Genomic DNA, 72,089 nt, shown 5'->3' on the forward strand with positions numbered 1-72,089 from the left:
ACATAATACTTGTTGTCCATTCCGATAGAGATCTGGTGCTATTCAAAAGAAATGGAGATTAAATTTCACCTATTTATTGTAACATCAATAGAAGCCTAAGTGCCCACCATGTGAAGGGGATTTTACAAATTGTGTCACAAAATACATAATAATTCGATATCAAGCGTTTGAATTGATTGATAATGAACATATAATCAAACTGGACTATGGAGAAGTTGACTAAAGCCTTAACTAGATTTGTACGCAGGTTTCATTGTGTGGAAAACTCAACACAAGAAAATCTTCTCACAAGCAAGTTAATTTTAGAATTGGGAAGTTTAATTCTGTAGTGAAATATCACAAGCAAGTTAATTTTAGAATTGGGAAGTTTGATTCTCTGGTGAAATATTGTGGTTAATTTGATTAGCTTAACCAGACTCACTACAATAGCCAAAGCTTCTGATAATTGTTGTGGTTCATCATATGATAGTGCAATTCAACTATCAAACAAAATGAGCAAAATTTAAATCATGAATTCATGATTCATCCTGAAAACACTACATTTAGTGAACTGTGAAATTCAGCCCCAATTTGGGATTCTGCCTTCTTAAGGCCAGTTGATGTTGAGCTTAACTTCGGTATATACTTAGCTAATCCTTTCTGGACTAGTTCATGATCAATCCTATTCAATGGAACAACTTCAACCACAATGATATCAATGTAAGTGTTTGAATGAATAAATATGAATTCTCTGCTAATGAAATACTTAGTCACATCACTTCCTTCATGAACAGACATAAGAAGAGGTTTGAGTTCAGTAATTGTATTCAATGGAACAACTTCAACCACAATGATATCAATGTAAGTGTTTGAGTGAATAAATGTGAATCCTCTGCTAACGAAATACTTAGTCACATCACTTCCTTCATGAACAGACATAAGACGAGGTTTGAGTTCAGCAATAGTTGCAACATGTCCTAGCAATATACCCATATGTCTAGTTGTTGCAAGTACTATTACCATGTCCACCTCCTTGCATAATAATTTGGCCTGGTAGGGCAAGACAAAGTTGACAGTAAGCTTCCTACATGCATGTAGGACAACTCAAACTAGGAAGATTTCCTAGTGTGCCACAACCCTTCTATTAGTTTTCCTTTCCCAGGAAAGAAAGATAGGGAGTGCTTGGCTGGGGCAGTTAAATGAAAAGAGATAAGCCTCAAGAGCGACTTGTAATTCGAACTTCAAGAGAAAACCAGTGAACCTAGTGAGTTTGGATAAGGTAAACTGCACGTCCTTCGCCATTGTAGCAAAAGGTCGGAGCTCCATAAACTAGAATGGTCCTGTTGGGAATATTTCGTGTTTTGTTGGAGTGTTAGGATGCTTGTTATTCCCCCCCTCCATTTCTTCAATATGCACGGGCACAATACATGTTATTAATTCTCTTCCCTATTGCCTATTCCTTTGACTATGAAGATGGATATGGGCATTGATCTACTTCTGTAGGATCTATAACTGGAAGGTAGGTTAGTCCCGCGTCTGGATTTGCTTAAGACAGTTGTAAGCATAATCACAATTCATCTCATTGTAGCACTAATTAGTAGTATCGATCTAGATTCTTATCTACTTTCATCCCAGCTAGTGACTCATATGTTAGCTCTACATTTAAATTTGTTGTTGATGGTGGTGCTTTAGGTGCTATTTCTAATTGAAGGAGGTAGCTCATGTCAAAACTAGTTATGAATCAACAGAAATGGTTGGTTAAACTTAACCTGCTACTAAAGTTGCTTTAGCCTAACTATCTTTGCCTTTGTCCCCATCTATGCCTTTGCTTCTTCTCTTTACAAGGATACTCAGATTCTAGCTAGTACAATCACTGGTCCTATCTCAATTCCCTTTACTTGTGGGGTTAACCATGCTGGAGGCTCTACCAGGCCAACCATTAGAGATTTTCCAATGGGCTATGCCTTATGTAATATTCCTTTTTCTTGATATGGTCAAAATGGACGAAAACCACCAATGGTATTTTCCCATGGGATCTGCCCATGGTATTTTCCTTCGTCTTTCGAGGGAAAACAATAAAATCAATTTTCTAGAGAGTCCATCAAGTCTATAAAAGGGAATAGGAGCTAGGCACTTAGGCATCTGGAGTTTTTCATCCTATTGTGTTTTGTTGAGAACTTGGCGAGGCCAGTTGTATTTTGATCCCATGGACGAAAACCCCATGGGAGTAATTGTCTGGTGGATCCATCCACGGTCCCCATGGGCATAATTGTCTGGTGGATCCATCCACGGTCTACGATTGTGCTTCAGTGTCTTTAATTTCTCTACTGATGAGAAACCATACATGTCATAGGCATGGGATTTAGTATCTCTCATGTGGGTATGTAATTTTGTTTTCAGTTATTTACATAAATAAGAGGTTGCATTTTCATATATGTTTTGTGTTCAGTGTTTTTATAGAAAGAATTCTATTAGAACACCTAGAGTGTACCATATCTATTAAAAATTTTGATTTTTGGGATATTATAATGGTTTCAGAGCTATGCCTCCTGCGAAGCTAGGATTTTTTTTCAACCTATCAAATTTCTATTTGCAAGATTGAAAATTCTTGTAGCAACTTTGGTGAGATTTCTTTCATCCTAGTCGACATTTTTTTCCCATCTTCAATGGTACTCAATATCACCTTAGTTGGTCTTATTGAAATGTTCCTATGTCCACTTAGAGGATTTATTATGTCCTTGTATATATTATTGGGTTTGAATGTCTTTCTCTCTACATTTCTATTGGAGACCACTTTTATGTAATTATGGAGGTCGTTTGATTTCTCTCAGAAAAGCTGAAGTTCGAAGCCTTCCATTATCATTGAAGGTCAAGGTCAAAGAGGTTACATCTGCATCCGAACGTGTCAAATTATTGAAGCATATTCCAGAGATACATTAAAGTGGCTGAGTCCACTGTTGTGATAGGGGTCGTCCTTGGTTTCCCGATTGACTAAAATTGTTATCCCTGAGGCCAAATTATCGACAGCCAGCTTTATTGATAGAATTATGATTTTTGTTGGGGTTTATCTCTGAAAGGCCGAGTTTAATTTGTACAATTTATATTAGGCTGATTAGCAGGGATTGAGTCGATTGTAGGCATGGACTCTAGAATCGCTTCCCTTGCAATAGGTTGAGTCTAATATCCATATTTTCGACGACAATTGGTCTAAATCTACACGTTAACAGAAGCATTGTAACCAAGATCATTTAGAGCCACAGATCAGACAAGGGAAAAGAGGTTTGACGCTATACGGGGCCGCACATTGATCTGAGCCACCAGAGTGATTTCCAGGCCCGCGGTAGTGACCAGATCATTACCAATTTTCTATGATGAATGATCTTAAGCATGGTCATCATCAGAGAGTTGGAATTTCAAGTGTCGTTCATCTCTCCACATCGGATTCTATGGTCATTTCAGTGGCAAAATCAAATCCTAAAACTGAATTAAATTGATAGAGGGGATAACGACGCATTGCGGTCTGGAAACGATATCCATAAGAAATATAGGCGAAGCAGGGCTTCTCAAGTGCAGGATTAGCCTAGCGATCCTATACATCAGTTCGAGTTCGATGTGGCTCCTCGCACAGTGACTGTGATTCGTTGTTGTCTATAGTAGTGGATAATGATGCTAATTCTGGTAAAGATTTCGCGTGTGATGTGAAACCCTTATAGGAAAGGGGTTTTGATCTCAATATTTACAAGGAATGGAGAAGCCCGGAGCGACATAGCAGAAAATGCTGCCAGATTTGAATCTACCTCCCTGTGACGATGATGCGGAAGATTACCAGGATATTCTGGCCATATTGTTGCGAATCTGATGAGAACAGACGAAACATTTCTTATTTTCGTCTCCACCGAATAACGGGAGATTGTTTGTGATTGCAAACGCTAATTGCAGTAAATTTGTCATGTTCAAGGTGTGATTTGTTTTTCTTACAATCCAATGTTGTCATGCTTCGTGAAATTTGCCTTATCCGCTCATTATTCAAATTGAAATTAATGTTTTGGTGATCAAGGGGTTGAACAAGCTCTATTGCAGTCATTGAGGGATGCAGTCATTGAGGGATACACAGGTCTGAGACGCCAAGATTGTGAATGGCCATACACTTGCCTATCATGGCAAGGTTGTGAGGCCATATTCAAAAACTTTTGGTCATATAGTGGGTCGACCCACTGGCTGGCAGGTGCGAGGGAGCCATAGAATCAACATATCAGGAGGAAAAAAACGGAACGACGAAGTGTGCAGTGGCCTTGGGCCATAGATTCAATTCACCATTGGAGTAACCACTTGTGCAGGAGGAAGTAATCCGTGGAGATATGAAGATTCAGGAGGGTAAGATTGCCATCGAAGTTTAACTGTTGAAGGTAGGACTTCCATCGAATTTATTGTTGCCTAGATCTATTGTTCAGATCTAGGAGGACACACTCGTATTCAAGGGGCTACATTTTGGATGCCTGCACCAATGTAACCTATTGGGGGATTATCTCATAATTGTAAGGACAACCTCGTCCACGCGTCACTATCCACTTCTTGCAGCTGATCAGACTTGTAGGAGAGATCGAATTTCTTGAAGGATGTTGTCGCTGGTAGCTTGAGCTAGTTGGAATTAGGTTTCCAATTGATCTTCTCCTATTATATTTGAGTCTTATCACCGCATAGAAGATTGAGATAAAGATTATTATTACAGTGAACAATTTTTTCAAAGGATGTAAATTAATTTTATTGAAGAAAGCCAAGGAGAGAAAAGGAAGATCAAGTATCAAAATCTATTGATGCCAAGCCATAATGTCATCGCTTTACTTTTGGAAACGCCTTGAGAATCAACATAGTAGTATATCCGTTGGTCTTCTGGGTTACAATACTTCATTGGATCAAAAATGGCAACAAATTCCAGACCAGAAGAAGAGTAGAACAATCCGTCTTTCTCTCGGAAGATCCATGTTATCCTTCAATAGTCAAAGGATATCCTGAAGGAAGATGTATGAAGCAAGTGTTTCTTTGAAATTGGATCCAAAATGCAGACAAGGAAAACAAAAGATGTTCTCCTACTGTTGGACGCATTATACATAGCTCTATGTCTCACAGAGAAATCATATTTGAAAGGGTCAAGTTGGGCCTTGAAGCCATCTGTGCTTACTTTGATACAACCTAGGTTCTTGGAGCATTCTTGTGAAAAGGTTAAACTCATAGTCATCACTTGTCTCAGTAAAATATTAGCCTTAACAGTGCCGCTACTGCCATATATTGATGACATCATGAGGAATATTTTTTGAGTAATGGTAGGATCCCTCCAAGGATTGGACAATATCAACCTTCTTACTTTCTCTCAGAAGTGCAAAGTTTTAGAATGCATGGAAAAATCCAGATTTGTTATACTTATGTTGGATCTAGAATATGATGACTTAATCCTTCATATGCTCCAATACTTTTGCACCAGCATTACAACATCTCATCCAAAATTTGTCAAAACAAACATGCAAAAGATCATGTCCCTAATCTTAGGAGAAGATAAGGCTATCTGCAAATAGTTGAGGTCCAAATTGTTGGCCATTTAGAGGAAGGAGATCATTGTATCACTTGTTATCTATCAACTAGTTGAGGGATTGGTCAAACAAAACATCAATCTACTTAGAAGGAAGTTGACCATGGAGGAACTAACAAGCATTTGTGGGGAGAACAAGAATGAACAAAGAAGGAAAAGCCTATGCTTTGTATGCAAGAGATCTTGGGCACTTAACTAGTCATGTCCATGTGATAGGGAGGAGTCGATAAGGACAAAACCAGAGGAAATTCCTTCAGACCATGAGGATTCATATGAAGGATCCAAACACTCAAGCACATATGGTGAGCAACAACACAAAGTTATTTAGAGAGACTTGCAGGAAAAGCCAATGATAATCAATCAGCGTGACAAAGTACATGGGGAAAGGAAGGAGGTAATTCTTCCTAACAATATGGTAGACTCTTATCTCTAGGAGGACATCCATGAAGAATATGAGCAACCAAGTGTAAATAAGAGTCCACCGGTGCATCCATGTTTGACAACCAAAGAGGATGGACAACAAATTGTCCCCACAAGTGGAGAAGGCCAGGAAGAAGACATTCAAGGAGACTTAAATGAGGAGCTAATGATGGTAAACCAATATGATGAGCATGATCATAAGGAGCAACATGAAAAATATAGTATGCAGGATGAGCCATTTCTGGAGAGTCGGTCAAAGGTTCAAGCTGGAGCTATGATATTTGAGCATTCGGTGCAAAAAGATATAAAATATTTTAGCAGGGAGACCCACAACAAGATGTGTTGAGATACACAAGCTATGAGATTCAATTGTTGGATCAAAGAAACTTGCCAGGCATGATTAGTATGTGTGAGCACATATACTTAAGCATCTAGCATAGTAGACATACCAATATATAATCGCCCATCATAACTCTACAGACTAAAGCAAGTTTCCATGGAACTCACTGTAAGGACTACAACTACCCTACCATTAGAAATAATGGTAAAATACCTTCAAGGGCCAATAGATGAAATGACCTACCTTTCTTACTTCACCGTGCTACCCCAACCAAGAGGAGAATTAGCGATTGAAGATTAGGAATAGGCTGGCTATTGGTTGATTGACAATTCATTCCCTCTTTCTTCTCTTTCAGCTCCCTCTTTACAAGGCTTAGTTTCTCCTCTTCACCAAGCTATTTAAATTTTTGAATGAATAACTTATGTTAATCTTCTCCATGTGAATGACTTTCTGTTTGTTGTGATGTGAACGACTTCTATGTGCTTCACCGTCACATCTACCACTATGTTGTCTCCACAAACATTTGGAATGGAGTTCGACCCTTTCACCTTCTACTTCTAACCTGGAGACCCTCATAATATGGCAGATCCTCTTCAACGATCTGCGGTGAAAATTTTTTATGCGTTGATCTGCGGCTTTCAAATCTGTGTTGATCTGCGGTGATCTACGACTTTCATTCCATTTTGGTGCTACTTTGTTTGAGTAAAAGATTCGATTTGGGCTTTTCTTGACTCATCGATTTCCAGTCCATATTGTTTTTTTGCTCGTTTGCTTTCAGGACATCCTCCATTGGTGGATATTATATTACGCGCTCTCTTTAAAGATATGCGGTGATTTGCGGCTTTCAGATCTGCGGTGATCTGCGATGATGATAACATTATGTACATCAATGTACTGAGATTTTATTGGTGAAAACTTGATTCGTTAGATAATTATGTGTTCCATGCATTGTGTCATATTCTGTTTCATGGATATGTAGTGCCAATTTTGACGGCTTTCTACGGCTTTCATGCGGTGATCTGCGGCTTTCATGCGGTGATTTGTAGTTTTCAAAGTTGCAACTTTTATATCTGTAGTGATCTGCGGTGAAGATTTTTGATGCGATGATCTGCGACTTTCAGATCTGCGGTGATCTGCGGTGATCTATGGCTTCCATTCCATTCTAGTGCTGCTTTGTTTGAGTAAAAGATTTGATTCGGGATTTTCTTGACTCATTGATTTCCAGTCCATATTGCTGCTTTGCTCATTTTCTTTTAGGACATCCTCCATTGGTGGATATTATATTACGCGCTCTCTTCAAAGATATGTGGTGATCTGTGGCTTTTAGATCTATGGTGATCTGCGGTGATCTACGGCATTCAGATCTGCCATGATATGATCTGCGGCTCTGTGACACATTTAATATACATTCCCAGTCTTGCTTCCCTTGCCTGCCAAGGTGTTCTGCTGGTGATCTGCGGCTTTCAGATCTGCCATGATATGATTTGTGGCTCTGCGGCACATTTAATATACATTCCCAGTCTTGCTTCCCTCACTTGTTAAGGAGAACATTCTCTAGATGGCTCCCAGCTTCGCAAAAATAGTTGTTGGCTCGGTTCCGTCTGCCTCTTGGGGGCAAGCTCTTGCCCATATTGTCAGTGAAGCCCTAGCTCCCACTGTCCAGGTGGTCCAAGCTTCACTTGATAAGGCTTTGAAGTTCTCTGAAAGTGCCCTAATATGTCGATTCAATGGTTTTTGGCCGCGGCTGATAGCTCTCCATAGTTGGATCTCGAAGGTATGGAAGCCTCTAATTCCTTATGCAATTAATATCTACCCCTATGCTAGGGGTTTCTTTATAGTAGATTTTGAAAATCGTGAAACCAGACAATGTATTCTAGATTCCAGCCCTTGGTTTTTGGATAAATCAGGCCTATTCATGAGGCCATGGAACCCATCATTCGATCCCTCAACAACAGTCATAACCTCAGCACTAGTTTGGGTGAGATTGCCAAACCTACCCTTGCATCTCTGGAATTTCTCTTCGCTAGAAGCCATTGGAAATGCAATTGGGAAATTTTACTACAGGTGCCCAGAAATAGAGGAATATGCCAGAACCACATATGCACACATCTGTGTGGAAATGGACTTCAGCGCCGGATTCCCAGTTGAAATAACCTAACAAGTAAAGACTATGTGTGGAACCAGAAACTCGATTATGAATGTATCCTCTTCAGATGTCAATCCTTCTTTGAGACAGGCCACCTAGCCAAAAATTGCCCAAAAGCCTCCCAGAAAAATTATGCTAGAAAAAATCACCACAGATCTACATGGTGTGAAGGAGCACAAAAAGAACACTGCACTGTCATCCAAGAAGAATACTCTCTATAAAACTCTGAATTACAAGAAATCGGGAAAGATAGAAACAACTCTAAAGACAAGTAGAGGGAAAGCCCCGCCCAGCAACAAAAAAGTGAACTCAACAACCCCTCAAGCATCGACAGTTATGAGGTTTCGAATAACACGCAAAATAATCTTCATTTAATAGCAAAGCAAATCTCCTAGACCAAACTTCTTCTCCGACTATCTCGAAAATGACGAACACAATAGATCGCAAAGATAAGACACCAATGTCCCAAGAACCAGAAGAGATGAAGGAGATGCAAGATAAAGAATGTTGGAAGACTGTAGAGAAGAAAAAGAAAGCTACATCACCAATCTCGCAAAGAAAGATGAGGAGCTAGATAATTAGAAATTAAGAAATTATAGGTCTGATAGACCAATTTGGTCTCAGTGGACGTTAATCATCATCATCATCATCATCATCATAAACGTTGGATCCTCCTTCCTTCACACACGCCACTCTGCAAAAAAATCATTCATCATCAAATGGTACCCTATAGTTATTAACCTTTCAAGACTTACATGTATATTCTTTTTGTGATTTTAAAGCAGAGATGTGAATACCTTTTGTAATTGCACTGTGATGGTTCTAGCCCTCCTGATGGCGATACATTTGAATGCAAGAATTTCCATGTTGCAGAGCTCTCCAAGAGGGTTGAACAATGCCGCATAGCTCTCTAGGAGGGTTGCTCGATGTGTGTATCTATCTATGTCACAGAGCTCTACATGCATCGTCTTTATATTTGTGACTACGTGTATCATTTTGTATTACAATTAAAAAGTAATTAGAAGACTACTCGACCTTTTTTTATTTACAAAATTATTAATTATGAAGACGAGGGTAAGCCATTGAAAAATTGAAGTCCAAAGTCAAGATATGCATTAAATTAAGAGAATTATATTAGTGTGAAGGGTTGTTACCAATCATTGTTGCAACTATTAAAATTATTGTTCAAGGAAATCCTCTACAGTGGCGAACAACTTGTCGGGAAATATCCTCTATTTCCTCCGGAACATGCCCGTCTTTGAAAACTATTTTGCAAAACACGTCCAACGCTTCATTGGTTATGTATTTTTATTGGACAATTTCTAGGTTCGTCTGCATGCATTGTTGCAAGTTTCTCAATGTTTCCACCATATCCTACTGTGATATACACTACACCACATGGGTTTAGGAGATAGTTATAAAATTCGTTCATCCTCTCATATTCATGTACATGGCCTTTGAACATGAAGTCTACACCATATTTGTATAGGATGTCTTCCACTTGTTGTCTCATACACTCAAATTCTTGATAATGGTTACTGTAACTATTATACAAAGGAGAATGCCATGATGCAATCAACCAAGGAGTCAGTTCACGGTTTAAATTTTCAAGATCTTGCTTGAGCCAACCATATTGTTCACTGGATTTATTGAAATATATATACACTGCAAGCATGAGAAAGTGTACCCCTCCAGCATTGAAAGAATAATACATGCTATTGCTGGATCGAGTCTGTTAAGAGGCAACTGCAAACCGGGTGCTATATGATGCAAATGTGAGGTCCCCCGCTTGAGGTTATATATGACGATTTCCTCCTAGAATCATCATTGATATGCGTGAAAACAATGGCTCCATAAATGATAAAATTTGAAACTAGGGCCAAACTCCATGTGGGTCATCTTATCTATGGAAGCTAATATTTTTCTTGGATTCCTCTCTTCGAGAGGTGTAGAATTGATCTAAAGATCACCTGATTCCAACATATATTTATGGAGATATGAATTTATTTGTATTATTTGACAATTTGTCAAGGTCAGCCAGCAAGTAAATTACACCATCTAAACCTCAACATTGCATTATAAATAGAACAGTCTTCAATTCATTTGGCACACACTCATCTCCTATGATATCTCTCCACTTATTTAGGTTTTTTGTGGAAAGAGAGGTCTAGAGGGAGAGCCCTAGCTGTAGTACTAAAGGAAAGAGCCCTAGCCGTAGTCCTAAAGGAAGGAGACCTAGCTGCAGGTTAAGAGAAGGATCTGGCCACATTTAAGAGGAGAACTATACGCAGTCAAGGAGGCATCATACACAACACTAGGGAAGGCCTAATACACAGTCCTAAGGAGAAGCCCTACATGTTTTCCTAAAGGATATCAAGCTGTAGTGAAGAGAGGCTCTTATCCATAGTCCAAAGGTTCCCTAGACACAGGTCAAGAGGAGCCTTAATCCGCACTTAAATGGAGGCCCTAATCTATTGTCAAGAGAGCCCTAAAATGCAGCTAAAAGAGACCATAAAACACAACCAAAAAGGAGACCCTAAGCTGCAGTAAAAGTCAGCCCTAGACATAGTCAAAAGGAGGCTTAGACATTGTGAAGAGAAGTCGGACATGCCACCAAAGGTAGTCACTAATCCACAGCCAAGAAAGGAGAGACCCTAGCTACAGCTAGAGGGACCTTATCATGGTCAGGTTGTTGTAGGTGAAAGCACAGTGCTAGTGGTTGTTCCAGGTATGAGTGAAAGACTACCTAGAAGGAATGAGAGTCGTTGTCATAAGGTGAGGTTGTGTGTTGAAGAAGTCTGCCCCCAGACTTAGATCATATCTATGTAGGGCTAGTTTCATATGCAGATTGGGTGCTCGTATATATTGTTGCTCTCTTAGGACTGTTTGGATATTATGAGGGAAGTTTATTACTACTTCAGGTTCCCCTATTAGATCAACAATTCATCACAGTCAAGGGAGTTTAGGGCTACATATTGTGCCCTAACCAGAATTGCTGGAGCAGTTAGCAATCGAAGGAATGTTTCATAAGGATATGATACAACAATCTTAATGATTGAATACTGTCATAATGATGTACTCATAAAATCTCATATTTGTATATTTGTACTATCTCTCTCTCTGTTGAGCTATTGCAGAATATAAGAAGAATTGATCAAGGGTTCCCCACATTGGGCTTTGTCCCTGGTTGGTGCCACATCTTGTGTCCTCTTGTCTTGGCTTGTCTTCTACTATTTATGTTTATGTTCTATCTGCATTTTATTATCATGATGATGTGATTTCTAATCTAGAAATTGATATTGGGCTAATAAAGAATTTTGCAGTAAATTAATCTTAAGCATAGAACATACCAAAGCTTAACAATAAATCTATCCCATGCATCCTAGCAAGGTTGGTATGTCTCTCTGATACGAGTTTTTGGAAAATCACATTCATAGTATGGTTCCTTTTTTGCCTGTGGTTAGGTAGTTGTTTGCATAGACCAAATCTCCAACCATAAGAATCATGCTCGAATCATTTTCAACAAGATGATCATATGTGCTAGATGAATTGTATGTGAGGCCCAAATCATCAATAAATGTTATTAGAGTAAGATAATTATTTGGGCCTAGAGATGGTGCTGTGAGAAACTCATGCTCTTCACTTATGGTAGATAAGGATTAGTCTCCACATCTGTAGTAGTATTTTGTGTTAGGAAGAAGCACAATGAGACGTACCTGATGAATAATTCGAGCGATGTAGTTGAGAAGGTCTTCGTATGGATATATATGACCCTAGATAAGGGAATTCCCTTTGGAAGTGAAGTTGTAGTTACTAGTGAGGGTGCCATAAAAATCATCGAACCCCACAAACGAAGGATCCAGTGGAACTGCCTTGGGTCTAATTTAAGCATCCCCTATTATCTAGGAAACTCACATGGCATTGGCCGTCGAGAATGTGAGCTTGATCTTCTCTAATAACACGAAAGGGACTCATTTGACGAGATGGGGATGATAAGGATGGAGATCATCACTTCCAAGACGACATGGACTGTATTTGCAATGACTTTTCTGGATTTATTTTTGCAATCAAATCTTCGTTGCACGTAGAAAATACTATTTTTCTACTTTTGTCAAAGTCCACGGCCAATTATTTCATATTGAGTCTTCTACACAGATCATCTAGAATAAGAAAAAATTTCTTCATCTTGATATGGGTATACAACACAATCTCCTCCTAAACATTGCTACTTGCAAGCTCTAACTTGATTTTCTGAGCTATCTTGAAACTCTGAAATGGGAAACTGGGTAATTGTAACCCAAATTACAACATTGACACATAATCTGATATGGACAATACGTAAGCTCATACCTCTATGATTAAGGTTCATGCCTAAGCCTAGACTTACTCAGAAACTTTGATTAGTCGATGGTTCTTATTATCCCATTTCTTATTGGTCATGTATATTGTATAAGCATAATCATTATATACAAGTTAGTTATGATAGGGATTAGAACTAAGCTCGTATTACTATAAGCATAAGATTGGAATGATACTAGTCATGAACTTGGTCACAAGAAGCTAATAGGTCATGTATTGTAATGCTTATAGATTGTTCGTAGTTTCGGTCATACTAGTACTGCACTTGATTCTCCTTAACTCATATGAGTTCATATTTTTACGAGTAATCACTTCCTCCTAGTGAACAAACTTGACATATATAGAGTAGTAAACCCATGTATCACTTATGGTAGAGTGTATCCATTGCATTAGTCATGTAACCATTACATTACTATTATATGTTGTTTCCATATCTTATGTAGAAATATGTGGATTAGGTGTATCATATATACCCTTTTTCTTTTATAGGGTAAATGTTTAAGATGTATGACCATATCTATGGGTATAAAGGATGAAAATGGCATCCTCTATATATAAATACAAGTGGTAGATAACAGTTCTAATGATTACAACAGTAGTAATACTAATACATATCCATAGTAATACCCACTTCATTAGCCCATCTTGGACTCTATAGCTCATACTATTCACATAAGTATATGCATAACAAGTAAGGTCAAATAACCCTATGCTCATACAATATAGGTCAGCTTATATGGAATCACTTATCGTAGGTAATCACTTAAATCATAGGTAACATCTAACCCTTAGCTTAGCTTCTATCACATAAGTATAATAATAGATATGGTTGTACTTATCCTAGCCAATCACTAAAGGTTACATACTCATATCACATTTGCATTTTCGGCTTATATGGAAACACTTCTTACACTAGCTAATCTACAAAGGTTAGGTACTCATATCATAAAGAGTTGTACTTCATAACATAGAGAACAGACAGTAACTCCAAGCTTCCAGTTAGCTAGAGCTCTAGCTACATCTAGGCAGAGGTAATCCACGAACCTATGAACCTGAAGTTTGGTTCGTAACAGGTATGGTTGCTCCTTGTATTCTTTGAAAGCGATCTTTCATTGTGTCTGGAAGCCTTTTTTCTTGGTCTTGGAATTGGTTGTCTATATCATGTACAAACCTCTTCATTTTAAGTAGATCAACATGTTTGGAAAGTTGACCATTTACATCCAAGCGAATTGCATCATCTATGTGCTCGCTGAGTGGAGCAATAACACTGCTCTTTATTTTATTTCCCATGGCTTCTGATCAGAGCAGTAGAAGACATAAGAAAACTATATGTAATCCCTATGTTAGGTAACATGCATGGTTCATAGCCTTCTATAAGACTGGATTTGGCACAGTAAGTTTTGCTACACACCACATATTGTAATTTGATTTTTCTCTATATTTGAGTTCAGCATCTGTTAGGGTCCCACCCTAACCCCCTTATTTATATAATGGGATCACGTCATAGTCAAGAGTCAATAAAGCCCATATTAATAATTGTAAGTGGTTAACCCGCAATTAATGACGGGACCACAATTAGCTGCAAATGGGCCGTAGTATTAGATAGATGGTATTAATAAAACCCACGGTATTGATCTGTGGTATTGCATGTATGAGTCATATATAAAGGATAGATACTCCCTACGAGGAGTATCGTGTCTTATTTTTTAATCGAGCTCTGCTCTATCGGAGGTTGCCCCCTCGAAGAGGCAAGTGAACATTACTCTCTGAATAATAAAATCATTGTTGTTCTGTGTTTTGGGTATCTTCTCTTCGCATATTTTGTATTTGGGTATCGTTTTGCAGGTTAAGAGCATAACAAGTGGTATCAGAGCTATATTTTCATATCAGATCTATAACAAGTGGTATCAGAGCACTTTCCAAGGTTGGTGGGATCTCCATTTCTTAGCAAAAAACTTTTTTGGCTAGAGACGTGTTCCGGCGTCTTTAAACCACGGGATCTGTCGTTGAGCGCATAAACCTGCAGATTTGGGGAGGCATGCACGCAGGAAATACAAGAGGTGGTCACGTCTGTTGGACTCCCTTGTAACCCCTGTGGGTACCCCTTCGAGTAGTAGCGCATTAGACAGAACCGCGCACGAGCTGTCTTCCACGTACCCTGTGGGTATATCGGAAGCCCCCTAGGCTCCCTTGAAACCTCGCCATAGATAAACCGTTGGCCGTCTTACGGCTACAGTACACCGAGAACAGCACTCGGAGAGATTACTCGCCTGTACGATAGGGTAGTCGGGTTGTACGGCTAAGGGTACGGTCGATCCTCCTTAGTTAGAGCCCTGAAACATTGGGCTGAGTACTACTGCCAGACCCTTATGTATATTGCGATCTGTAGCACCTGACACTCCTCAAGACCATAGTTCCCTTTTCTATCAGGGGATCACACATCATCTCTTCCAGATCCGCTTGTGCAAAGGGGTGCAGCAGCAGCAGACATCAGTCCCGCAGTCTCAAGTTCGCAGATTAGCCATTCTGATCTATTAGATCCATCAGATCCGTAGTAGCAGTCTGTTCCGCCACCCAGAGCTATCCGATCCGCCATTCAGATATCTCAGATCCACCAGATCAGAATCGTTGTGAAGGGTTCCTATACTGAGGTATAATTTTCGCAGGACTTTTGGCCGCATTGACATTTTGAGGAATTGGCAACTGCAGTATTGATAAGGAAGGAGTAAAACTCCATTAGGAGTTTTCAAAAAAAAAAAAGTCTGAGATCTTCCGGGGCACTTATTGGTGATCTAGCCCATCAGAATCAGGACGACGAGCTGAGCACTGTGGTACCATTCAATTCTTAGTTAAAATTTTTTAGGCGGTCCCAACTTTCCAAAAAATTCAGGTTGGTGTATGGTAGAAACTAGAGCTCAAGCGATGGCCAATGAAAGGATGGACAAACTTGAAGAACCCATGCAAACCGTCCACGTTCAGCTTAACCGACTAAATAGCCTGGTCGAGGGCATGATCCAGAAGGGCAAGGAGCTAGCCCACGAGGAGGTGTATAATGGCAATGGACACAATGAGGGTGAGTCTAGCCACTCTCCTCACGTCTGGCACACCCACCAACAACCCTGTCAGCGACGTCCCAAGTTGGATATGCATAAATTTGACGGTTCTCACCCATCGGCATGGATAGCCCAAATGGAGCAGTATTTCAATCTGAATCGCATCTTCGATGATGAGACTCAGCTTATGGTGGGGAGCATGTACTTGGGCAATGAAAGGTGGAAATGGTGGGAATTGCATCAACGTTGCAATGGACCTTTTAGTACTTGGCCCAAATTCACAAAAGCTCTTCAAGACCGCTTTGACCAGGAATCTTCTTTTTTGGGTCGTCTTACTAAGCTCCGACATACTGGTACAGTGGATGAATATATTACAGCTTTTGAAGCCTTAGCCTTCCGCACTTGGGGTCTCTCAGATGTGTTCTACACGGAATGTTTTATTAGCGGTCTTAAAGAAGCTATCAAAGCCCAAGTCCTACTGCACCACCCTCCCACATGGACGGAGGCTTGCAAGGTAGCTCGTAACGTGGAACGTGCATTAGCAGCCCAATACAGTCGCCCAAATTTCTTCGCTAAAGTTCGCCCCCCAAAAGCTCACAACATGACTCAAACACTTAAGGTCCAAAAGGTGTCACCTGCGGAAATGGCTGAAAGAAGAAAGCAAGGCCTATGTTACTACTGTGATGAAAAATACTCCCCAGGTCATAAATGCAAGGAGCCCAAATTTTTTCAAATTGATGCCACTGACTACAACTCAATAGAGGAAGATCCACCACTTGAGGAACATGAGCCGCTAGAAGAAGACAACCAAAAGGACAATGTCTCTGACGAACCAGTTATTTCGTTGCATGCTTTGGCAGGGATTTCTTCCCCTCAAACTCTCAAAATCAGAGGTTTTATTAAACATCGCCCAGTAGTAGTCTTGATTGATAGTGGAAGTACACATAATTTCATCCATCAAAAAGTCGCAGAAGCAGTGCATTGTTTTGTACGAGCAGTTTCTAACTTCCAAGTCCAAATTGCGGATGGAGGCACAATGAAATGTGAAGGCCGCTGTGAAAATGTCAAACTTCAAATGGGGGATTATCAGTTGAAAACCCACATGTTTTCCATACACATGGGGGGTTGCAACATTGTCCTCGGCGCTGAATGGCTCCGCACTCTTGGGCCAATCACAATGGATTTCCAGGAGTTATATATGAGTTTTAAGCAAAACAACTACACACATACCCTCCGTGGACTCCAGGCGGGAGCCCCCTCTATCATCAGCTCACATAGGATGGAAAAATTGTTAAAAAAGGGCAATCATGGAGTTGTAGCTCAATTTAATGCCATCCAGGTAGTCGAAACCAAGCCTCTGCCAATTCATCCTGAGATGCAACATATTTTAAATAATCATCTGCCGATCTTTGACAAGCCTCATGAGCTTCCACCCTCGCGAGGGGAACATGATCATAGCATCACCTTGGTTCCAGGGGCCCAACCCCCAAATGTGTGCCCATACAGATATCCGTTCACCCAAAAGAATGAAATAGAAAAAATAATCAAGGAACTTTTGGAAGCAGGTGTCATTTGTCCCAGCATTAGTCCTTATTCATCCCTAGTGGTCATGGTGCTCAAGAAAGATGGGGAGTGGTGGATGTGTCCCGACTTTAGGGCCCTCAATAAGTTGACAGTCAAAGATAAATTTCCCATCCCGGTGGTTGACGATTTACTGGATGAACTCAATGGGGCTCAATTCTTCAGTAAGCTGGATCTTCGCTCAGGCTACCACCAAATTCGCATGAAGGAAGTTGGCATTCCCAAGACTGCTTTTAGAACTCATGAAGGCCATTATGAGCTCCTGGTCATGCCATTTGGTCTTTGTAATGCCCCCTCTACTTTTCAGAACCTTATGAACCACATTCTCAAACCATATCTCAAGAAATTTGTCCTTGTCTTCTTCGATGACATCCTCATCTATAGTTGCACTTGGGCCGCACATCTTCAGCATGTAGATCTACTCTTGCAACTGCTCCGCAAGCATAAATTATTTGTCAAGATGTCCAAGTGTTCGTTTGGCATGGCAGAAGTTGTGTATTTGGGCCACATTGTGGGGCGTGAAGGTGTCAAGGTGGACCCCAAAAAGATCCAGGAAATGCAGGAATGGCCTCAACCTAAGACCTTGAAGAGATTGAGAGGATTTCTGGGTCTCACAGGCTATTATCGTAAATTTGTCCGCAACTATGGTCGCATAGTGAAGCCCCTTACCCAACTCCTAAAGAAAAATTCATTCTTCTGGAATGAGGAAGCACAATAGGCCTTTACAGCTCTAAAAAATGCCATGTGTTCCACTCCAGTCTTAGCACTACCTGACTTCACCAAATCTTTTGTCATTGAATGTGATGCTTTAGGTACAGGTATTGGGGTGGTCTTAATGCAGGAAGGGTGACCTTTGGCCTTCACAAGCCAACAACTAAGTGGGAGGAATCTGGGCCAATCTACCTACGAGAAGGAAATGATGGCCATCTTACATGCAGTCGAGACCTGACGACCTTACTTATTGGGGCGACATTTCCAAATCCGCACATATCATCACAGTCTTAAATGTTTTTTGGAGCAATGCCTATCCTCCCCACAACAAAATAAATGGCTCGCCAAAATGCTGGGATATGATTATGAGATCATTTACAAGAAATGGAAAGACAATAGTTTAGCAGATGCATTATCTCGCCAATTTGAGGAGGAAAGTACTTTGCTAGCAATTTCCCTCCCCATTCCAGAATGGATTGAAGAGGCTCGCAGGGAATGGTTTTCACACCCCGGGCTCTCCCAACTCATTTCTCAATTGCAGGTAGATCCAAATTCCACCAAGGGCTACTCGTGGCAGGATGATATTCTTCGCTACCGGGACAGAGTCGTAATATCACCAACATCCACCCTCAAAAGTCGCATTTTGCCAGAATTGCACTCATCTCCCATTGCAGGACATTCAGACTTTCAGAAGACGTATGCTCGCACCAGAAGATCATTTTTTTGGACAGGAATGAAAAAGGAAATCCTTACTTTCGTAGCAGAATGCGATGTCTGTCAACGCCACAAAGGGGAAACCGTCAACACACCAGGCACATTACAACCATTGCCCATTCCGGCATCAATTTGGACGAAGGTTTCTATGGATTTCATTACATGTCTTCCAAAGTCAGGGAACAAGTCAGTCATCATGGTGGTTGTGGACTGACTGTCGAAGTATGCTCATTTCTGCGCCCTACCCCACCCGTTTACACCAACTTTGGTCGCTCAATCTTTCATGGATCAGATTTCAAATTGCATGGCATGCCCACTTCTATTGTGTCCGACCGCGACCCAATCTTCACCAGTAATCTTTGGCAGGAACTCTTCAGGATACAAGGCACTCAACTAAAACTCAACTTCCTATCATCCGCAAACGGATGGTCAAACCAAAGCCGTCAACAAATGTCTAGAAGCCTACCTTAGGTGTTTCACTTCAGAAAAGCAACACCTTTGGGTACAGTGGTTACCTCTGGCTGAATGGTGGTATAACACCAACTATCATGCCACCACCAAAATGACTCCCTATGAAGCAGTATATGGTCAACTCCCGCCTTCACCTACTTCGTATCTCAAGGGGTGCTCAAAAGTACAAGCAGTGGATCAACTCCTACAACACCGCGCAACCATGCTCGCCCATCTTAGAGAGAATCTTCATTAAGCTCAGAACCGCATGAAGCAACAGGTAGACCAGCATCGCTCAGAGCGGCAATTTCAAGAAGGGGATCAGGGCTTTTTACGGCTACAACCATATAAGCAAACATCACTCAAAGACAAGGGTTGTCAGAAACTATCTCCCAAATTCTACGGACCATATCAAGTACTTCAGCGCATTGGAGAAGTGGCTTACAAGTTGGCCTTGCCACCTACTGCAAAAATCCATCCAGTTTTCCATGTCTCATGCCTTAAGAAAGTGATTGGGAACAATTGCAGAATTCAGGTCAGTCTACCTGAATTGGACGAAGAAGGGTCCATCTGGCTTCAACCCGAACAGGTCCTAGACACACGAGACAAGCAACTGCGTGACCACATGATTAAGGAAGTCCTCGTCAAATGGAAAAAAACCTCTCTGGAAGATGCAACTTGGGAACCAGCCACTATTCTTCAGCAGTTTCCGTAGCTTCAGCCTTGAGGACAAGGCTAGTCTTAAGGGGGAGGGCATGTTAGGGTCCCACCCTAACCCCCTTATTTATGTAATGGGATCACATCATAGTCAAGAGTCAATAAAGCCCATATTAATAATTGTAAGTGGTTAACCCGCAATTAATGATGGGACCACAGTTAGTTGCAAATGGGCCGTAGTATTAGATAGATGGTATTAATAAAACCCACGGTATTGATCCGTGGTATTGCATGTATGAGTCATATATAAAGGATAGAGACTCCCTGCAAGGAGTATCGTGTCTTATTTTGTAATCGAGCTCTGCTCTATCGGAGGTTGCCCCTCGAAGAGGCAAGTGAACATTACTCTTTGAATAATAAAATCATTGCTGTTCTATGTTCTCGGTATCTTCTCTTCGCATATTTTGTATTTGGGTATCGTTTTGCAGGTTAAGAGCATAACAAGTGGTATCAGAGCTATATTTTCATATCAGATCTATAAAAACATCACTCTGTAGACAATTGGCAGAGCAAGGGAGTCCATTTCTAAATACTGAAACAACACATTGACCATAATGGGTTGCAATGGCATTTCATTTCCACATAGATGGCCATCCCAAGAGAGATCAAGTTTATTTTCTGAAGGTTGGTTGGGATTAGGCGCCAAAGTTAAGGTGGTGTCTCCACAAGTAGAATAATAAAAGAACTAGGTTTACAATAGCTTGGTTATATATTATCAGTAAGTTAAGTTTATTCGCCCAAGACAGGTTGAAGAGAAGGCAGGGTTGGCCAATATCAAGCCATTCTGTCCAAGGAGGTAAGTGCATTATGTTACTTTGAAGGCCATATATCAAAGACCTTCCTTTTTCATCTGGTTTCAAGAAATAAATAATTACATATATAAATATCTCTATCCACTTTTTAGATGCCCCTTTGCTGGTACGAGTGAATGTTTTTTAACCCTCCTTTTCCCTTCCTTAATGAAAGGCGCCTTTGATATGAGATCAGGACCTACCCAATTCAACTTTGTATGCTCATGGGGAGTTTTTGGTGCTATTTTCTCTACTCCATCCTTTGCTGGTGAATCTGCTCGAACTCCAACCTAGACTATACTGAATCTACCCGAACCGTTCCCGCAAGACATTTTTCATTGGTAGGGACTTGCTACTTGGAAACCCTCCTTGTTTGTTTAGAAACCATTAATATAGATTGACTTGTTGCTTGGCTACCCTCCTTGTTTGTTTTGGAAATCATTAACATAAATTGGAGTGTAGTAAACAAATAAAAAATGCGAAAACATTTTTTTGGGATAATGTGTTAATTGATATAAAAGTGAGGGATTTGATTATACTGCTTAAAAAAGAAATATGAAAGGCGATTTGGATTACATCTTCATTGATGAAAATGTCACAGATTTTATAGGAAAGTCAACATAGTTGTTAAAAATAACAATCTTTTACCCACTATAGTTCATATTTTTCTTATTGGGAAGTGATTTTGCAATGTGCAAAATAAATGTTTTGCTCAGTGTTAAAAATTTTGATATGCGGTAGTGATTTTTTCCAAAGTTAATGGAAAAGTGTGTTGTTTCTCATAAACAATTCTTAATTGTAAGGGAACTAATGATGAAAAAATATTAAAATCAGTGGTCGGAAGGATAGGTCAGGAGGGCTTGAAACAAAGATTTTAATTCTAAAACTCTAGCTTTCCAAAACAAAATGGCAAGAAAACTTGGAGGGTTGTAGGATCTGGGATTAAAGAAGTGGTTTGAGGAAAAACAGAATACAAATTTTAAATCAAGCACTTAAGAATCTTGATCTAAACTTTTCCATTCGAACAATGGAAGAGTTAGACTGTTGAGGATAATGCTTAAAATAAGCTATGTAATTGTTGACAAATTAGCCAACAAATTTTGTGTTCTAAGTTATCATAATTAGGGCAACAAATTAATAGATGTAGTTAGTTATCATTCAACAAATTATTAGGGACAGTAAATTAGTTAGATAATGGATAATCAAATTAGAAATATGTCGGCTATATAATAATGTATTTATTGCTCCTATGAAGATATGAGATTCCAATGAGAGTTCAGCTCATGGATTGAGAATAAAACTTCTCTTATTTTTGTTCATTAGTTTTGTTTATGTTTTCATATGTATGCTCTTGATAGATTTAACATGGTATCAGAGCTAGGTTAAGAGATTTGATTTATATGTAAAGTGTGTGTTGTTGGCAGGAGGTTTCAAAAGTTTTTGAAAGCCATTCACAAGAGTTTTCATGATTTTGTGAAGCATGTGCAGATTCAAGTTATTGGTGGGAGTGCTAAGCAGTTAGCAGCAATGGCCAATAATATGAATATTTCTCAGCCACAAATACCATTTTTTAAAGGTGAGAAATTTTGTTTTTGGCCCATTAAGATCAAAACATTGTTTCTCTCACAAGATTTGTGGGATTTCGTAGAGAATGGACATACAGAACGAGATGCTCAAACACTTGCCCGCTAGACTTAAGACCAAAGAAAATATCTAAAGGAAAATTGTAAGAAAGATTCAAAGGCTATCGTCCTAATCCTGAAAGCACTGCAGGATTCTATTTTACCAAGACTAATTGGAGTATCAAAATCAAAGGAGGCTTGGGATGCTTTGTGTTAGGATATTCCGACACATAGGATATAGTTAAGTTCAACTTGGTCTAGTATAGAGTTAGGTTAGAGTTAGGTAAAGTGTGTTTCTTTACCGTTGTACATTTTGTAACTTATAATCCGACGGTCACGATATGTAGTGATCCGACGGTTCACTCTCACCTCGGTATTACCGACACTTGATCCGTGGCTTGACACCCGATTGGTCCATGAGTTCTATTTAAAGCGCATGGAGGGTCATTGTTCGGGTAATCCGTGCATGAGAGAAGCTTATGTAAATTTTCATTCTTTGATTAATAAATTGCCTGTAGTACCCACGTTGGGACAGGCCGTGGACTGTTTCCCTCCTTGCACTTTGAGGGTTTTAACCACGTCAAAAATACTGGTGTATTGATTTGAGATCTGGTTGTGAGCGGTGTCCTTTTGGTGTTATTTTTGATGAACTTACCCTGTAAATTCCTACATGGTATTAGAGCTATTTGAGGGCCGCGTCCGTTGGTGATCCAAATCTGAAGCCGGTAGAACTGCATGCGGCTGTCGTTTCCTAGATCTGCTGTTTCTGACTGCTTTCGGGCTGAGAGGACTGCTCTGTTGCGTTCGGAGCATCTGTTCCAGTGAGGAACCCCTTTCGTTTCACGCGAAAAGGTTTCCGGTAGCCCTAGCTGCGTCATTTTTCAGATCGGGAGGTATAAAGTGTTTTTTTTTGCAGTTTACTGTTATTTTCTCTCTGCTTATTTCGGTTTCGGTTTATTTAGCCCTTTTTTTTAACCGGATCTATACCTTTCATTTCTGCGTATGCTCTTTGCCCTGCGACTCTGTGTGATCTGGGCAAATCAGAAACAGAAAGGAAGGATTTTTCTCATGCGTATGCTCTTTTCCCTGCACCTTAGTGTGATCTCGGAAAATCAGAAACATTGAGAAAAATATTTAGTTTTTCGGCTAAAGCTAACTTTGAGATTTTTTTTAAAAATTTCTAGTTTTTTGGCTAAAGCTAACATCGAGCTGCAAGGTTCGTTTTTCTTTGCATATTCGTGTTGGGTTTTGTGTTTTGTAGGGAAAAAGAGCTTTCTCAAGGCAAGCACGCAAACCAAGGCCCCCCCCCTCTCTCTCTCTCTCTCAAATTTTTTGTATAGATCAATTGGTTCAAAGCTATTTTAAGAGAGTAGAGGTCTTGGGTTCAAGTCTCCATTTTGTGGGGGCGGATTTTTTCATTCCCGCACATTCACGCACTTTGCCGGCAACTTCAACAATTTTTTTTCAAAAAGCCATAACTTCTTCATCCGGAAGCCTTTTTCAGAGCCGTTTTTTTTTAAACCGCCTATTTTTTCGAGATCTATCCATTGGAACACTTACTTTCAGCATCTTTAGCTTCAGTTTTTTTTAAAAAATGGAAAGTCCATGCCAAGTCATTCTTGACAGCACTAACTACTTCCAATGGGTAGCCTACATGGAAGATTTATTTAGAAGTAAAGGTCTCTTTAGAATAGCCACAGACCAAGAGAAGAAACCAAAAGATGAAGACAAGGTTGCAAAATGGGAAAATAGACAAGATCAAGCACGTGGTTTGATAGGGATGTCTATTTCTCCTGATCTTAGATTCCACATTGCAGACCTTGAGACTCCTCATGAAGCATTAGAAAAACTCGCTAAAGTTTTTGGGATTAAAAATGAAATTAGAGCCCATCAACTTGAAAATGAGCTGCTTACTTTGGATCCTAATAATTTTTCTTGCATTGAAGATTTCTTGTCCAAATTCAAGACCCTTAGATATCTCTTGGAAGGTGTTAAAGTTAAGAAAGAAGATGGTAACCTTATTTATTCCATCCTTACTAAGTTGGGACCAGCCTACTCTGTATTTGTTTCCACTTTCCATTCTACAAGGGAAGCTTTCATTTGTCAAGGAAAAGACTACAAGGCCCCTTCCTTTGACTCCTTTTGTGATTCCTTAATAAGAGAACAAGAAAAACTCTTACACCTTGGTCTTCTTAATCTTGGAAACTCTTCCACGAAAGCGTTAGCCGCCCAGCAGCAACCAAATTCAAAGAATCCTAAGAAGTCATATCCTCAAAAGAATGGTCCTAAACCATCTCAGCCTCAAAATGAAAGATCATTTCAGCAAAATGATAAGACCAATAAAAACAAATGGAAGAAGACTGATAGACATTGTAACTTTTGTAATCGAGATGGCCACTTAGAATCTAAATGCTTTAAGAAGATGGAAGCCTTGGAAGCCGCAATGAAGAAACATAACATCCATGTGGAGCCTACTTCAACTTCAACTTCCGGAATGGCACTTTCTGCATGTCATTGTCAATCATCTCAGTCTGGTTATGCATTAAATGTATCTTCTTCTTCTTCTCATTCTCATGAGTGGCTCATTGATTCTGGAGCCTCTTGTCACATGGCCAAAAACCAAGCCATGTTTTCTTCTTTAAATGATTGTAACACCAAAAATATATATGTTGGTGATGATAGATCTCTTAATGTTGTAGGGACTGGAAATGTTCATCTAGACAATGGTCAGTTTAATGATGTATTATGTGTTCCAACCTTATCCTGCAACCTTCTATCTGTCTATCAGATAACTCATTCAGGTGAAGGTAAAATTGTTGAATTTTCACCTCATGATGTTGTAATCAAGGATCTAAAAGATCCTAAACAGATTCTAGCTACTAGTCTTGCTGATGATTCCAAAAGGTTGTATAAGTTTCACAACTTTGGGTCATCAAATCTTCCCTCAGTATTTATTGCTCATAATGATGAAGTGAGCAAACTTTGGCATGAGCGATTTGGTCACTTAAACTATCGCTCCCTTCAGCATCTATGTAAAGAAAATATGGTGACAGGTCTTCCTATGGTATCTTGCAGAGATGGTGTTTGTTCCGGATGTGTACTCGGAAAACATCATCGGGACAGTTTTGACAAACGTGCCTCTTGGCACGCCTCAGCCCCTTTACAGCTTGTGCACAGTGATTTATGTGGTCCTCTTCCTGTTGCTTCATTCTCTGGCTGCAAATACTTCTTAACTTTCATTGATGATTTCTCCAGACGCACTTGGGTATACTTCTTAAAACTCAAGAGCGAAGTATTTAACACCTTTTTGGCCTTCAAAGCCTTTGTTGAAAAACAATCTGGACATCAAATTCTTAAGCTAAGAACTGATAATGGTGGAGAATATGTTAAAAACACATTCATCAACTTTTGCACCGAAAATGGAATTCAAATGCAACATACTGTTCCATACACTCCACAACAAAATGGTGTAGCTGAAAGGAAAAATCGCACCTTAAAGGAAATGGCTAATTGTATGCTGCAATCTAAAGGACTCAGTCTTAGTTTTTGGGCCGAAGCAATTAATTGTGCAAATTATATAATCAATCGCACTCCTACTAAGGTTCTAGAGAATATCACTCCAGAAGAAGCTTGGAGTTCCATTAAACCAGATGTAAGTCACTTTCGTGTGTTTGGAAGTGAAGCATGGGCCCATATTCCAGATGAAAAGCATAAAGCTTTAGAACCTAAGAGTGAGAAATGTACTTTTTTTGGATATTCTGAAGATGTAAAAGGTTATAGACTTATTCCATTTAAGTCCAAAAATGTTATCATTAGAAGAGATGTAAAGTTTGATGAAAATAAATCGGCCTGCGAGCCTAGTCCAGCGGATGTGCCACCTCTTCCTATCTCTTCTATTTTTGAAAACATTTCTTCTTCAGATGATGAAAGCGAGGATGATAATCCTCCCCCACCTTCTCAGGATCCTCAACTTCCACGATGGGTCTGTGCTACTCGGGATGCAGCAGGTGATCTTGCCGGTGATCCTACAGATCAGCGACGTACACGTTCTCAGTTTGAAAGAGCCTCTTCTTTACTGGCTCAAGCTCCAGTAAATCATGATCCTGACACTTTTGCAGAAACTTCAGGCCATCCACATTGGGAAGCAGCTATGAATGAAGAATATCATTCATTGTTGACAAATGATACATGGGATCTTGTTCCTCTACCAAAGCGACGCAAACTTGTTAGATGTAAATGGGTTTACAGAACCAAGTATGGACCAGATGGGAAAGTTGATAAACATAAAGCTCGTCTCGTTGCTAAGGGCTTTTCACAGGTTGAAGGCATTGACTACACTAAAACCTTCTCCCCTGTTGCCAAAATGAACTCTATCCGCCTTGTTCTTTCCCTTGCTGCCTCTTTAAAATGGGAAGTCCATCAGATGGATGTTAAATTTGCCTTCTTGCATGGGGACTTGCAGGAAGAAATCTATATGGAACAACCCATTGGCTTCATACAAACAGACTCCAGCCTTGTTTGTCGACTTAAGAAATCCCTTTATGGCCTCAAGCATGCTCCTCGGGCTTGGTATGCCAAAATGGATAGCTTTCTTTTAGAATCTGGCTTTTCTAGGTGTCATTCTGACAATACTGTCTACACCAAGAAAGTGGGCAACTCTCTTATCATCCTTGTTCTTTATGTTGATGATCTTATTCTTACTGGTAGTGATCCCAACCTTATAAACCATGTGAAGTCCAGCCTTAAAAAGAAATTTGAAATGACAGACTTAGGACACTTACACTATTTTCTCGGTCTTCAAGTCTTGCAATCCCAGGAGGGTATTTTCCTTTCCCAGTCCAAGTATGCTTGTGATATTCTTCGTCATTTTCACATGGAAGACTGTAAGCCAGCCCCTTCTCCCTTTCAGTCTGGAGTCAAACTTTCAGTCTCTTGTACTTCTCCTGAAGTTGATGCTACCTTATACCGTCAACTTGTCGGAAAACTCTTGTATTTAACCCATACTCATCCTGATCTTTCCTTTGTTGTTGGCCTTGTTGCTCGTTTTATGCAAAACCCCCGTGAAAGTCATTGGAAAGCAGCTAAAAGAATACTTCGTTATGTTCGAGGTACAGTACAGTTTGGGATTCATTACAGTGCCAAAGCAGCCCCTCTGTTAGTTGGTTTCACTGATTCTGATTGGGCTGGTGACCCTGATGATCGGAAGTCTACTGCCGGTTATGTCTTCACTCTTGGTTCAGGACCTATTACATGGGCTTGTAAGAAACAAGCTGCCATTTCTCTTTCGTCAGCAGAAGCAGAGTATCGTGGTGCCGTGGAAGCTAGTAAGGAAGCCCTGTGGCTTCGTCAGATCCTATCAGAATTTGGCTTTGAGCAGCAGCATCCAACCACACTTTGGTGTGATAATCAAAGTGCCATTCAGCTATGCAAAGATCCAATCCAGCATCAGCGCAGCAAACACATTGAACTACACATGCACTTCATCAGAAAGATCATTCATGACCATGTTCTTGAAGTGCGATTGGTCCATGAGTTCTATTTAAAGCGCATGGAGGGTCATTGTTCGGGTAATCCGTGCATGAGAGAAGCTTATGTAAATTTTCATTCTTTGATTAATAAATTGCCTGTAGTACCCACGTTGGGACAGGCCGTGGACTGTTTCCCTCCTTGCACTTTGAGGGTTTTAACCACGTCAAAAATACTGGTGTATTGATTTGAGATCTAGTTGTGAGCGGTGTCCTTTTGGTGTTCTTTCTGAGGAACTTACCCTGTAAATTCCTACACTTTGCAGCAAGCATATCAAGGTACTGATAGGGCAAAAATTGTTAAGTTTCAGTCCTTAAGAAGAGAATTTGAAACTTTGTGCATGAAAAACTCTGAGTCTATTCAAGATTTTCTCATTTGATTTATGGGTATAATGAATGAAATTAGGTCTTATGGAGAAGATTTAAAAGATCAAAAAATTGTTGAGAAGATTTTAAGAAGTTTGCCTGCAAAATTTGATGGGGTTGTTGTTGCTATTGAGGAGTCTAAGGATCTAATTCAGTTGTATGTGAATGAGCTAATGGGGTCTCTTCGATCTCATGAGCAAAGAATCAATAGATCTTCTGAAAAGTCTATTGAGCAAGATTTTCAAGCAAGAGGAAATATTTTCAAAGACAAAAGTGGTTCCTCTCATGAGGAAAGTCAGAACACTTTTGGAAGAGGAAGAGGAAGAGGACAAACATACAGAGGAGGCAGAGGTCAAGGAAGAGTTTTTTCTGCATACAACAAAGGAGGAGGTAATTATGATAGTGATGGAGGTAAAAGATTTAATAAATCCCAAGTTCGGTGTTTTTATTGTAAAAGATTTGGCCATTATGAAAGAAATTGTTGGAAAAAACAAAAACAACAAGCTAATTTTTCTAAAGAAAAAGAAGAGGTTGGCACTTTATTCTTGGCTTCTGATTCAACTAATAATGTTTCCAAAGAGGTGTGGCTTTTGGATAGTGGTTGCAGCAATCACATGATAGGAAACAAAGATGGATTTGTAGAGATAGATGAATCTACAAAATCTGATGTATTATTGGGAGATGACAAGCCAGTTGAAGCTAAAGGTAAGGGAACAATTGCTGTGAAGACAAAACAAGGAAAACCAAGGCACATTAATGATGTTTTATATGTTCCTGGTCTAGCACATAATTTTTTGAGTGTGGGGTATCTCCTTGAAAATGGATATTTAATTGTTTTCAAGGACAAGCAATGCATAATCTATGATTAAAATGATCACAATAAAATTATTGCTAAGACTAATATGTTGCAAAACAGAATTTTTGCTTTCAATCTCCCTTGTGAAAAAAGTAAGACATTAAATGTTGTTGATGATGATAGTTCCTGGCTATGGCACATAAGGAATGGACATTTGAATATGAAAGGCTTGAAATCGTTATATAACAAGAAAATGGTCAAAGGGTTACCGCTTATTGGTTCTATTGATAAAGTCTGTGAAGGGCTTGTTCTTGGTAGGCAACATAAAGATTCATTTCTAGTAGGAAAATCATGGAGAGAAAATAAACCATTGGAACTATTACATGCAGATATATGTGGTCCTACCTTGTCTCTCAACAAAAATAAGTACTTCATTATTTTTGTGGATGATTTTAGTAAAATAACATGGGTATATTTCTTTAAAGAAAAATCTGATGCATTTGTCATATTTCAACAATTTAAAGCTCTTGTGGAAAAGCAAAGTGGTTATTGTTTAAAAACATTACGCACAGATAGAGGGGGAGAATTCACTTCTAATAAGTTTAATTCTTATTGTAAAATGATGGCATTCAAAGGCAATTGACATCTAGTTATACTCCCCAACAGAATGGCATTGTTGAACATAAGAATAGAACAATTGTTGAGATGGCTAGGAGCATGATAAAACGTAAAAACCTTCCAAACATTTTTTGGGTTGAAGCTATAGCTACATCTGTTTACTTTCTTAATAAATGCCCAACAAGAAGTGTGCAAAATATTACCCCCTATGAAGCATGGTGTGGATGAAAACCAGATATTTCTCATTTAAGAGTCTTTAGTTGCATTGCTTATGCTCATGTTCCTACTGAAAAGAGAAGAAAGATTGATGATAAAAGTGTGAAATGCATTTTTATTGGATATTGTTGGGAAACCAAAGGTTATAGATCGTACAATCCAGAAACTGAAAAATTAATGATTAGTTGTGATGTTTTATTTGATGAGAAAGAAGAATGACAGTGGAATCATGATGTGCAGCAACAAACTCCATGTATTGTTGTACAAGAAGATGAATCTTTTGTTTCTAAAAATCCATCCAGTAATCAAAATACTTCAGAGGCCACATCCACTCCATCATCTTCTACTACTTCATGTCCTGTTTCAAGTCCAAGTCCTCCTTGGAAAAAGACAAAAATCATTAAATGAAATTTATGGTTATACCAATTTTGCTTTGATGTCTCAGATTAAAGCAGAGCCAAGATGTTTTGAAAATGCAGTAAAAGAATTAGTTTGGTGCAAAACGATGGGTGAAGAGATGACATCGATTAAAAATAATGAAACATGGGAACTTGTGGATCCTCCTACCGAAAAAGAAGTCATTGGGGTGAAATGGTTGTATAAAACCAAGTATGTAGTTGATGGATCAATACAAAGGCACAAAGCAAGGTTAGTAGCAAAGGGATATGCTCAAAAACTAGGTATTGACTACAATGAAACATATCCTCATGTTACAAGATTTGATACAATCAACACTATTTTGGCATTGGCAACACAATATGAATGGTTAGTTTATCAATTTGATGTTAAATCAACCTTTCTAAATGGTGAGTTGAAAGAAGATGTATATGTTCACCAGCCCCAAGGATTCGAAGAAGCAGGAAATGAACACAAAGTCTACAAACTGAAAAAGGCTCTTTATGGGCTTAAACAAGCTCCAAGAGCATGGTACAGTAGAATTGACACTTATTTTTTGAAAAAGGGTTTAATAGAAGTGAAAATGAAAACACATTATATATCAAGTCAAATGGTAATGATATAATAATTGTGTGCTTATATGTAGATGACTTGATATACACATCTTCAAGTAATTTGTTAGTGGAAGAGTTCAGGGAGGCTATGATGATTGAATTTGAAATGACTAATTTGGGTTTGCTCCATTATTTTCTTAGCATAGAAGTGAGACAGATGAATGATGGAATTTTTATTTCACAAGAAAAATATGTTTCAAATCTTCTTTAAAAATGGAAAATGGGAAATTGTAAACCCATGAGCACACCCATGAATACAAATGAAAAATTTTCTTTAGAAAATGGAGCTGAAAACATAGATGATCAAACATATAGGAGTCTGGTAGGAAGCCTTTTGTATCTTACTACCACTAGGCCTGATATTATGCATGTAGTAAGCTTGATTTCCAGATTCATGCAAAGTCCAACTAAGATTCATTTTGGAGGAGTAAAAAGAATTTTGAGGTATGTCTATGGAACAAGAAATTATGGAATTTGGTATACTTCATCAAATAATTTTGTGTTGGTTGGTTATACAAATAGTGACTGGGTTGGATCTTTTGATGATAGAGAAAACACTTCATGTTATGTATTCAACCTTGGATCAGGTGTAGTATTATGGTGTTCAAAGAAGCAACCAACTATTTCATTGTCTTCTACAGAGGCAGAGTATATTGCAGCAGCAACAACAATATGTGAAACAATTTGGTTGAAGAAAGTATTGTTAGATCTAAAACAAGAACCAAAATATTCCACAACTATTTATTATGATAACTTGACTACCATTGCCATAACTAAAAATCCAATGTTTCATATTCACACCAAACACATTGATATCAAATATCATTTCATAAGAGACTATGTGGCAAAAGGAGAAATTGAAATAAAGTTTTGTACAAGAAATGAATAGCTTGCAGATATATTTACCAAAGCACTATCTAAAGGGAAGTTAGAATACATGAGGGATATGCTTGGAATCACCCCATTAAGCATTAAGGGGGAGTGTTGAGGATAATGCTTAAAATAAGCTATGTAATTGTTGACAAATTAGTGAGCAAATTTTGTGTTCTGAGTTATCATTCAACAAATTATTAGGGATAATAAATTAGTCAGATAATGGATAATCAAATTAGAAATATGTCGGCTATATAATAATATATTCATTTCTCTTGTGAAGATATGAGATTCCAATAAGAGTAGAAATATGTCGGCTATATAATAGTATATTCATTGCTCCTATGAATATGAGATACCAATGAGAGTTCAACTCATGGATTGAGAATCAGACTTCTCTTATTTTTGTTCATTAGTTTTGTTTATGTTTTCATATGTATGCTCTTGATAGATTTAACAGAGACAATGTGGATGAATTTCCCAGAGGGTACAACGTCCTTTAAAGCTTCTGTAAATAAGATTTTCTATACTTTCTACTAAGGAGACAACATTATTAAATCTACTAAATAAAAAGATGATAACAACCTCATTATACCCACACTAGTAAAGGAAAATTATTAATAAACAAACTCAAACACAACAAAGAAAACAGGAGTGAAACTAACTCCAAAATTAGAATCAAAACTGTTGTGTATTCTTTGGTTCCAGAGGTAATTTTTTATTACAATATCAATCATAAAAACTAGACTCTCTACGCGTAAAAATATATTTCTACGTCACTTTTATTCCCAGAGACTAGTCATAACTCTTCAACTCTCATAATCAATTTCAAAAGGCTGGTTTTAGAGATAGTTATGAAAATTAATTCTTCCCTTTTTAACAGATTTACAAATAAAATAAAACATTAACTATTTATTTATTTATAAAACAAAACCACCAGTTATTTTCGGATTTTCTAAATCCCATCTCCAATATATAACATACACAAATAAATTATAAATATTTGGATCCCAAAATTAAACAAAGTGGGTGCGGGTCCCATGTAGAACCAAACACGGTTTTTGAAAATCATTAACCACTTGTGAGAGCACCTCTTGGAATTTTCTAGGAACGAGGAGGGTAATCTCGGATTGAATCATGTTCGTAGATCTCGCTGAAGCTGGTTTGGAAAAAATTGCCCCTCGATATCACATAAATCATTGACTTTTATTGAGATTCGTGCCATTGGATGCCCTTGGATTTGATTATTTTTCCACATGCGATAAATATAAATCCCATTGAATTTATCAATGCTTCGTTGTCGCGGATCTTATTTCAATTACAGGTAGCGCCGCCCCATCTCAAAATGCCCCCCACCCCCCAATCTCTGTCACGGTCTCCTTTAATAATCCATCCAATGTCGTGCCCAAAAAGTTTTATAAATCTTGTCGAGTTCAGTAGGCGCTGGTGTTCGTTGAATTAATTATGAAGTTAATGTTTCCCCTCTGGTCTCTTTCTAACACTCAAACCCCGTAAATAAATTCAAATCATCCATTTTCGGTGGCAATTTTTTTAAGGAGTAGTCTAACAAGGCAGAGGAATTGCCCGGTTTCTGTCTCTGCTCGGAAAAATGTCTGGCTCCGGCCATCGGCGATTCCCCCGCCCTCCACCACCTTTCGCTAGTGCCGCCACCCTCCGCCACCATTCCACATTAAATGGTGATATGATCTTGTCTGACAGAATTACCGGATTCCGCCAGATTCTTGCCGCTTTGAGTTAATTCTCATTTCAACTCGAATTTTCTCCAAACCACGGGCTCTGCAGCTCCCCTCACCAATTTGACTCGGCGCAGAATTTCCATACCCGCACTTTGCATTTCCATACCCGCGCTCTGCAGCTCACCAGCTCACCAATTGACTCCGAGGGAAAATTCCATCCCGCGCTCTGCAGTTCACCACCCAGGCGACAGACAGGCAACAAACCAAGCTCCCCATCACCAGGCGACAGAGAGAGGTAGGTTCATTCATCTGGTTCATTTTTAAATGCTCTTCAATCTTTCATTGGATAAACTAAAATAAAATACCATGAAATGTTAATGAACTCCTCTCCTTCCCACCACTCTTGTTTCTTCATTGTATTTGCTCAAAATTCCTGCACCCTCGGCTTGGCTCACCTCGCGATTCCCAGGCAGTGAAATAGCTGCCTTTCACCTTGGGATTCCCAGGCAGTGAAATAGGTGCCTTTCGCAGGCTGGGTGGACATTAGAATGAGGCATACTGAAACAAACATCATGTATGTGAAGTGCTTGGTCACCATGGCAGTGTTTCTGGAATGCGTAGCAAATTAAAGAAGCCGGGGGCAAATTGTGCTTTCAGGGAACCCTAATTTACGACATAGTAGCGTTCACTGGATGAAATTTGTTTTCCTCCTTCACATAATCCAAGGATTTAATTTGATGGGGGAACTGAAACTGGATAGCTACAGTTGCTTAGGGCAATCATTAAATTCCCAGGCAGTGAAATAGTTTCCTTTCACATCCAATCCAAACTAAAATCAAATAGTTGCTCAAAATCCCTCCACCCTCAACCGTGCTCACCTTCAGGGCAACCTGGTTTAAAAACATTAAAACATTAACATTCTGCAATAGAATTCTCTGTTGTATTTGGTTTAAAAACATTATCATTCTAAATTCTCAAAACAGAGTACATTATAGTGTCCCAAAATTTGTTGAAATTCACAAAAAGGGGAAACTATATATGGAATTTGATGGACAAATTGTTTGTTACTGCATGATTTGCTAGTTAAATATAGCCAAAAATCATCAACACTTTTGTTAAAATGATAAAAATGTCACTAAATTGTTACAAAAACCTTCAAGTTTAACCAGTGTTTCAGATTTGAAATTCCCACTGGTTTGGTTTGTGCTTGAGTTTAGTTCTGATAATAAGAATTTAAATTTTAAATTTTAAATAAGAATTTACATTTGAAATACAATAGGTGGACAATTCCAAGATGTAGCTGAATGCATAAAAGATTATATTCTCATGCAAGCTAGTCTTTCTACTTAAGGGAACTCTTCTCCTATTGTACAATCAGCTAGAGCTCATCGAGAAAACAATCTTCATTTCTCAAAAGCAAGTTTTTTTGTATCCTTGGCTCACCTAGGTCTGTTCAGCGCTTCACATCTCCATCTACCTTTGGCCCAAATCCTATTTCCAGATTAACTGAGAACAAAATATCTCCATTGCATTGGTCGGTATGTATGCTAGGCACAGTTCATGTTTTTGGGTTGTTTTCTCATTGGGAACCAATGCTCCGAGTCAACATCTCAGCTACTTTGACGAGACAAGGAAATATGTTATGGCTCTCAATTGTTTTTTCTCTCATTTTCCTGATATGGAATAAGTTTCCTGTGCATGCTTGTCTTCTCATCCAATCGTTGATTGCCTGTACATCAACAATTTAATATTTCACTCATTTACATGGGTTATATCTTACATATTGCCCAAATATTGGTTTTTTTCTCATTTTCCCGATACGGAATAAGTTTCATGTGCATGCCTATCTTCTCATCCAATCGTTGATTGCATGTACATCAACAATTTAATATTTCACTCGTTTATAGGGGTTGGTTCAATGGCTGAATTAAATTTTCTCTTCTCGTCCACCTTAGGGAAAACCTCTTGTCTCAACATTTTCCATTTTACCAAAGAAAATATAAGGCCCAACAATTTCATTATGGTCCTCATCATCATTTTCTTGAACACTGCACTTAGAGACATCATGAGAAACGTGCCATCCCTCTCTAGAAACAACTTCCACCATTGAATGTGGTCCTCGAACTCCTTATTTCCCAAAACTAAAGTGGTAAAGCAATGGTATCATTCATTCTCCTGATAAGATTAGCAAGTTGCCAGGGACTTTAGGCCTAAAACAAAGAAGCTCTCCAACTCTTTCACTCATTTACAGGGGTTGGTTCAATGGCTGGATTCAATTTTCTCTTCTCATCCACCTTAGGGAAAACATCTTGTCTCAACATTTTCCATTTTACCAAAGAAAATATAAGGCTCAGAATGAAAAGTGTGCTTCCTATTGTGATCCCAACAATCACCCCAGTGCCTCTCATCTCACAGTAGGAGAAAGAGGGTAAAGAAAAGTCACTGGAACAGTTTCATTATGGTCGTCATCATCATTTTCTTCAACACTGCACTGAGAGACATCATGAGACACATGCCATCCCTCTCTGGAAACAACTTCCACCATTGAATGTGGTCCTCAAACTCCTTAATTTACAAAACTGGAGGGGTAAAGCAATGGTATCATTCATTCTCATGATAAGATTAGTAGGTTGCCAGGGACTTTAGGCCTAAAACAAAGAAGCTCTCCAACTCTTTCATCAGATGCTACATTCTAGGGTAAAGGCTGATGATATCACATGCATTGGCATTATTTTTGCTTGCACTCATGCAGGTTTTGTGGAAGAAGGGCGTCGATACTTTGAATCTATGACTCGAGATCATTGTATCATTCCCAAAACATACCACTATGTCTGCATGATTGACCTTCTTGGCTATTCTCGACATTTGGGTGAGGCCGAGAAAGAAGGCCATGAAGCTTTTGTATTGTGGGGACCTTCAGGTAGGGTATGTCACCTATGCCAGTCTCTTGCAGGGATGTGTTGACACAAAAACCTCGGCAGAGGGTAAGTGGATCCATAGCCATATGATAAAAAGTGGGTTAGAGCCAAATGTATTTGTAGAAAACAATCTCAACAACATGTATGATAAATGTGGAAGTGCAAATGATGTGCACCAAGTGTTTGACAAAATGTATGAGTGGGATGCTATTTCATGGAATACCATGATTACAGGATATGTTAAACAAGGTGCAATTGAGTTTTCTTGCCAATTTTTTGACGAAATTCCTAAGAAGGACTTGGTTTCTTGGAATTCAATCATTGCAGGATATGCAAACACTAGGGATGGGGAGAAGGCACTTGGTTATTTTGTTCGAATGCTGAGGGCAGGGATGACGCCGGACCAGATCAGTTTCACTAGTGCTCTTGGTGTTTGTGTTGGTATTGAAGATAGAGGAGGTAAGCAGGTACATGCCCATATTTTTAGAACTAGATTTGAGTCTTGTATATTTGTGGGGAGTGCCCTTCTTGACATGTATTCCAAGTGTGGAAGCATGGAGGAAGAAAACAAAGTGTTTGACAATATGCCGGAACAGAATGTGGTGTCATGGACTGCCATGATTTTGGGTTATGCCCAGGATGGTCATGGTGAGGAGTCCCTAAGGTACAAAGATTAATTAAATGGCAAGGTCATGTTTGTGGGAATAGGTTTCAAAACACATTATAAACAAATTGGATTGTCAAGTCTGAAATACCTATTGGAAATAAAAACATTAAAGAGTATTGAACATTAATATCAAAACGTAAACAATTCACTTGGCAACCATCTATAAGAATATAACCAGTAAGGAATGTGCCATCATCTCTAACATTTTCACCCTCTTCTTGCCTCTAAGGCAGACGTCAAGGACACCATTGTTCAATATATTTTGAGATCTGTCTTGATTAGATTTGAATGCAAAATGATATTGTTGTGGATCAATGGAAAAAAAGGCATTTTTAAAAAATATTTGCACCTGTTTCATGTATATATGGCAGCACACTAGTGGAATGGATATGAATTTAATAAGATGAAATTATGTTGTTCCTAAATGAAGACAATGAAAGCTTGAGTTGATGATTTTGTACTTTATAGAAACATTAAGAAAGGGTAATGGAAAAAAATACGTATAGAGTTGGAAATAGCCTTCTATTGTCTTTAAAAGCTACATGTTTTATCCTTACTTTGGGGAGATTTTGTCATTAAAGAAAATTCTAAGCTGGACTGTAACATAAAGGCAAGAAAGCTACCCTTTTATTTGTTTACTTTCAGCAACACCAATTGGAAACTATGATGAGAGATTGCGTTAACCAAGAAAAGCTCAAAGGAAACTAGGGGAGAGGGATAAACAACAAAAAAGAATAGTTGTTGGCAAAGCATGCACAATTTTGTGCCTTTCCTCACTTGAAAAAGAAAAGGGTTTCTTCTATATATGCTTATTTGGAGCCACAGTAAAAAAGCTAGACAAATTAATTTTCTAGACTTTGGTAGGAGTAGGCAGCTTCTCACTTTTCGATTCTCTAGTTCTCAAATCACTACCACCACGTAAGCAAAGGTACTCATGGTAACCTATTGCTAGGATACATTATGGTGCAACCAATTTGTGTACTTTTTTGGGACTCTCCCATTTTGTTCGAACATTAATATGGGTTTTAGTTAGAATGTAGCAAAGAAAGGATTATAAATCGGAGAAACTACTCAAAGAATCAAAATGTGTCATGAGGCTATCTTAAATTGCACTATATACCCCATAACATCATTAGGCAACATATATCACACTAATTTATCTTTTTGAGCACGCAAGAACGTTTTAAGACCAGTGCACTTAAGAAATCTTACTGTTTTGAAAATTATTCTTGCAAGCTCTGAAATTGAATTTCTAGCTCCACCTTATAACTACATTATAACAGTCATAGGGATACTTATATCTAGCAATATCGAAAGCATTCAATTTGGTTCTGATACTCCAACAAAATTTGTCAGTCAGTCTTACATTGAATTTGTGAAAAAAGTTATCTGCTTTTTTGAATTATATATGATTGAAAAACATGTTGAGTATTAGGAAATAGATAATTGTCTACTTGTTTAACATGAATTTATTGTTATATTAATTTTCAGGTTTTTGAAGCGTAAAAAATGGTGCAAAAGTGGCGTTTATGCATTGAAGTGTCCTACTTTCCAAATCCAGGTCGAGCAGTTGTTAAATTCGTCCTTTACAATATGGCAACAAATCATTTATTTCATGGAAAGAGAGAAGTGCCTGGAATGACGACAAACAATGAGGCATATTACATTGCCCTTGTTGAAGGGCTAAAAGAGGCAAAACAACATGATGTCAATGGTATTGAAGTCTTCGCCAACTAGGAGTTGATATGTAATCAGATGAAAGGCATCTATCCAGTTTGGAAGGACAATTTAAAACCTCTTCATAAGGAAGCAATAAATTGGATTTGTCAGTTTCAACATTTTACCATCAATCGCTCTGCAAATATTGAAAATATGTCCACTAACATAATGTCCAAAGCTTTTTTAAGTACATATGTAGATGTCAAATATGACATAGGATCACCATCCACTGCAAAAAAAATAATTGATCACCACCAATATAGATCTCCATTGTGCGAATGGGTTGTAGGGAAAATTTTAAGAACCCCCCCAAATTTATATGTATAGTAAATGGACAAATCTCCATGGTATATAGGAAAAATGGAAGGCGATTTTATCAATAATATAATATGTATATATAATTTTTTGGTGAATCTCTCACCAGGCATGGCGAATATTTTACTCAATTATAAAATCTTGTAAGATCTTGGTGAGTCTTTCAATAAATAATAAAACTTTGTAAAGTCCTAGTGAATCTTAGCATTGTGAACTCTTAGAGAATTGTTTGAAAAAGTATAAAACCATATATGACAAGAGCGACATGGTGGCAATATCACTGTTTTGTTTTCACATCTCCATGACATGGAACTTGTTTATAAAATTATAAAAAATCCAACCAAGTCCCTTATAATATGCAGGTAAGCTTATAACAGAGTCTGATACCTCTACTATGCTTGTCTTCATTTAAGTGTCATAGCTTCTATACTTAACACTGTGAATCACAACTCTCTTAGAACTCAACTTTGTAGTGTAATTAAAACCTTTGGAAATTGCGTCTGACAACTCTATAAAAAGGATTAGTAAAATAGAAGCTTTTGTGAATGAGCCCACTAACTATCACTGCTAAACAATCAATCTAGACTATGAAGTCTTCCATCTTGATCACAGTCATGCTCACGATCAAGGGAGTGCGACCACCTGGCCTGACATAATGGCCATCATAGCTTCCAATAATCAACAACCACCTTGCAAGGACATCCTAGCTCATGTCTCATGAATTTTATTCATCAATCTTAACTGATATAAATCTTATAAAGATAATATTATAATCCTCTCCAGATTCACTGTTAATACAAGGGTAAAGGAGATTTTCTAGCTCAAGGCACTAGCCAATACCAACTTTGGTATTTGTGACCCCTTTGTGGGGATGCACCTACCCTACCCCATTGGGTTTATGCCTTGTAACATAATTTAAGAATCACAAGACTTTCCAATCTTCCTACTCCACTAGACACACTTTATATGCTATACATAGTGAATGGAAAAGAAGCATTAAAGAACACACAATTTCATAGAAGGAAGAAAAATCTTAGCCAGTTCAATATCAAAATCTTAACCACTGATTAATAAATAATAACAAGTAGTGTAGTCCGAGTTATTTATTTACAAACTGTAAAGAATGTAGTGGAATGGAAAATATTACTTAGGCAACCCTTCAATATTTTCTACTGATATGTCTGTGCATGTACATATGAAATTAAGAGCATTGTTGAATACAAAGTTTCCTTTTCTCTTGCCTCCATTTTGGAAAATCAGTATGAAATCAGTGTCACTTTGAATCTCCTTTCCTGTGTGGATGTTTTGACAAATCAATGTGAAATCAAAGTCACTTTGAATTTCCTTTCCTGTGAGGGATCACATCCATAGTTGATTAGTAAAAGATAATCTACTATATATTATGTTCAAGAAACTGACTGCAATCTACAGTGGAAACGAGACCTCAATTCTTATTCTGAATTTGAATATCTCAGGACAACATAAGAGATAAAAATGCATATGGCCTTAGTAGCTAGAAAACAATAACTCCATCATTACAAGACCACCTAGATTTCATCACTTAATCTAAATAATGGCACTAGTTGCAGTGCTTATTTTCATTAACACCATGGAAAAGCAACAACAATGTTTCAAAGCACACTTACTAGAAAGGTTGTAACGTTCCGAGAATATTTAATGATAGCATCGGAACCTCGTAGCTATGGTGGGTAAACTAGGGAACCCAAATCTTGGAAGATATCTCATACCAAATTTGAGAAAAAAATAAAAAAGGGGAAAAATCAAAATCTATAAATCGAGCAATGAATTGTTTACAAATAAAATAAACTTCCTTTAACTAACAGTGAAATTGTGGTGATATATTTAAATATTTAGTAAGAGGGGAACTTCAAACCATGGAATATTACCTTTCTCATCACTGTCATCCCTCAGTGACTGAGATTACAAATCAATACTTATGGAAAGATTGTAAGAAATTCTGTGAAATAGTAAAGCATAACCTCTATTTTCAAGCAACAAAATCAAGACATTTTTACATCAAGAGCCATAATTGACACATAACCAATGGATCAACTCCTTGTATGGCACAGGCTTGTTTCACAACCTCTATTTTCTCAATAACAAAATCAATACATTGTATGTGGTTATTGCCAAAAGGAAACTGCATTCTAATTTGGAAGAGGATCTTATCAAAAGCCATGGATTTATTCAAAGCTACAAAGCCTAATGGGTTATTGAAAAATAAGTTGGAATATGGGATCATGATACTTAAATTGAAAAAATATGCTTTCCTTTTAGAAACGTTACAGTTATACAATGTTTTTTGAAAGCATTAGAATTTGAAATTGGGCCTTTCTATCAAGACAAATTTTCATTAATAGAATGTACTTTCCTACCTGAAACGTTGTATATATCCAAGAAAAACTTGAAAAGCATAAGAGAACTTAGCATAATGTACTTTGTTTCCTTAACATTCTTAAAGAGTTGAGGTTCCATAAGTCATCAGGTAACTTTCGAAGGAAATGACAGTTAGTAATAGTACAATTTACAACTGAAGATGTGTCACAAATACGAGGGAGCATCTCCTCCAAATCACAAAAGTGCTCCAGGTTAAAATCTAGCATTATTGGAAGCTTAATGCTCGATTGGGTGTTATTTCACCCAGACATTTTTCCAATCTTCACTAAAATCTTAAAGATAGCTTCCCTAAGTTCTACATGAGTTTACTATGCTCTTGAAGTGGGGGCACATGCAGCCTCTCCAAGTGAATAGTCTTAAACTAAGTGAAGATAAGGTCGATAGATCATTCAGTGTGGATCTCTTTAACCCATAATTGAATACTATGTCTCTCTTGAACCCATAATTGAATACTATTAGGACTTTCAAATTTTTCATGGAACTCAAAAATGTTGGAAAAAAGTATTTGCTTCCAGAAAAGAGTAAAACTAAGGCCTCTGCTTGAGGACAATTCATGTCACACCACTAATACTTCTCCATGGAATCTATATAGGTAAACCATAAATGCAGAATTCCATTAGAATATTGTGTTTATTGAATACACAAATGAAATCATTTAAACTATCTTTTGAAATCAAAATTACCAAAATTACATATCGATAACCTAGTGGGTGTAGTATAAAATTCACCTGTGTCATTCACAAAAAGCATGAGAAAAAACCTAATACTATATATAAAACCAATAAAAATTCAAATTCATCACTTCTAGGAACCTCGTAACCACCCTGCCAATACACAAGTATGTTCCTATTTGCAGTTAGAAAAATTACCTAAATTACAATCTGTTTACTCTAGCCTATGTTGGAAAGTTATAGGAGGATGACTAGAGCAATCAATCCATTCCTTTTAGCCGTGGATTTGTTTTAGTTTAAAATAGAAGTATACAAATATACTTGTCCAATGTCTATGCTTTAACCATTCACCTTAAGATGTTTTTACAATATAATTTCCAAGTCTATTTAATATCTTTATTATCATAAAAACCAACCTATATCGATCTTAACTCCACATCTACCACTCTTAAGGGGATGAAATCTATTTATTCCTCTGAGCACTTGATAGACCAGAATTAAGATGGATCTAAGATGATAGAATTTCCCCTTTAAATAGTCTATGCTCACATGAATACCATGGGTTATCATAAACCTGGAGCTTAAAAGTTACTATTAGTAATTTATAAAAATTAATAAAATTAATAGTTGATTTTTATTTTAACCAAGCTAAAATGTTTAACATACATTAAATTACAACATCCATTTTTACTCTTGATCCACCAAGCCCCGAGAGGGATCAAATATTTTTTCACTCTATGCTAGTTTGCATATCACGATATTGGATACCTCTCGGGGATTAGTAAATACAGAGTAAAGATGGATCTATGCTGGTTTAATTCCCCCATTTAAATAGGTTACATTCCAGGTGAATACCATGGGTCAATACCTTGTGCCATTTTGGTGAATACCATGGGTCAATACCATGTGCCATTTTTATTTTTATTAATACTAATATTAGGGTTAATAATGTTTTTTTGCATGGTATTAATAATAATCTAGCCCATGGTATTTGTCCCATAGTATTTTACCCATAGGTTTCACCTAAATATAACACATTTTATGAGTGTTCGTGAATATAAGGTGACTTATGGAGTAAATATAAAAAAATGTTTTATTTGTTTTCCATACCTGTCGTTTATTTATATTTTTATTAATTTATATGGTATTTGGCCCATAGGATTCACTTAAATAAAACCTCCTTTTTGAGCCTTCATAAATAGAACGAGGGTTATGGATTAGATATAAAAAGAGGTTTTATTTATTTGCCATACGTCTAGTTTATTTATATTTTTATTTATTTACCATACCTTTTGAGTAAGTAGAAAAATCCGTTTTATTTATTAACCATACCTCCACTTTACTTATATTTTTATTTGTTTACACGCTTGCATGTATATAAGGTGACTTATGGAGTAAATATAAAAAATGTTTTATTTATTTACCATACCTCTCATTTATTTATATTTTTATTAATTTACCATACCTCTTTTATAAATATGGTATTTGGCCCATAGGATTCACTTAAATAAAACCTATTCTTGAAAATTAGGGCAAATGGAAGGTTGTAACTCCTAATTTCAAGGGCTAAATTTACCTTTTTACCCTCTCCCTTAAAATAAGGTGGGCTGAGGTAATTTGTAAAAATGTACTATGATACAAAATATTCGCCCACTAAAAATTTAAAACCCCTTAATTTCGCCGAAGGGCGAACATTCACCCCTAAAATTTTCCATGATGGGTTGTTGTTATAATTGTTCTGGGGTCTATCATAGCATGGTTCTTTCACTAAAGAAGAACTCGTTAATGTTTTATTATTTCCCAACATGCAACGATTACGGATTTTTGTATGGGAGACAAATCTACAGATAAATGTAATATATTCCATGTACATGGACAAATGTATTTTGAGAAAAGTAACTGGTTCATGGTTTTGTAATTATCATTAATACATTATGGTGTTGTCTGATCCTTCCAAACACCTTCTCAGATCTTTGTTTTCCTGAGAGATATTGATATGCTATGTGATTTGTTCATTGGTTGTTGATCAGTGATGAAAGGTTTGTTTACTATGTTTATGAGGAATTTATTCTTAATGATGGTATTATTTCTCAATCACCTAGTCACTCTTCCTGTCTCTACCTTGGATTTCATCACAATAGTTTTCCCAGATCAGAACTCTGGCTTGACTTCTTTGTATTTCAGATCTTGTGCTTGTGGATTTATCATCATAGTAAGGACCCAGACTTTTTAAAACAAAGCAAATCTTGCTCATTCTTAGTGTGTCATAAGTAAGGAAATGTCAATATTTCTCCAAGAAATCACATTCATCATGATGGTCTACTATGCTAAATCTCCCATGTGATCACTCCACTTCCTCCAAATATTGCACTAGTTTTTCCTCTACAAAGGGATTCTTAGATAAAAACTAGAATATCTATGAAAGGGTGACCATAGTATCATGCCCTGCTTTAACAAAGTTTAGAATTGCATCTTACACTTTTTTTGTCTTTTTTTAATGTATACTTATAGATTCTCCTCAAAAAAACAATATTGACAACAAATAAAATTTTACCTTACCTTTATATGCATTCATGAGATTTATGGGGTTTTGTATGATGGGATAAGAAAAAATAGTCCAAAAATGATATATGAATCAATATGGATAGACATAGCCAAATTTGAGATTAGGCCAGGATCTGAGTTTTGTAAGAAATTGAATTGTAGAGTGTGGGAAGGGAACTGATAAGAGGAACTCATTAATGTAAGCTTCTATGGAAAGTGAATCACACAGAATGATCATTTTCTAATGCACCTGAAACTATACCCAGATAGCCTGCTGCATGAATAACATGGAAATGAGCATCCCAAAAAGTTCTCCAGCTACCCTGGTAAACCTGTTGATAATTGAGCATGCACCCAGAATGACCAACAAAACCAACAAGAATGCAGTCCAAACACATACCCTGTGTATAATGAGTAGAGCACTTGTAGTTATTTAATGTGAAATTACATCTATTTGCATAAATATCTATTGGTGTTGATAAAAAAACTACAGAAATACAACGTATTGTAGGTATCAAACATTCTACAATTGAAATTTCGAATAAATTTGAAACTTGATACAAGGTGATCAAATTTCAAGTGCATGACTCTAGACTCTAAACACAAACTGATTCTTTTGAAATCTTCAAGTCAATGATATCTACTTTATTAAAACATTTTATCATACCCAACTACATCAAAAGAAGCACATGTGAAAAATGATCCCTCAAGGAATAAGTACATTCTATTGGACAACAATTGCAAGGTTTGCAATGCATTGAGCCAAGCAGTGTAACAGTAAATAGGCTGAATGCATAGAATCTATGTTGTTGCAATGGCACAATGATTTACCATCACAACAATGCTAACAACATCGTGCTTTTATGGTGATCCAACCTAGGTCATATTCCCCCCTGCCTTCATTGGCAAGTTTGGTAACTCATAAAAATCAGCTTATCCTAAATTTCTCACACAGTTGGCAAAATGATTTACCATCACAACCATGCGAAGAACATTGCCCCTTGCAGTTATCCAACCTAGGTCATATTTTCTCACCTGTATTCATTGGCAACCTATAAAGGAGGGAAGGTTCAACCAGCTTATCCTAAATTTCTCACACATCTGCCCAAAGAGTAAGATTGTTTTTTGAAATGAATTATCTGGCTAAAAGAAAGTTTATTAATCAAGACACAAATTAGAGGTCTTGTTGTTTACCTGCTTACATGTGCAGGTTATCAATGTTAAAAGAACAAAGAGTTAGAAAGATGGAAGAGATCAACTTAAGAATCCCAGTTAGGAACTCATCACATTAGCAAAACGAAATTACACTAATGTCCTACAAGAAAGACAAATGTATCTTCCTATTGAAGGATTTTCTTGAGACACATGTATTCCGATAGATTAAATTGGCCAATGTTTTGAAATAATAAGTTTCAAACCCGCTTATAGTCTAACAATCAATAGTTCCAGAATAACATTGGCCAAATTGACATATCCTAACATAGACCTATACTCAACACTATATATCATCTAACCCAAAACCAATGCAGCAATATCTGCAGTAAAAAACAAAAGTGTAATTATTTTGACTTTGTTAAATGAAATTATCTAGTTGCTTAGTTGAAGGAGTCTCTCCTTCCCTAAATGTCTTGAACTGCACCACCAAAAGTTCAGAGGTCACCCAACCAACGGGGAAGGAATATGGAAAAAGGAAAGAGAAACATAATACATAGCAAACACTGAACCATTGATAACCATTTTAGTAGTGTGCATGTTTTGGAATTTTTGATGATATTGACACTTCCGAAAAACTGTAGTGTTCCAAAATATGGAATCTGATACTTTTGGCATTTTCTTCTTAAAGGGAAAATTTAAACATCCAGAAACAATATTGGCCTTAATAGAAGACTATAGTACTAACAACAGAAGGAGAAACAACGCCGGTGGCTAGTAACAACGTTTGATTTCTAAAAAATCCTTAGTATATACAATCTGAAACTATTCTGAGATGTTGTGGATGCCAAGTAAGGGAAAATCCAAGGCAGTATTGTTGTTGGGAAAAGTATCTATTCAGAACGCCCCTATCCCACTCTAAGGTGTGACAGTGCCTTAGCAACAAACAAGGAAAACTACTTGAGTATTCTTCTTTATGAAATGTAAACAGAGAGGAAGGATGAACTAACCTGTGTCTTGCGCTAGTTTGTTGATCCAATCGCTCTCCTCTTCAGCAGCTTCCAGCTACCTACTCCCTTATTGACCCAGCTTCACCAAGTTCCTGTAAGATCACAGAAGAGAGAAACTACACGAAGATACAGATTTACATTCATAAAAATCTTACGATCAGATTAAGCTAAACATGCAAATATAACAAAACATCACTGATAAACAAGCATGTAGAAGAAACCCAAATAGTTTTATTGATGCAATAAGAAAATCCAGGAGGAGATACAACCAAGTGAGTCCTGATCAAGCATCTACCTCCCAGCAAAGGAATCCATTCCTCACCTCCAACAAAGCATAAATCACCCAATGCACTAATCTCAATCTCAAAACCAACAGCAATTCTCTGCAAAGTACAAAATTCCAGCCTCCTGGATCTCTGAGATGAGGGATCCATATATAGATGTAAGCAGAGAGGATGAGTCAGCTTATGTTTTGACTTGTGGCTTCTCTCTGTCAGTTCTTGCTTCCACTTGGAGACTGAGAGCCTCTTACTCATCATTGGTCGAATTCAGTGAGGCAAGTGTCATTAGAGAAGATTCTGGAAGCTTCCATTGCCTCTCCACCTTGTTGGATGACTCTGCCAATTGTCATTTCCCGCTCAACGCACCTGGGTAGTGCATTCAAGTGCGTTGCAACGCACCTAGCCAGTGTATTTGGGTGCTTTGCAACGCAGTCAGCTAGTGGAGCATCTGAATTGATCCTGATTTGACTAGTTTTGAGCAGTTTCTGGTGGAGAACTTCTGGGAGAAGCTGTCATTGGTTGACCTTGTTCCTCTAGGGGTAGGAACAACACTTTTAGGGACTTTGGATCCCTTGGTTTATGGAAATTTCATGCTTATAGTTGTAAGGCACAAAAATGTCTATAACAGTTGCCCCCTAAAGTATGAGGCCGTTTATTGGGTGAAATGCTTTATTAGGAGGATCCGAAGTTCTTTCAATGCTGGGAGGAGACCTGTAATAAGATACAATACATTACATTATTTTCATACTGTTTTCATGATCTAGCTGAGGCGGGCATTCCCATGCTCAGCTTTATAAATTCATTTTTATGTACACAGGACAGACAATCGTCTGATGGTAGGCTGATGATTTTGATGAAGTCATCATCCTTTTGGTAGGATGATTATCTGTGCTGCAATGCTGTACATGTCAATGTCTTTATTTTTCCTGAATATATATCGCAGCCTGGATGGATGAAACTAGATCCGGGGTCTTCAATCTCGTCCGATCTTCACTCGAAGTACAAGTCGATCCATGTGAGAAATATTTTGAAGTCAAACATGGAAAGACATCACTTGATTACCAGTCAATGATGTAAACTGTTAACAAGCGCGAGAGGAATCACCGATAAGGATGATGACCCTCAAGGTACAACAGTACAATTCACGTGGTGTGAATAAAGGACTTGGTGTCGAACACCACGCAAAATCTCTCGGTCGAAGGTCATTGATGTATACCTGTCGCCGGAAGTGAGAAACTTGCCATTGAGGCATGCAAGCTTCAAAGTACTGAATGGGGTGTTCCTAGATCAACTTCTTGGATAATGAGCTGATGTCGATAAGAAGTGATCCGTCAAAGGAGGGCCTTGATGAATCCCACATCAGTGACATGGAACGGAGAAAATGATTTTGATGGAGGTGAAAACAATCTGATGATATATGGTTCAGGATGGCGGTCATGAAGGAATGAAGTATAATGTATGGTAGTGGATGGGACACGGGTGACTTCTCTGGATGACTTCTCTTGAACATGTCGGCGACACTTATGTGATGGATTGGTAGCATTTACCCCAAATGTGGATGGTATGGCGAGACCATGGTGATGTGACCGGTGAATGAAACAACCCAACCCGACTCAGGCACGGAGTTGAAGTGTCATGTTCAAGAGCGACTTGCTACCAATAAAGATTCTTTGAGTTTCTTCCCAATTTTTCCCCAGTCATTGCTGACCAGTACCTCTTTATTTTTGTCAAGCTTGAGGAGGATAACATATGCTTGTTCTATAATTTTCCCTTCGGGAAAACCCATCGCTATGTTTTAACGAGCCTAGCGATAGTGAAACTCGTTCTCGTCTAAAGACAAGTTTGTCGCTATTAATATTTTTAATGAGTCTAACGACAAAGATAACTCAGTCCTTTTCATTTTTAGAGAGTCTGAAAAGGTACGTAAAGGTAACTCCAAAATTCATTTTTCGTCATCTAATCCCTTAAGTCTGAAAAAGTATAAAATAATACAAAAGGGATGAATTTTCGATAGTTTTAACGAGCCGAACAAAACAACCGCTCGATCTTTTTGTGCAATAATCCCTCAGGTCCAAAAAGATTAAAATCTAGAGGAGGGATAGCTCTTCCAGTCGCTTTAACAAGCTGGAAGGCCAAAACTCGGCAATCTTTTCATATTTTACGAGTCAAATGAAAAGAGCTTAAGGAGACTCGTCTTTTGAGGAACGAGTGATAAAATGGGTAGTAGCTGATTCCAAGTAAGGGTTGGAATTTTCCAAGCACGGCAGTGTCATAAGGATGGCTAATGAAATCACTCTTCGTAGCTGTTCCTCAAAATGGGTAAACAATCAAATGGAGGTGAATGATCGACCAATGGAAAAGTGGAGGTGATGGTGCAAACACGACCAAGGCTTTAATGGCTGATAATGTTACATTGACGGTGGTTATTTAATGGAGGATAGTTCATTTTTTAATGAGCTTAAACGCAGATTGAAACACTTGCTCAGTCTTATGTTTATTTTTTAACGAGCATGAACTATGTGCTAAAACTGCTCGATAATCCAGTCATATGATAAGAATGTCTCATATAAGATGCCATTTTTTATGGAGCTTGCGCCTTACAAAGCTCTGCCCCGCATCCTTTCGTTATGCAAGTTCGGAAACGACTAATCCTACGAGTTTAAAGGGTTAGCCTACAGGTTTAAAGGGAGGACCTAAAAATTTAAAAAATAAATAGCCGCCCCTTGCTTGCACTCCAAAAGGTTTGCATGCCCCTAGGTATAAAAAAGAGTTTCAAGGTTACCTCTACTTCACTTCCGCCAAAACAATTGTTTTAATGAGAGAGGCCTACCTCTTATAGGTCACCCAAAGATTGTTCTATTAATCTTTCAAACAAAGCACTTCTTCGGCGATGTCTACCGAGATAAACAAAGGTGAGCGACGATGCCCGCCAACTCACATAACTTTGACAAGAGAATCTTGTTCTAGAACAACCCCTCTTCCAATCATGGACGGGGTACGGACTAGTCATATTCTCCCACAGAAACCTACTCTATACCCGAAGTTTTCCTGCCGAAGCAGACCAGGATGCATGCCCCCTGGGTTCTAGTCATATCCTTCCGAATTACTCGCGCTCATCGGGAGGACGGACCGTGGGTTGAGACATTTCTTGTGTGAAGAGACCATTTAGGGATGGTATATGACTATTTGTGATGCGTGATCCGGGAAATGAAAGCTGGTCCACGAGCTTGACCACTCTTCCTTCGTGCGGAAAACACATTACTCTAAGGAGTGAGGAGACGATGGCTCCCATGCAATAAATATAGTCTCGTCCAAGGAGTAGGTTATAATCCAAGGGTCCTTGAATGACCATTACGTTCATTTGAACGGTCTTCCCTTTCAATGTTATGGGCACATTGGGGAGGATCCCTAAAGGTCGACTAGTTCCTTTATCAAAGCCTGTCAGATTTCTCATCTCAGGAAAAAGCGATGGCAAACCAAGCGCTTTCCAAGCAGTAGAGGAAAGGATACTCACAGAAGCCCCCTCATCTATGATGGTACCAGCCATGACCATTCTATATATTTGGACGATAATTCTGAATGGTATGCTTCCTGGTAAACGGGGTCTGCCTAGTTGATTCCAGTCGAAGGAGACAACTAGGTTGCTTGGAGGTGGGACCGAGTAGACGACCGGGTACGGCTTTGACGAACTTCCTTCCTGCGATAAAGGAATGGGTAGGTTTCCCCCGTGTTCGTCGGAGTCTGTGTTGATGAAGAGAATTCGGACGGTGTCATCCTTGTTCTCTTCAGTGACTGTGTCATTCGAAGATAAAACCTCTGAAGGCAAGACCGGGTCAACTGCCGCCTCGACCTTTTGAATTTCGTCGGGTATGGATTCAGCTGGTTCATCTTCAATGACAGGCGCTTCAGCTGACCACTTGAGCGGGCTAGCTGGATTTTCAACTAACGAAGGACTCGGCAGGAGTTTTTTATATCCAGGAGGGAGTCGTAACGGTGAAACTGGACAATCATCCAAAACTCTTTTAGCTTCGTCTAAGAAGGGACAACGGTGGAGGGCATGATCGCCTTCGCATAGTTTACAGGGAGATCTAGCTCTCCCTTTTTGTCCTGGGACTTCACTTTCGCTAGTTGACGGTGTGCTTTTAACATGGCTATCGGAGGTTGACGCCACCAGATTGTGAAAACGGGGAGACCAATCCCTTAGTATCCGAGGGATGCAGGGACAATCTCTGTGAAAGTGGTCTCCGTTGCAAATGACACATGGCGATTTAGGCCTGGTCAGTGCAGTGTGTGGATTTTCGTTAGACGACACTCGTTTGCCCCCATTCGCTTTTGGCTCCTTCTTCTTCTTCTCTTTCTTCTTCCTTTCCTTCTTCTCCTTAGGAACTTAACTTTTGGCTTTGCCAGCCCCATCAAGCGAAGAGGAAGGAGGAGAGGAAGAATTAGAGGAAGTAGAAGATTGGTGGGTAACTCTGGACTGGTCTAACTGCTGATTCGATTGTTCAGGAATAGTGGTGTTCTGAACGACATTGGTTGAGAAGAGCCAGACTGGCAAGCCAATTGTCAGTCCTGGAAGTGACAATGTGGCCATGTGGGGTGCACCAACATCTCCCCAAGAGGAGAAGGGACTAGGATTTCCACCAAGGGGAATTCCTTGGTTGGTAGACTCCATTTTCTCAACCTAAGATCAACGTAGGAAAAGGGGATGAATATCCTGTTTAAAATAAATTTTACGACGCTTGGACACAACTTGTTTTTTCAATTTTAAAGAGTCGAGAAAAAACAAAAGATGACTCTAGTCTCCTTCGATTTTTAATGAGCCTGAAGTGACAAGTGCTCAGATGGACCTTTTCCGTTAAGGAGTCTGAAAAGGAACGAAAGGGACTGATTTGGAGATCTAGGTAGAGGGTGTGCCAAACCAATCACAAAACTGCAGAATACGTTTTACGGTACGGCAGTCAATCTTCCTGAATGCTGTGTTCGGTGCATTGCGATCAGTAGGGCGGCTGACACGGCTTCCTATGGATAAAAGGTTTTAAGCCTATAGGGGTCTCCCAATATATACTCGACGGTACGTGGGAGCACAATCTGTACTGGCACTTATCGTCTCACAGTGGAGGAATCACCCAACCATCAGTGAGGACAACAGTTACCAGGCTTTACGATGCCGGAACACGTCTCTAGCCTAGACCTCTATGTTGTGCGTTAAGTTCCAAAGCGTTGTTAGATTCATTCAATTTATTTTAAGTTGATATTTTTTAGAAGTTTGCTTTTTTGGATCACCACAAGATGTAGATGTAATTCCTAAATGCAATCTAAAGATGATAAGCAAGCATTTATCTCTTTTCAACAATGAAAATCCTAGCTACAAGGGGAAAAGAAAGACACAATCTTTTCTCAAAGAGAAAAGAGCACACTGTAAATGCACTTTTCCTAAATCAAACCATACAAACTATCAATATGCAAATGCACAAATGCATGTATTTGTTTTCACTTTCTTAATATTGATGCCTAAAAAGAAAGTTGATGTACAAATTTGAATTTGCTTTCAAGTGAAAAACACAAACAAGCTTCTTTTCCGAAATCAAAAGGGTAGAGAAGATTACGACACTTTATGATTTTGAAATAAACACTCGTTTCAACACTAGAAAGAGACAAATTCAAACCAAAGCAAAAGTAAAAAGTATAATCAACTGTCAACAACAAAGAAACTTTCTCCTAAGATCAAAATCGACACTTACGACAGATCTAAATCTAAGGACGACAATATGACTATTTTACTTTTCAATGGAAAATTGTAAATGATGTAACAAATACACAAAGAACACCTACAGTATTTTTGTACAAAGTAGGCGGAATTAAGGCAGAGAAAAGGGGTTTTCAGATAGGTACACACACTGATAACAGGCTGCAAAAAACAGAGATAAAATTGAACAAAATGAAGCAAAGAACCTCAGCTGCACAGGGCAAGGGCTGATCAGCGCACTTGCTGCACAGAGAAACTGAATTGCAACGCAGGTAGCCCTCTCGGGACCTGCGTTGAAATGCAGAACCTCTTCACAGAGCCTGCGCTGGGGCAGAAACGAGACTTCTATCCGGGTTCTGGGTCACGGTTTGCAGTTTAATCTATGGATTTTGGCCGAGTAAAAGCTATCAGTAAGGTACAATTAGAGGGATTATTTAAAGGAGGACTAAGAGCTATCACAAAGGGAAATTAGAGTATTTGTGGATCAGATGTTCAAATCATAAACAAATCCAATAGGTGGATTGAAGTAGCAGCTACTTTGCATTTGATAATGGCAAATGTAGTTCAATTGCTACTTCTGTGTTTATGAAGCAAACAACAAAAGAAACACAAACAAAATAACTAGACACGTTCCCCAGTGGAGTCGCCATTTTTTTGTTGGGAAAAGTATCTACTCAAAACACCCCTATCCCACTCTAAGGTGTGATAGTGCCTTAGCAACAAACAAGGAAAACTACTTGAGTATTCTTCTTTATGAAATGTAAACAGAGAGGAAGGATGAGCTAACCTGTGTCTTGCGCTAGTTTGTTGATCCAATCGCTGTCCTCTTCAGCAGCTTCCAGCTACCTGCTCCCTTACTGACCCAGCTTCACCAAGTTCCTGCATGATCACAGAAGAGAGAAACTACACGAAGATATAGATTTACATTCATAAAAAGCTTAGGATTAGATTAAGCTAAACATGAAAATATAACAAAACATCACTGATACACAAGCATGTAGAAGAAACCCAAATAGTTTTATTGATGCAATAAGAAAATCCAGGAGGAGATACAACCAAGTGAGTCCCGATCCATCATCTACCTCCCAGCAAAGGAATCCCTTCCTCACCTCCAACAAAGCATAAATCACCCAATGCACTAATCTCAATATCAAAACCAACAACAATTCTCTGCAAAGTACAAAATTCCAGCCTCCTGGATCTCCGAGATGAGGGATCCATATATAGATGTAAGCAGAGAGGATGAGTCAGCTTATGTTTTGACTTGTGGCTTCTCTCTGTCAGTTCTTGCTTCCACTTGGAGACTGAGAGCCTCTTACTCATCACTGTTCGAATTCAGTGAGGCAAGTGTCATTGGAGAAGATTCTGGAAGCTTCCATTGCCTCTCCACCTTGTTGGATGACTCTGCCACTTGTCATTTCCCGCTCAACGCACCTGGGTAGTGCATTCAAGTGCATTGCAACGCACCTAGCCAGTTTATTTGGGTGCTTTGCAACGCAGTCAGCTAGTGGAGCATCTGAATTGATCTTGATTTGACTAGTTTTGAGCAGTTTCTGGTGGAGAACTTCTGGGAGAAGCTGTCATTGGTTGACCTTGTTCCTCTAGGGGTAGGAACAACACTTTTAGGGACTTTGGATCCCTTGTTTTATGGACATTTCATGCTTATAGCTGTAAGGCACAAAAATGTCTATAACAAGTATGAATCGATGAACATTGTTCTTGGCATAAATAGTGTCTTTCATATTAATTGCAATAACTCCCAAAGAGCCTGCCTTTATAGTGACAAAAAGCCTCTTTATAAAGAAAATTCACACTTTTTTTAGTAACAGAACGGAATTGGTGAAAACTCCTCAATCAATACAATCAGAAACTATCCCAATGAGGTGTGGGCACCAACTCAGGGTAAATCCAAGGTAGTATGAAAGCTGGTCCTGGCCCAAATAGTCAATTCCAGACAACTTGCAACAGAATTTTTTCCATAAAGCCTGCCATTATAATGCCTAAAAGGCTACTCATAATGAAAAATCCTAGCTTTTAAAATTAGACTATTGACACTGGCTAACTAGACATTTTTGTAAACTCCCACTTTTCTCTATACTGATTGATATAATTAAGCTAATTATTCTTGTTAGATTTCCTAACTGCCTTTTTCCTTGATTCCCTTCATTAGACTAATATTTTTGTCTTTTGAGTAATGAATAATAACTAATTTTGAAGCTGATCATCCTCAAGTATTGTAACAATCCCCCCAATTTGAATTGCTTTGCCCCAAAAGCAATGGCAGTGATGAGTGTTGTAGGACATATCATCTTCTTGTGTTAGCTCATTTGTTGGTATAACTTTCCTCTAACTGGTGGCAGTCCATGGGGCAGTTCTTGGAAGACATCTGTAAATTTTGCAAAGCAACATGAGTTAAAAATCTGAACTATCTTTCTATTGCAGAATGCCTGTAGACGCGGGTTTGATCGAGAACTTGCTGCTCAATAATTCTATTATCAGAAATAATAAATATCAAATACCAACCTGGATTCATTTCTCAAATATGAACATGCCTTAGACAATCCAACCAATCATGATTAGAGCATTTGTGGCATATAAATAAGGTTGTTTCCTCATGAATAACTCATTCCTTCAAATCCAATAGTGACTTTGTATCCAGAATGGTGCAATAACTTGTCAGCTCATATTATTGCAGACACTTGTTCAACATTTAATATTTTATTGTGCTTTTGATAAGATCTACTCCTATATTGAACAATAATTCTATGCTTTCCAAGGAGACTATCCAAAGCATATTAACATTCACCCCATTCTTGCTTAAAATTGAAAAAGAAGCCATATAAGGTTGGCAGTCAGTGTACACCAATGCATGTGAAAAAGCATTAAATTTGGTCGATTTCTGAGTTGATTGCTACTTTTCTAGATGTTACCTATCTAGGAAGACATGGTTCTAGAAGAGCATCCTCATATGCTGGTTGAGATACCTCTTGTTTACAAATGGTCTAACAGTGATGGTTAGCTTCTTGAGCAACAAGAGTTGTTCCAGAATCTCTAAACAAATTTTGGTTGACATCTGAACTCATTAAAATAATTAATATCTTAATCATTATGTTGAACAGGGACCAATCATCATTAAAGTATTTTTGGCATATAAATAAGGTTGTTTTCTCATGAATAAATCATTCCTTGAAATCCAGTTGTGACTTTGTATCCAGAACGACGCAATAACTTGTCAGCTCATATTATTGTAGACACTTGTTTAGCATTTAATATTTTATTGTGCTTTTGATAAGATCTACTCCTATATTGAACAATAATTCTATTCTTTCTAAGGAGATTGTCCAAAGCACATTAAAATTCACCCCATTCTTGATTAAAATTGAAAAACAAGCCATATAAGGTTGGTAGTCGATGTACACGAGTGCATGTGAAAAAGCATTAAATTTGGGCAATTTTTGAGTTGATTACTACTTTTGTAGCTATTGGCTATCCATGAAGACATGGTTCTAGAAGAGCATCCTCATAGGCTGGTTGAGATACCCCTTGTTTACAAATGGTCTAATAGTGATGGTTAGCTTCTTGAGCAACAAGAGTTGTTCCAGAATCTCTAAACAAATTTTGGTTGACATCTGAACTCATTGAAAGAATTAATAGCTTAATCATTATGTTGAACAGGGACCAATCATCATTAAAGCATTTGTGGCATATAAATAAGGTTGTTTTCTCATGAATAACTCATTCCTTCAAATCCAGTAGTGAATTTGTATCCAGAATGATGCAATAACTTGTTAGCTCATATTATTGCAGACACTTGTTCAACATTTAATATTTTACTGTGCTTTTGATAAGATCTACTGTTATTTTGAACAATAATTCTATGCTTTCCAAGGAGACTGTCCAAAGCATATTAACATTCACCCCATTCTTTCTTAAAATTGAAAAGAATCCATATAAGGTTGGTAGTCAGTGTACACCAATGCATGTGGAAAAGCATTAAATTTGGTCGATTTCTGAGTTGATTACTACTTTTGTAGCTGCTGCTTATCCATGAAGACATGGTTCTAGAAGAGAATCCTCATAGGCTGGTTGAGATACCCCTTGTTTACAAATGGTCTAACAGTGATGGTTAGCTTCTTGAGAAACAAGAGTTGTTCCATAATCTCTAAACAAATCATGGTTGGCATCTGAACTCATTGAAATAATTAATAGCTTAATCATTATGTTGAACAGGGACCAATCATCGTTAAATCATTTTTGGCATATAAATAAGGTTGTTTTCTCATGAATAACTCAATCATTCAAATCTAGTAGTGACTTTGTATCCAGAACAACGCAATAACTTTTCAGCTCATATTATTGCAGACACTTGTTCAACATTTAATATTTTATTGTGCTTTTGATAAGATCTACTCCTATATTGAACAATAATTCTATGCTTTCCAAGGAGACTGTCCAAAGCATATTAAAATTCACCCCATTCTTGCTTAAAATTGAAAAACAAGCCATATAAGGTTGGCAGTCAGTGTACACGAATGCATGTGAAAAATCTTTAAACTTGGTCGATTTCTGAGTTGATTGCTACTTTTGTATATGCTGCCTATCCATGAAGACATGGTTCTAGAAGAGCATCCTCATAGGCTGGTTGAGATACCCCTTGTTTACAAATGTTCTAACAGTGATGGTTAGCTTCTTGATCAACAAGAGTTGCTCCAGAATCTCTAAACAGATTTTGGTTGACATATGAACTCATTGAAAGAATTAATAGCTTAATCATTATGTTGAACAGGGACCAATCATCATTAAAGCATTTGTGGCATGTAAATAAGTTGTTTTCTAATGAATAACTCATTCCTTCAGATCCAGTAGTGACTTTGTATCCATAATGGTGCAATAACTTGTCAGCTCATATTCTTGCAGACACTTGTTCAACAATTAATAATTTATTGTGATTTCGATAAGATCTACTCCTATATTAAACAACAATTCTATGATTTCCAAGGAAAGTATCCAAAACATATTAAAATTCACCCCATTCTTGCTTAAAATTGAAAAAGAAGCCATATAAGGCTAGCTGTCAGTGTACACCAATGCATGTGAAAAAACATTAAATTTGGTCGATTTCTGAGTTGATTGCTACTTTTGTAGCTGCTGCCTATCCATGAAGACATGGTTCTAGAAGAGCATCCTCATAGGTTGGTTGAGATACCCCTTGTTTACAAATGGTATAAGAGTGATGGTTAGCTTCTTGAGCAACAAGAGTTGTTCCAGAATCTTTAAAAAAATCTTGGTTGAGATCTAAACTCATCGAAAGAATTAATAGCTTAATCATTATGTTGAATAGCAACCTGCCTTCCACCCTCCTCCCCTAAAAAAATACCGGTTACCCATTTTTCTCGCATTTCAGGCACTTGGGGAACCCTAGTAAATGTACACAAACTGCTGAGAACTTAATTAGGGATTCGGGACTTGCTGGCCATTTCAGGGATGTTCTGGGTAGATTTCATGGATATCCCAGACATGTAGTTTTAGTTTTGAGTCTTGAAAATGGATATGAATAATTAAATACCATTATCATTTTCTCCATCAATTTTGTTTTGTATTACGCTGAATCTAAATCTTCTGTACGAATTGCAGCTTAAAAGATGGGTTTAGTATGATGGATTTGTATTTTGATCCTACAACTAGCATACTGTAAATGATAAGAAAATATACCTATAAAATGGTAAAAGCATAGAACAGTTAGACTCTGCTTTTATGAAGTGGCTAAGAGTTTTATAGTTCTATAAGTGATTAGATCATAGGATCCATATATTTGGGGATTCTACTTGTCTTTTATGCATTGTGGGCATGGAAAAGTTTATAATTTCTTTTAGAAACAATGCCATTTCTGGGCCCAAGCCATGTCAAATTCATGACAATGCAAAGATGTCTATGATTTCCCTGGGACCCATATTCTGGGGAAGATGGATTCATTTGGATTCAGAATGAATCCAACATAAATGTCACATTTTTGGGTACTCCAGAATATAAAAAGAAATGATGAAAAAATCTCATTAAATATACCTTTTGTGGAATTCTAGAACCTAATTTTTTTTTCAAATAATTGAACCGCAACGATATTTTTAAATGCTGTCAAATTTTATAAATTCTGTTAAGAGAAATGAGCAAGGACAAAAATTCTTGGAACATTTATAAAGTGTAATTTAACATGGGATTTTGTAGTTCCTAGAAAATGCCTAATCCATTTCAACTATCAGGGGCAGGTGGGTATAGGAATACTGTCATTACTATATGCATCACAAAGCCATTTGATCAACAACGAAAATATGGTGAAGGGAGCAGATTTCAAAGAATGAATCAGTGTTTTCATTGGCATGTTCGAGGAACATAGATGGAATAGAGTGGACACTTGCAAGGATCTTCCTTATTAGCTTAATTTGGTTAATTAATAATTTAAAGGGGTTATCATTGGAATGATAAGTACAATGATTGCAATGGATCTACTTTACTGACATAAAAAGGAAGATACCAAAATGGAGTGGAGCTAAAAATCAAAGGTTTGGAAATATAACAAATTACTATCAAGAAATTCAGTGCAATGGATTCCATTATATTCAATTTATTACAAAATGCTAGAACTATTTCTTGAAGACCGTGGAAACTGCCACAGTATTGAATAATACTTCCCTTGTGCTTCCAGAGCATCATTTCATGTAATGATGTTTATACAAAAGGTAAATTAATCTATCACAACTTTATCACTTGCTGTACAACTGGAAGTTGGAAAACCATGGACTAGATAAAATACAAGCCTTCAACCATCACCATCACTTCCATGATGTGTTTTACAACAAAAAATATTTGTATAGATAAACATTGTGTACTTGGAAAAAGACCACATTGTGTGATTGGATGAGAATTGCATGCTTGGAAAAAGACCACTTGTGTGCTTGGCTGAGAATTTATGTCTTCCACATTAAGGTTCAATGCATGGACAATCCTGGTTGGAAGCAGAACTATACAACAACCTGAAAAAAAGAGCATCCACCTTAAAATTTTGAAAATTAATCAGCACCATCATTATCCTAGAAGACCATAAACTCTATGTGACCAGGAACTTCAACACGCATATATACACGAGCACACAAGATCAAAATAAACACTTTCATCGAACACAAAACTAAAAGATAACAACCGACGTTGATTTTGGCAATAGGACAATTAACACTTTATCACAGGCATCAAAGGACAGAACATCATTCAGTGAACATCAAAAAATCATGAAGAGGGCATGTTCAACATAACATAACAATCTACTACGCTATCATATACTATTCCATGAAGGCAAAATTAGCTTGATGAAGTAATGAAAATCCAACGAGATCTCTGACTAGAGGCAAGGAATCAAAATTCCAACAACAAAAAATGCAATGATAAGGTTCAAACCTCATTGGCCTTTGACCATCTAACCATAACTTTATAAAGATGTAAAATATAAAGATCTATAAATCTAATAAACACTTAACCATGATTATTGGTATGAGAACATAGTAACTACATGTTTAAGTATAAAAATCAAACATGTTGCATGAACATAAATAAGTAAAGAGATTCTATTTGACAGCCAGCATGATGGATAGGGAAAAAATAACAGCATGGGCAATGAACCCATATGATGGCCCTTCTCCTCAACCATGAACAAGCACAAAAAGGGATTTAAAGCCCATGACTTTGGCATAGCAAATTCAATTAACACCTTAGTGGGGGAAAGGTGTTAAGGACTGAACTTTGTTTCAATGAGAAATGCATGGGAAGAAACATAAGCACTGACAATGATCACATTTGGCAATCCTAATTTTTCAGTGACCATGAACAGATTATGAAAAAGGTATTTTCATAACAACATAACAATAGGAAAACATAAATATACTTATCATATGAAAAAGGGCAACCCACCTGATGAGGCCATGAAAACCTAGATTTTATATTCTTTGTGCATACCTCATTGATTCCCACTAGAGTTGAAGTATTTCCATAGATGATCAGTCATGGTAGAAGATGATGCTTCTCCACTTATTCTATAGTTACCTAGAAAAGTGTCAAACATTATCGCAAAGAAATTTGCTAGAGCATCAAGGTATATGTGCACACACAATGAAAGAGTGTCAAATGTACCTGGCATGGCAGGTAAGGTTGGATGGCCTTGAATCTCCCTTTGGTCTTAGGTTATTGCCATGATTTGGGATTGTTTCATTGCCATAAAAATAAACATACCACATGTTAAAGAATGGTGATGATTAAATACTTAAATCTAAAACCATGACTCTATTCAACACATGAAACTAACCTGGAACCATAAACAAGGAATTATTTGATTGATGACATCCTCACTTATTGAGGTATTGAAACTCAAATGGTTTATATTCTGATGGATCAACATTTAAATCAATTTCCAAACCATTGTTTTTTCTGCTTCTTCTTCTTTTCTTTGTGGGGCTAAGAAAACTCATCTTCCTCTTCAAAGATGGATCAAGAGAACCCAATCCAAGTGTGAAGTCAAAATCAGTAACGTGCAAATTATTGGTTTCATCCAACATTTTTTTAGGCCTAGCAGTCAATTGGATTGTCTTCGTCAAGGTAGTAGGAGGATTATCTAAAATGAGATGTGTATAGATAAAAAACTCCTCCCTTGCCAAATGAAGTGCCTCGGCATCTGCATCAACAATATTTGTCACCATAAGAGTAGCATCAACATCTACATCATGTTTTTGAGGATTTATATTGATATCAGGTGGTTCATTGCATATGTTATCCTCTGCATGCTAATGAAGCAATGGATTTGAATTATCCGAGTGGAAATACAACCAATTAACCTTTATGGCATGCTTGCAAATGTTTCCACGGATAGACGATGGACATTCACACATTATAAAATCTGTACGATACCAGGTGAAAAGGTATTTTTAAGCTCGATCTGTCTGACTTTTCACCCAATAAGCACGGGTTATACTCTCATGAGGACAACAATCAGTATCCAGAATTTTTCTTGCTCATTCCACTGATGATTCTAGCTGCTTTTATCTCTTGTAGTTATTTAGGAATGATCTGAAATGACATCTTAAATAGAAACTAAGGTATTACAGACTTATGTGCAGGAAATGCCTATATTATTTAGTGTAATGGATCGATAATATTGTGAATAATATAGACAATCAATAGTTAAAAGACATAAATAAACACATATCCACACATCCAAATGATAAAGGAGTTCATGAGACTTTATCGCTACGTCTCCTTGTCCAAGCTTTCAGTGCAACCTCTATATTATGTCTTCAAAACAGAGATTACAAGTGTGAGCTCAAAAACTGAGTCTCAACACAACAATCAGTGGTAGTGACACAGAGTTACAGGACCACTAGACCCCCTGGATGGTTCTCCAAACCCTTCTGGTTCTACTCTGCTCTGCTTTCTCCACCTATGTACTACCAACTCCCTCTGGCTCTCTGGCTCTCGGGCTCTATCAACCTCTCTATTCCCTTATGTGTTTAATGTTTGTACATTCATTGTGTTTTATAACACGTTTTTGTTACAAAAACGCCTAAAGCATGGAAACTCATTTGTTTATATTAGAAACATTTTGAATGAAAGGACCGGCGGGCACAGGTGGTCCTGACCATCCGACCTTTCCTCGATGCTAATCCCAAAATAGATGAATCGGATGACTGTCATGCCCCGTCCGCCAACATCCCCTTTGACTGTTGATCGATGCTTTGTTAATCCAATGACTGATGGCCTTTTTGCATGGCCCACTTGCAAGGGGATTACCCACCCGAAAAAGTGGTTTCCTCTCTCTTCCGCTGTGTGTTGGGTAGCGGAGGCCTCATGTAACGGTTTTGGGGCTTAAAGCCTATAAGTTAGGGTAATAGTATTGTAAATCTCCAAAATGCATGGAGCACGAAATGTAATATGTCGAGTCAAAGGGTTGTCTACCTAAAGTAATATAGAATAATAGGAAGTAAGTTGGCCTGCCCATGGTCCTCGGACCATGGGAATGTATAAATAGAGCAAGGCTCTAAGGGTAGAAGGCAGTTTTTCTAGATCTTATAATTTATGGGTTGGTGAAATTACTCGGTGTTCTGCATCTGTAAGTCCAAGTCAAGGGTGTTAGTGGGTAGATAGAAGCTCCGTAGCTTTGTGCGTGGAGGCCTGATAGAGTCCGCAGTTGTGTGCACAGGGAAGAAAGAGGATTGTACTGAAATGAAGATGTTAATAAAGATAAGTTTTTTATGAAATATCCCGGATCTATTGTTTTCTGGTTCATACATTTGTTAATTGAGTTTGGTAAATGAGTTTGTCTTTAAAAATAATTATGATTGCGCGCACTGGGTTTTATTTTTAAATGTTTTCTTAAAGACTGTAACAAGAATATCAGATCTGTAACAAGTTCAGTAATAAGAAAGTGCACCTACGTGGATCTACGCGAAAGACCGATAATAATACAGAGTGGCGCGAGGACACATAACAGTTCGCAACCCCTTCAGACCACATCAAGACATCCCAAGGGTGTGGAAACTTGGTTCCAACACCCTCCCCTGCTACCTTGGGTGAGACCTCAGTCCGCGCTCTGCAAACTGTTGCTGAAAGGGTTGGTAGTTGTAGGATTTGTTTGGCTAATAACTCTTCTTAACCTGGGTCAGGGCCCAATAAGCCAAAAAATGTTTCCATTGCCGAGACCGAGATCTGCCAGAGGGATGTTTAATGTCAGAAGTTTGGAACCCTATGGAAATTGAAGAGTGATTGGATTAGGAGCGGTACGAGTTCGTAGGTGGCCTTAGCACACCTGCGTGCAAACCAGTAGTTAGCATGGTGAACGGGATCAAGTTTCCTGTGTTCAAAGGAGTATGAAGTGAAGATCCGAAACAGTTTTGGTTCGTAGTAAGGGTAGTGTGGGAAGCGCACGGAGTTACATATGATAATATTAAAAGGGCTACCCTGGTAAGTGCACTACAAGATCGTGCGCTGACATGGTATATTAAGCACTCTAACGATCACCCTAATGTCAAAATAGAAAAGATCCAGGATGCGCTAAAAAAGGAGTTTAGTCGGCCGAAATCAGAGACACAATCGATCATAGGATTCAAGGAAATCGTGAGGCTGCCAGGAGAAACCCCTTGGGATCTAGATCAGAGACTGAAGAGTACCATCTGAGAGGCTAACATGACACTAATAGATGCGCAACACCACGCATAGTTTGTGGTGTCTTTAGCGCCACACCCGAGGATAGCACTGTCATAGCAGAAGATCCCGACCTAGGCTGAAGCATTAGAAATAGCGATGAGGTTGCATGAGACTACAATACAAGATCCTGGGTTGGGAGTTCAACAGACACACATGCAAATACAAAATCCATGCTTGGAAATGCAAAGTCTGAAATAGGAGAAGGTGCCAAGGCTAGAAGTGCACGAGAAGGTGTGGTGTGTAATGTGTAAAGGCCAGAGCCACGATAAGGATCATTGTCCGATATTCAAAAACTACTTGATAGCGGGGGGGCCAATATCGTTGCGATCAGAGGCACAGGCAGGGCCAAGTGCGGTGCCCTCGCTTTGGTGCGTAATCTGTCAGGTGGGAGGAAAGCACAACATCGACAACTATCACCTACTGCAAAAGTTTACCCAGACCCCCTAACATCTATTTTGCAATTTTTGCAGATCAGTGGGCCACGATGAACGAGACTGCCATAGTTATTAATTATTGATGGATCAAACACCAGCATACATGATGCAAACCGAGGCATGGGGTCAGGATCTAGTTGTGGTGATAACGCACGGTGGGTTGCAGGGGTGAGGATGAGGACGGGGAGGAATGGGGCCAGGAAGGAGCTGTGGGCAGTTAATCTGTTACAACTGTGGATGACCAGGGAATTACGCGTGAGATTGTACCAACCCGACTAGAATATTGTGCCCCTACTGCAAGCAGTTCGATCATGAAATGATAAATTGCCCCACACTGACAGCACAAATCTATGAGGAAAGGGCATCACAACCTACAGTGACTTAGAACGTCCAAATGATGAGGTCCGAACCATGCGAGGAAGACCCCAACGTGAACATGATGCTCAGAAATGACATGGCCACAGGGGAGGATAAGGGGACACTAACCAAGAAAGACGTAGGGGTTCATAATAAGACATGTCTAGAAGCTAGGAAGAGCTTCGCGGAGGACTCTACCCTAGGTAGTAAGGATCAACCTGAGCCAGAAAGGTATCCCTCGATGCTAACTACCTTTTTGGAGACATGCACGAAATTGCTTCGCAACAATAGGGTGGTTAAAGGATTACAAGAGCTGATAAATAGGTGCACAGGATTGAGTGAACCTCGCATGGTCTGAAAATTGGGGAAACATGCTTCGCGCACTAGACGGGAAATGTGATTAACGACGCAGATGGGCGATTATGAGATGGATCAAATCATTCTGGACTTAGGCTCAGATGCAAACGTGCTACCTAAACAGATTTGGGAGTGCATGGGCAAGCCCACTCTACAATGGTCTCCTATTCAATTACAGATGGTGAACCAACAGAAGATCCTGCCCATGGGAAGATTGCAAGGAATTACAGTAGACATAGAAAGCGCGAGCACACAAATGGAGTTTGAGGCAATAGAAATCGTGGATGAAAGTAACCCTTACCATGCATTGTTAGGGATAGACTGGGCCACTGACATGAATGGGGTCATTAATTTAAAGAAACGGAAAATGATATTTGAGAAGAAGTCACTCCGCATAGTCATTCCACTAGACCTGGCTGAAGGACCGTGTTACACTGAACCCATGCACAACGAAGGAAGTGATGATGAACTGGATTGTATCTACAAGATTATTGCACGAAATCAAGATTGGATCAATCCAACTGCAGAAGGAAGAATATCATGGGAGCGTACAGAGTCCTACACTATAGACTCAAATGAGGAAGATGAGTGGTGGCATAATCGGCTGAATGGAGTAACAACGTTAAATTGTAATATGATGACTGGGTTGCTGTATTGTGTAAAAGCTTAGGATCGAGAACTGTTGATGTATGATGGGCTGACAACGGTAGATGAATTCCTAACCACATTTGAGAGCATGGTACCAGAGCACCAAAGGTTCGATGAGCTAAAATGGGCGTTGCGCACGACGCTTACGCATTGGTGGGGAACCCATGAAGGAACCTTTGACGACTGGCACGACTATAGACGAGTGATGTAGATAACTTTTGGGAAGCCAAAACTATGAATCACAGAGAAATACGATGGATGTGATGACCCACACATGCACCTCACCAGATGGACCCAGGCCTATGGAGAAGAGCCCCAGCTGGAGTGGGTACACTTATTTTATCATACCCTGGATGTCAACCCAAGGAACTGGTACACAAAAACAGAGCTCCGACATGGTACAGGCGAATGGGATATCTTGCACAAAGGGTTTTCATTAACATTCTTATTTGAGGACCAATGGATGGACACTGTTGACAATGCATTGCAAATGGTGAAGGCCACCATTTTCAAAGTACCTTTGGAATCAGAAGAAATAGTGTAGCCAGAATGGTCGCACCAGTTGAGCTGGGCCCTAGAATGTTACAACGTATAGGTTGAAGATGATGAGGATGATCCCAGAAACATCAATATTCTAGAAATAGAGGGGAGTCACGAGGTGCACTGACCAGCAATTGAGGACCCCGACATCACCACACTTCTGAAAACAAAACATGTGAACATTGGTATGGAGGAGGAACCGAAGTATGCAATGCTTGGGGACTATTGGGATGATGCAACAGTGGATAAGGTTGTCCAGCTACTTCGCGAATACCAGGATTTATTCTCAGCCAAAATCACGGAGTTAAAAGGAATCCTCAGCACCCTAGGAATGACGAAGATAAATCTAAAGCCGAATGTGAAGCCAGTCAAGCAGCGGCCCTAACGGTTGAATCCAAAATATAAAGCAAAGGTCCACGAAGAATTGGATAAAATGCTTACAGCGGGCATAATTGAACTAGTGGAGGAATCTAACTGGGTAATTCCTATGGTTGTACAAGAGAAAAAACAGAAGGGAGAAATTCACATCTGTGTGGATCTCAGGAAGCTCAACAATGCCTGTGTTAACGATCCATTCCCAATGCCATTTACAGATGAAGTACTGGAAAATGTTGGGGGACAGGAAGGCTACTCCTTTATGGACGGTTTCTCGGGGTACCACTAGATCAAGATTGCGCTGGAGGATAGGAATAAAAAAAAAATCGCTACCGAATGGGGCTATTTTCAATATATGGTGATTCCCTTTGGACTAAAGAATGCGCTGGCAATATTCTCGCACGTTGTGGTAGATGCATTCAAGGAATTTATACATAAGTTTTTAGAGGTATATCTTGATGATTGGACTGTATTTGGGCTAGTTAAGAAACATACCACGAGCTTACGGTTAAGGTTGGATACTTGCTGACGGCACCATATTGCGCTAAATATAAAGAAGTGTACTTTCCTCGTTCCCTTCGGGAACTTGCTCGGCCATGTGGTCTACAAGCAAGGCCTGATGGTAGACCCGGCGAAGATTGTTGTCATATTCAATCTACAAGCACTGCGAAGCGTCAAGTAGCTGCTCACCACAATGGGACACACTGGTTACTATCAAAAGTTCATTAAGAGCTACGTGCAGATCACGACACCAATGGAATAGTTGTTGAAAAAGGATGCTACTTATTTTTGGAATGAGGAATGTAAAAAATGTCTAGAAATGCTCAAGGAAAAGATGGCATTGACTCCTATATTGGTCTTTCCAAAATGGGACATCGAATTTCACATGCATGTTGATGCATCATGTATCGTGTTGGGCACAATACTCACATAGGAAGAAGCGGAAGGAATTGATCACCCGATCGCGTTCGCAAGTCGACGATTGTCCAAAGCTGAGAAGAACTACTCCACTATTGAGCGTGAGGGATTGGTGATGGTCTACATGCTCCAAAAATATTGCCACTATCTACTCGGATGATACTTTAAGATGTATACGTGATCACTCTACACTAAAATACCTAGTGAATAAGCCTGGGTTGGGGGGGGGGCATTTGTAGGTGGCTGCTATTATTTCAAGAATATTACTTTGAAGTCATTGTAAAGCTGAGACGTCTAAATGCAGGCTTAGATCACCTGTCCTGAATTGAGAACGGCGAAGAGCCCACAAATTTAGATGGAGGACTACCTGATGCACAACTTTATGCAATGTACATCGCGGATGGCCATTTTGAGGATATAATCCACTTGTTAACCACAAGAACCGCACTGCAAGGATATTCCATTCAGCAAAAGAAAGAATTGGTGATACGTGCAATAGACTTTACTGTTATTGTAAGGCACCTCTACAAAATGGGCAACGACGAAATACTACGCAAATATGTACCTGAATTCGAGCGAGGATAGATCCTGGATGAAGCACATGGGGGCTTGCTAGAGGACATTATGCGAGCCGCACCACAGCACATAAGATTCTTCGTGCCAGACTATGATGGCCAACTCTACATCAAGACTCGAAAGCATACTGTCAAGCCTGTGACATATGCCAATGGACTGGGAAACCATCATGGAGGGATGAAATTCCGCTCAAGCCACAGATGACGGTACAACCATTCGAGAAATGGGTAATCAATTTTGTGGGGCCTATCACACCTCCAGGAAAGACGGGGGCGCGCTTTATCATCACCACAATAGAATACTTGACCCGATGGGTAGAAGCACAGCTGGTTAAAGACTGCACGACCGCTACAGCTGTGAAAATCTTGTTCGAAAATGTGTTAACATGATTTGGATGTCCGAAAATTCTAATGAGCGACCGCATAATGAATTTCCTAAATGAGACTATCAGCATGCTCACTGAGGAATTTCAGATATACCATCAATAGAGTATGATGTACCATCTGCAAGAAAATGGGACCGTTGAAGCGTTTAACAAAATTTTGGAGACTGTGTTGACAAAGGTATGTAATGCGCAGTGAAACGATTGGGATTTGCGCATACCTGATATGCTATGGGAATACCAATTAATGTGCAAGAAGTTGGTGGGCCAGACACCTTTTCGATTAGTCTATGGCAAGGAAGATGTCATGTCAATGGAATACATTATACCTAGTTTGCAAATAGTAGCGACGACAAGCGTGGCAGATTGGAGAGCTTTGGAAGAAACGATCACGCAACTGGAAGAACTTGAGGAGGAGAATTTCTGGAAGGATTCCATCAGCAGGTACAAAAGTAGCGGGAAAAATATTGGCATGATCGCCACATCAAGATGTGCACTTTCAAAGAAAATGATCTAGTATTACTATATGACATCAAGTTCAAGAAATTCCCTGGAAAGCTCCAAATGCATTTGTTGGGACCCTATGAAGTCAAAGGAGTCACATATGGAGGCGCGATCCAGCTTGCCAGGCTAAATGGAGAGCCTTTCCTAAGACGAGTAAATGGTTGTCACCTAAAGCTCTACACGGGTGGGCTGACCTCCTGACTAGCCAATCGCAGGACAGTCTCACTACTCTAGACAGTTGAAAGAGAGCGCAGGATGTTAAAACAGTCTATGGGGGAGCTACGCGACAATCAGGGGGCACGTAGAGTTAGTATGTCACAAGGGTCACAGTTGTGCAGAAGGGGATGCATTACTGCGTGGACAAGCCAAGAGGTGACCATTGCTGACACTATTCATGGCAAGATGTCTGAGTTATGGAAAAAGGGAGCAGGTGGTGGGCAATTAAGATACCGGGTATGAGCTAGATCTGGAACGATCTGCCATAGGGTTAACATGATGGCACCAGAAAAGGAGGGAACCGATGAATTTGAATTTCGAAATGCTTATAAATCACATGGGGGCATCCACCGAATGATTTGTCAATTTGAGAAATGTAAGCTATTGTGCCTTCCTGCCGATATGGAATTGTTCATTATTTATGCTCAATGAGTAAGCTCGAGGGTTGTGATATGGCGAATAGAGATGCAAGACTTTTTTAATAGTATGGCGTTGACGACTACGTGAACCGTGCATTGCGTAGTGTTTAGCACTGACGGTGGGGGATGTGCCGAAAATTCTTAGACACAAAGCAGAACTGGTCCAGATGCCACTTCCTAACCCATGGGCTGGCCGGTGAACCATAAAAGATAAGGGAAAGACTGTATATACGGAGACAAATGGTGGAATTGCAGTTAACAGTTTGTCTCTGATGCACCTTGAATATTGGGATCTCACAGACAACAACAATGGTCTTGCAAAATTGCAACACAAGCGACAGCAGACAGTGCGTATAGGAGACTAGAATTTTGAAACTTGCTGTGTTGGCACAAGGAGTTCCCATATGCGGCACCTCAGCTTGAGCTAAAATCGTATGAGGGGGTGCTCTTTGTTAACCGAGCAGAGAAGAATGAGCATCATCGGTTGCGTGAATTAGTGGAGGCCATGGAGTAGGAGCGAGAAGAAGAGTTGCAGGAGACAAAGAGGGAGTAGCATAACGAAGTGCGTCACTCACAGGGATGGTGGACCGTGAAGCCTAGGCAGCGCGTATCACCGCACCAACAAATGACTTGGGCCGAGTCACGATGATTATGTTGAGGGCCTGTTGGGTAGTGGAGGCCCCGTGTAATGGTTTTGGGGCTTAAAGCCTATAAGTTAGGGTAATAATATTGTAAATCTTTGAAATGCGTGGAGCACAAAATGTAATAGGTCGAGTCAAAGGGTTGTCTGCCCAAAAATAATATAGAATAATAGGAAGTAAGTCAGCCTGCCCATGGTCCGCAGACCATGGGAATGTATAAATAGGGCGAGGCTCTAAGGGCAGAAGGAAACTTTAACTATATCTGATATGTTATGGGTTGGTGAAAGTACTCGGCGTTTTGCATCTGTAAGTTTGAGTCAAGGGTGTTAGTGGATAGATAGAGGCTCTGCAGCTATGTACGCAGAGGCCTGATAAAGTTCCGCAGCTGTGTGCGCGGACCCCTGCAGCTGTGTGCGCAGGGAAGAAAGAAGATTGTACTGAAACGAAGATATTAATAAAGATAAGTTGTTTCTGAAATATCAGAGATCTATTGTTTTCTGGTTCATACATTTGTTATGTGAGTTTGGTATATGATTTTATGTCTTTAAAATGAATTATCATTGGGCGCACTGGGTTTTATTGTTAAATGTTTGCTTAAAGACTATAACAAGAAGATCAGATCTATAACAAGTTCATTAATAAGAAAGTGCACCTACGTGGATCTACGCGGAATACCTATAATAGTAAACAGTGGCGCGAGGCCACAGAAAAGTTCATGACCCCTCTAGACCACATCAAGACATCCCAAGGGTGTGGAAACCTAGTTCTAGCACCCTCCCCGGCTACCTCGGGTGAGACCTCAGTCTGTGCTTCACGGACTGTTGCCGAAAATGTCGGTAACTACAGGATTTTTTTTGGCTAATAACTCTTATAAACCTAGGTCAGGGCCGAATAAGCCAACACTCTGCCACGTGTCAGCCAATGTATGGAACCGACAAAGCCCGTCCAATACTACTTATTGCTTGAAGCCCATCCGAAATACCATTTACCATGGAATTCAAATTTCTGTTTTTTTGGTTCATAATTCCTTCAGGATTGTTGAAATCCTTTGTGCCCGTGTAAAGTCCTCCTCTTTGAATATTTGCAATGCGATAAATCAAAAATCGCATATCGCATAGATTTTGGGCCTGCGGGTAAGTTCTGCCTTTGGTAAGATTTGCAATGTGATTATGTGATCTCCACTGTTGGATCTGTGCATTCAATCCGATGGCTCTCGTTAAATCGTTGTATCACTAATTGCACTTCCCAATGGGTTAGCTCCGGTACATTCTTCTGGCTACCTCCGATGTGATATCACCGATTCAATCCCCACCGTTGATCTAGCAGATCCAATAGCTCTGAGTCAATGATACCTCATTTCCCGCTTCCCTTAGATTTCCACCATTTGTTGGTGTTTTTCCTTGCATTCTCTATTTCCGATATTTGAAGACTTAGAGGTTTAAGATCTGTTTTGGATCACGCCTCCCCGCTGAAAA

The 72,089-nt window shown here is 38.8% G+C and overlaps 3 pseudogenes; 1 reads left to right on the forward strand and 2 right to left on the reverse strand.

Moving 5' to 3' along the window:
- Positions 1-522: 522 nt before the first annotated feature.
- On the reverse strand, positions 523-1,002 carry LOC149257754 (ATP synthase subunit delta', mitochondrial pseudogene; annotated as a pseudogene).
- An 8,758-nt stretch (positions 1,003-9,760) lies between these two features.
- LOC149257755 (purple acid phosphatase 23 pseudogene) lies at positions 9,761-36,433 on the reverse strand (annotated as a pseudogene).
- Positions 36,434-36,626: 193 nt separating this feature from the next.
- Positions 36,627-37,163, forward strand: LOC149257756 (pentatricopeptide repeat-containing protein At2g13600 pseudogene; annotated as a pseudogene).
- Positions 37,164-72,089: the final 34,926 nt, after the last annotated feature.

The sequence above is a fragment of the Pinus tabuliformis genome, chromosome 6 (assembly GCF_031772625.1).
Source record: "Pinus tabuliformis cultivar Carrire ecotype Pingquan chromosome 6, CPIR1, whole genome shotgun sequence".
NCBI classification, from domain to species: Eukaryota; Viridiplantae; Streptophyta; class Pinopsida; order Pinales; family Pinaceae; genus Pinus; species Pinus tabuliformis.